This window comes from Vulpes lagopus, chromosome 18 (assembly GCF_018345385.1).
Source record: "Vulpes lagopus strain Blue_001 chromosome 18, ASM1834538v1, whole genome shotgun sequence".
Lineage (NCBI taxonomy): Eukaryota > Metazoa > Chordata > Mammalia > Carnivora > Canidae > Vulpes > Vulpes lagopus.
The window spans coordinates 11741091-11802038 of NC_054841.1; the positions used below are offsets into that span (position 1 = coordinate 11741091).

General features: G+C 44.1%; 3 protein-coding genes and 3 non-coding genes across 6 annotated transcripts; 1 reads left to right on the forward strand and 5 right to left on the reverse strand.

Annotated features, from left to right (window-relative positions):
- Positions 1-12666: 12666 nt before the first annotated feature.
- LOC121477814 (AT-rich interactive domain-containing protein 1B-like) lies at positions 12667-17418 on the reverse strand. Its single transcript, XM_041732353.1, has 6 exons — positions 17319-17418; positions 16177-17009; positions 15734-15843; positions 14004-14053; positions 13475-13551; positions 12667-12895 (listed from the first exon to the last, which is right to left on the reverse strand). Exons 1-3 carry the CDS (start codon positions 17416-17418, stop codon positions 15742-15744), a joined length of 1035 nt encoding a protein of 344 aa, XP_041588287.1. The 3' UTR covers positions 12667-12895; positions 13475-13551; positions 14004-14053; positions 15734-15741.
- Positions 13693-13786, reverse strand: LOC121478496. Its single transcript, XR_005984501.1, has one exon. It is a non-coding gene; the product is annotated as a small nucleolar SNORD12/SNORD106 (small nucleolar RNA).
- On the reverse strand, positions 14126-14216 carry LOC121478495. Its single transcript, XR_005984500.1, has one exon. It is a non-coding gene; the product is annotated as a small nucleolar SNORD12/SNORD106 (small nucleolar RNA).
- Positions 15918-16008, reverse strand: LOC121478494. The gene has a single exon (XR_005984499.1). It is a non-coding gene; the product is annotated as a small nucleolar SNORD12/SNORD106 (small nucleolar RNA).
- On the forward strand, positions 16816-40567 carry ZNFX1 (zinc finger NFX1-type containing 1). The gene is given in 16 exon segments (XM_041732428.1): positions 16816-16953; positions 18809-18923; positions 21527-23335; positions 25990-26121; positions 27657-27805; positions 28546-28695; positions 29748-29862; positions 30912-31162; positions 32665-32804; positions 34020-34174; positions 34530-34675; positions 35681-35791; positions 36111-36206; positions 37089-37122; positions 37125-39241; positions 39243-40567. Coding segments are annotated over 15 exon segments (5754 nt in total). The 5' UTR covers positions 16816-16953; positions 18809-18862; the 3' UTR covers positions 39531-40567.
- Positions 40568-42007: 1440 nt separating this feature from the next.
- Positions 42008-60505, reverse strand: DDX27 (DEAD-box helicase 27). Its single transcript, XM_041732429.1, has 21 exons — positions 60330-60505; positions 58667-58813; positions 56339-56398; positions 55928-56090; positions 55352-55395; positions 55141-55227; positions 54435-54540; positions 52648-52821; positions 51842-51992; positions 50103-50202; positions 49780-49921; positions 48746-48899; positions 47795-47876; positions 47521-47698; positions 46242-46348; positions 45934-46042; positions 43735-43829; positions 43517-43640; positions 42907-42994; positions 42263-42334; positions 42008-42136 (listed from the first exon to the last, which is right to left on the reverse strand). Exons 1-21 carry the CDS (start codon positions 60420-60422, stop codon positions 42118-42120), a joined length of 2295 nt encoding a protein of 764 aa, XP_041588363.1. The 5' UTR covers positions 60423-60505; the 3' UTR covers positions 42008-42117.
- Positions 60506-60948: the final 443 nt, after the last annotated feature.

Sequence of the window (60948 nt, forward strand, 5' to 3'; positions counted from 1 at the left end):
AAAAAGTAAGCTAGAGAAAAGATGTTATTAAGAAAATCATAAAAGGGCACCTGGCTTGGTTCAGTTGGTGGAATGTGTGACTCTTGATCTTGGGGTTGTAAGTTTGAGCCCTATGTCGGGTGTAGAGATCACTTTATTTTTTAATTTCTTAAAGATTTTATTTGTTTGACAGAGAGGGAGCAGGGGGAGCAGCAGGTAGAGGGCAAGGGAGAAGCAGACTCCCCATTGGGCAGGGAGCCCAATGCAGGCCTCAATCCCAGGACCCTGGGATCATGCCCTGAGCCAAAGGCAGACACTTCACTGGGCCAGCCAGGGGCCCCTAAAATATTTTTTTAAAAGAAGAAAACTATAGGGAAGAGAAATAAATGTACAGTTCCCTACTGTAAAAAATTCATGTATAAGAGGACTCACATAGTTCAAACACATGTTGTTCAGGGGTCAATTGTATGTCATTAAACTTTTGTCTAAACCCACAGAATGTACAACGCCAAAGAGAACTCTAAGGCAGACAGTAGACTTTGGACGATTATGATGTGTCAACGTAGGCTCATCCTTGGTAAAAATAAATAAATAAATAATAAAAAAATATAGATATATATTTGTACCATTCTGATAAGTGAAGGTGATAATGGGAGAAGCTGTGCATGAGAGGGGAAAAGGTATTTTCCTTTCAATTTTGTTATAAACCTAAAACTGCTCTAAAATAGAGCAGTTTAAAAATAGCCCCCCCAGAGGTGTCTGGGTGGCTCAATTAGTTAGGCAGCTACCTTAGGCTCAGGTCATGATCTCAGGATCCTGGGATCGAGTCCTGCATTGGACTCCCTGCTCAGTCTGCTTCTCCATCTGCCCTTCCTCCTGCTTGTGCTCTTTCGCGCTCTCTCAAATAAATAAATAAAATCTTTTTTAAAAATAGCCCCCTGCCCAAAATACATATAGTATATACAAGCATACAAAAGATCTAGAATGATATACTATAAGGTTTGACAGTGTGGTTTCTGAGTTATGTAGTAGGGTCTTATTTAATTTTGTTCTATATTTCTGACTTCCTACAATGTTCGTATTCTGCTTTGGAAATAATGAAAGGTTTTTTAAAACTTTTTATTTTGAAATAATTATAGACTCACAAGAAGCAGCAAAATAGTACACAGAATATCATGTGCCCTTCCTTCACCTAACTTCCCCCAGGAGTGCCATCCTATTTAACTATAGTACAATATAAAAACCAGGGAATAGATTTTGGTACAATATATTTAACTAGACTACAGACCTCATTCTGTTGTCACCATTATTTTCACACATTTATTTGTGTGTGAGCACACACACATATAATCCTATGCATTTTTATTCCATAATAAATAGATTCATATAGTCACCACAAACAAGATACAAAGGAATTCCCTTGTGGTATCCACTTAGGATTATGCTCCTCTTCCCAGTCCCTATACCCAGGCAACCACGAATCTGTTCTCCACCTCTATAGTTTGCTCATGTCAAGAATGTAATATAAATGATCACACATACACAACTTTTTGAAATTGGCTTTTATCAATAAACATAAAGCCCTTGAGATCGATCTAGGTTGTTGCATGTTATTATAGTTCATTCTCTATAATAAAAAGTTATTTTTAATAATAATATATTTCAGTATATATCCTACCTGAATTGTAATATATATTCTTACAAGTTTTTAAATTCGAGTATAGTTAATATACAGTGTTATATTAGATACATGTGTACAATATAGTGATTCAACAATTCTTTTTTTAATGTTTTTTTAAATAATAAATTTATTTTTTATTGGTGTTCAATTTGCCAACATACAGAATAACACCCAGTGCTCATCCAGGTCAAGTGCCCCCCTCAGTGCCCGTCACCCATTCACCCCCACCCCCGCCCCAACAATTCTTTTTTTCTCTAAGTAACCTCCACGTGCAACATGGAGCTTGAACTCATGACCCTGAGATCAAGAGTCACACACTCTATTGACTGAGCCCGCCAAATCCCCCAATTATTATTATGATGATGATTGTTATTTTTAGCTAATCTCCATACCTAGGGTGAGGTTTCAGCGTGCAACCCTGAAATCAAGAGGCTGCATTCTCCAATGACTGAGCCAGGCCCCTGATTCAACAATTCTATACAATATTTAGTGCTCACCATGATAAGCACACTCTGTCATCCTCATCACCTATTTCCACCCATCCCCCCACCCACCTCCCCTCTGGTAACCATCAGTTTGTTTGCTACAATTGAGTCTGTCTCTTGGTTTGTCTCTCTCTTTTCTTTTCCTTTGCCCATTTATTTATTTTGTTTTTAAACTCCACATATAAGTGAAATCATATGGTATTTGTCTTTCTCTGACTTATTTCACTTAGCATTATACTCTAGCTCCATCTATGCTCTTGCAAATGGCAAGGTTGCATTCTTTTTTTATGGCGGAATAATATTCCTTTGCGTATTTATACCACATCTTCATCCATTCATCTATCAATGGACACTTGGGCTGCTTCCATAATTTGGGTATTTTTTGTTTGTTTTGTTTTGTTTTTTAGAAATCAAATCTTTATTGAATAAATTTCACTGATTTTTCCTTTTTTTTAAAGATTTTATTTATTTATTCATGAGAGACACAGACAGAGAGAGAGGCAGAGACACAGGCAGAGGGAGAAGCAGGCTCCATGCAGGGAGCCTGATGTGGGACTCGATCCTGGGACTCCAGGATCATTCCCTAGGCCAAAGGCAGGTGCTGAACCACTGAGCCACCCAGGGATCCCCCATAATTTGGGTATTGTAAATAATGTTGCAATAAAACATAGGGGTGCATGTATCCCTTTGATTTAGTGTTTTTGTATTTCAGGGTAAATACCCAGTAGTGTGATTACTGGATTATAGGGTAGTTCTGTTTTTAACTTTTTGAGGAAACTCCATACTGTTTTCCAGAGTGGCTGAACTAGTTTGCATTCCCACCAACAGTGCAAGAGGGTTCCCCTTTCTCCACACCCTCGCCAACACCTGTGGTTTCTTGGGTTGTTGATTTTAGCCATTCTGATACGTATGAGGTGATAACTCATTGTAGTTTTGATTTGCATTTCCCTGATGCTGAGTGATGTTGAATATCTTTTCATGTATCTATTGACCTTCCGTATGTCTTCTTTGGAGAGATATCTGTTCATGTCTTCTGCCTATTTTTTAATTGGATTATTTGCTTTCTGAGTGCTGATTAACATATAGATATAGATATAGATATAGATATAGATATAGATATCCAAATGTGAGGATAGAGTTTGGAAACCACATGTAGATAAGCTTAGTCTCATCCCCCATGATATTCTAGCCTGAAAAATTAATCAGGGAGTTGGCAACTTGGCTGTGAACTATTTTAGGGCAGAGACTGAGGGATAATTATCCTTCTCATTGCCTCTTTGGCTCAGCTCAATGATTTGCCTCTGAAATGATTCTAATTAAGCACTTGGGGTGGGGGTGCAAGCATTCACAAGGAGCTTGTTTCCTAAGAACAAGTTATGTAGAACTAGCATCAGTTTGTGTGTGTGTGTTTTTTTTAATAGGGTCATTATACTGGCAGGCACAGAAAATACATTTAACAACATTTCCTGCAGTTGTGGGAAAATGCTAGAGAGGAGAGCAGATCATGGTCTGTGTCGGAAGGCAGACACAGTGCCTGGCAGAAGCAATCTGAGCACAGCTCTGGAAGGCCACTTGCAAAGAGGTTATTTTGGAGTCCCTGTGTTCAAATCCCAGCTCTGCCTCTGTACCAGTCACAGCTACTGGAAATAGAACAATTCCAGCAGATTATAATCAGAGAATACCACAAGCTTGTGCACAGAATATAAGGAAACCATAGGGCTAGCAAGGAACACTGGAGCTGGAAATAGAAGGGGGCACCCCTTACACTGGAAGATGCCAGGGAAGAATCTGCTACCATTGCCTGGAAGGAGGGTCAAGTGGAGGAGCTCCTGGAGAAGCACCCTGCAAGGTAAAACCAGAGGAATGGTTAGCTCAGCCTCAATTGACATTCCCTCTTACAAACTGCTGCTAAAGCTCCCAGCACAGGGTTTGAATTGTCTATGCTCCAGGAGCACTGAACAAGGTAGCCTAGGGTGAGGAGCAAGTGAAGACTTTGGCAGAGCCATTTACTCACTTTCCTCATCTGTAAAGTTGGGATAATAATACTACCTCTCTTGTAGAGTAAGGAGTAAATTATAACATGTCAAGTATCTAGCATGGAACCTGGTAGGATATTTCAATAAATGGCAATTACAGATGATGATCATGACAAGGATAACTTGAGTAGAGAGTTAGAGAGAGGGGGCTTAGAGAGAGGTACGCTTGGACTTGACAATGGTGGGACAGGTGAAACGTTTGCGGTAGCCTAGCAAGTACCACTACACTCTGTAGATAGCTGCTCTAGCTGTAAAAACATCAGGTCAACCTGGGCAGATCCAAAAGTGATGTCAGATTTCCAGACTGCCTCTACTGCCACTTTAACATTCAAGAAAAAAAAAGATCTGACCTGCTAGGACCGCCCCCACGCAAGCCTTCCCACCTGCAAACTGTGGCCCTGTGGCATAGGTCTGTTTTAGCAAAAGGACCATTTGTTTAAATGAGTCTGCCAAGTGAGAGGATCCAGATTTCTCTTTTTCTCTCTTTTTAAAAAAGCCATAGTTATAAATAAGCCCAAGATGGTCTGTTTCTGCCATGACTAACAGATAAAAGAAAAGACAGTTGCTTTCTAAATAGACCTGCAATTAGTGAACATTGGACCTTGGGAGGAATTGATCAGGGGATGAGCCCAAAGGGTGGGCCATAGGGCCTGCCAATTCCACCAACCAAGAGTTTGAAGCCTGTTTAGAAACTGTTGGGAAAACCCATAAATTGCAATCCCTCCCCCCCGCCCCCAGATAATCTTAGAGGAAAAAAATCCAAGTTGACAGAGAATATGAAAGTTATTCAGAACAGACAAGGTCCATCAAGGCTTCCTCTCAAAGAGCAGATGCCATTGTCCCAAGCCAAGTCCTTGCAGGAATGAGGCTGCCAGATTTAGCAAATAGAAATAGAGAATGCCCAGTTAAATGAATTTCAGATAAACAACAAATAATTTTAATTGTGTCCTGAATATTACAGAGGATATACATATGCTAAAAAATTATTTGTGATTTATCTGCAATTCATATTTGACTGGATGTCATGTGTTTTATCCGGCTCAAGAATGATAAGAAGAGTGGTGCTGAAAAGGATACAGCTCAAATTGCAGAGGTCTCAAACTGGCAGCCTCCGGACCATCTGAGGCCTGCACATGTGCATTTTCTAAGTCTTCACAGTTTATAAAATTGGAATCTGTTGTTAGCAGTGTAAGGATTTCTGGCTTCCTTTAAAAATGGGAAGCTCCAACCATGCTGATAGTAGCCACCCTACTATGATAACATAATGGGGACAGAAGGCAATGTGGGAAAGTGAAATCACCTACGCGTTAGATTGAAAGGATCATGGGTAAATTTGTTTCTGGTTGATTTGTTGCATGAGTCTAGTTAGTGGAGGCACCATTAGCAGCCCATGTTTCAGGCCTGGGGAATTTGCCCTTTCTCAGGCTTCACTGCTGCACTCAACCCCAGAAGTGCTAGCTGCAAGATCTGAAAGCTCACCCATCTGCAAGGCCACTACCAGGCCATCTTCCCCTTTCCCAGCCCAAGGGTGGAGGTTTGCGCCCACCAGTTGGAGAAATGTGTGCGCATAGCGCCCTCTGCAGACAGAGACTGGAGCTGCAAGTCCTGGAAGGGATCCCATGTTCCATCTTCCCTGGCAATTGTGCCATCATGAGGATTGAGGCAGCCAAAATCTAGAAGGAGGAAAAAGAAAAAGAAGATTAAAAGAAACTAAGCATTTGAGAAGCTCTTTCCATGTTCCAAGCAGAGTTATATGTGTTCTTTTACTCCTCAAAATATCCCCAAAGGGCGGATCCATTAAGGTCCTGATTTTTCAGATGATGAAACTGAGGCTCAGAGATGTGGATCACTTTTTGTTTTATTTAAATTTTAGTTAGTTAACATACAGTGCAAGTAGTTATAACCATCCAAGTGCCATTAGTTACAACCTGCCAAATACTACACTAAGCATTTTGACATATCTCATTTGGTCTTCACAGATTCCCAAGAGGAAAGTTAATGTTATACCCGTTCTATAGGTGGGAGATCTGGAGCTAAGAGCTGGCTGTATGCTAGGAGCCAGGGACTAATCCCAGACTCAGAGCCATTTATAAAATGGCTCTATTCCCAGCTGACAAAAAGTGAGATACCGTGGAAACAATACCACCTCCTGGCTGGAATTCTGGAAGATGATCTGTGGATCCCTTATCTTTCTCCATAGCTTCCCAGAAACACTTGCAATTCTATTCATGCATCTGGTGTGGGTCTGGAGCAAAGATTCTTGGAGGACAGTAGAGTATAGAAATTAGGGGCCCAGGATGGAGTTCAAATCCCAGCTGTCAGTTCCAAGATGCATGACCTAAGTAAGTCGCTAACCTTGAATTTTGGTTTACCTGCCTTTAAAATGACATATTAAGGAGGCACCTGTGCCAGTTAAGCATCTGCCTTTGGCTCAGGTCACGATCCCAAGATCCTGGGATTGGGCCTCACATTGTGGGGCAAAGTGGGGGGGCGCCAGCCTCTCTCTCTCCCTCTGAAGCACCCCCTGCTTGTGCTCTCTCTTTTTCTCTCAAATAAACAAAATCTTTATAAATAAATGAATGAATGAATGAATGAATGAATAAATAAATAAATAAATAAATAAATAAATAAATGGGATAGGATAGAACAGGATTGGGGTATAGATTAAATGAGATAATAAAACAATAGAATATTACATGCGACAAGCACTCAACGAGCACATTTATTCTGCTCCTAGTTCCCCAACTCAGACCTCCTCCCACCTCACTGTGGCAGAAAGATTTATTTATTACCTCAATAATGAATTGTGTCCCTTCTGTTTTCCAGGCCTTGGGCTGAACGCTTTGCAGACACAAGTTTGTTGAACCTTATAGTTCTCTGAAGTAGATAATGTTATGAACACCATTTCACAAATCACGAATCAGAGGCTTATAGAGCTGAAGTTATTTGCCACATCCCTCAGCTAGGAGGACAAAGAAGTAAAATGAGAGTGAAGCATCACTTGTTTGGTGGGACTGAAGCTAGGGAGACAAGATGCAGAGTTTGGGCATCCGAGACCTGTCATTGGCCCTGGAGCTCAGGCAATCCGTGACAGCAAAGCCAAGAAACAAGGTGGATGGGAGCCCTCTCAGGAGCTTCTTTGGCCTTCAGCTAGCAGGTATTTGGGGACACTTCTAAGTTCAGAAGTGTCTTACCAACAAAGAACTCCAGCAAAAGCATGTGAACTTTTTTTTTCCATTTGAACTTTAAAAAAAAATATTTGAGAGAGAGAGAGAGAGAGAGAGAGAACACAAGCCGTGGAGAGAAGCAGAGGTAGAGGGAGAAGCAGACCCTCTGCTAAGCTGGAAACCTGATGTGGGGCTTGATCCGAGGACTCTGGGATCATGACCTGAACTGAAGGCAGATGCATAACTGACTGAGCCACCCAGACATCCCTTTCATTTGAAATTTTAAGAGCCAGAAATTGACTCCTTCCTATGTTAGACGGCAAAAAAGTGATTGGCTGTAAGTAAGCCAAAGGTTACAAACTCAAGAGCCAGACTGACAGGGTTCAAGTCCTGGCTCTGCCACTCTTACCAGCTGTATTGACCTTAGGCAAGTTGTTTACCTCTCTGAGACTGCTGCTTCAATTGTCAAATGAGATTAATAATACAACCTACCTTATATGGCTGTTGAAAGAATGTCTTTTTACATGCTAAGAACTGCAATTAACACATAGTAAGGGCTCAATATATGTTAGCCATTGTTACTATGATTACTTCCGCAGGCACAGGTACATAGAAGAGAGAAGCAGACCAGAGTGGGAACTGGAAAGCCCATCATGCCCTGCCAAAAGGGTTGGATGTTACTCAGCCATAGTCATTATTACCAGACAGGAAAATAAATCCACTTATGACCAGACCTTTCAATTTTCCACTCAAAGACACACTAGCTTCTTTTCCACTCTAAACACAGCAGCCAACAGGCATGTTTTCACCTCAGAGCCTTTGCACTGGCCTGGAAGGTACTATGCCCCGATACTCACACCACTCACTCCCGGTTCTATTTCAGCTCTGTGCTCAACTGTTCACCTTTACCATTTCCAATTCTATTCCCATTCCCCCACTGTAATGAGTTTTCTCCATAGCATTTAACATTAAATAACATACTATTGTTTTGCTATTCCTAGCCCTCCACTGGCAAGTTAATCTTCCACACTGGCAAAAAAATTTTCCCCATTATATTCTCAGCACCTAGAACAGAGTCTGGCATATGGTAGGTCCTCAATAAATATTTATGGAATGGATTGTGTCTGCATGCTGCCAGTTTGTGAGTGATAGTTCAAGGAATCATTTGGTCATTTTTGCCTTATTGAGCACCTACTGTATGCAAGGAATAGCTCTGGAAACTGCAGAGGATGCAGAGACTCCAGAGAATACTCCTTGTTCTAGTAAAAGGCAGTACGTTGGGAAGGGAAAAGGAGGAGCTTTGGAGTCAAACAGGCCAGAGTTTGTGACCCAATTCATCACATAGAGCTGGGGAACCATGGCTCTCTGAGTGCCACTCCCTCATCTGTGCAATTGGGATAAGAATCATGTTGGTTGGGATGCCTGGGTGACTCAGTGGTTAAGTGTCTGCCTTTGGCTCAGGCATGATCCTAGGGTCCTCGGGTGGAGTCCCACATCGGGCTCCCTGCATGGAGCCTGCTTCTCCCTCTGCCTAAGTCTCTGCCTCTCTCTCTGTGTCTCTCATGAATAAGTAAATAAAATCTTGAAAAAAAAAAAAAGAATCATGCTGTTTTTCTCCTCATAGGGTGGTTGTGATGAGTAACAAAGTGTGCATGTCAAGTGCCTTAGCTCAGTCCAGCCACAAGGCAAGTGTGTGATTCATTCTTTCATTTAACAAATATTGAGTGGCTTACCACAAGCCAGGCACTGTACCACTTGCTGTGGAGGAGCCATAGACAAAGAAGGGAAAGTTGCTATGTACACGGAGTCCTGGTTTAATGAGGGTGGGGGGTAGTGAGAGGGCTCCAACAAATATACTATATACATACAATGTGCATATATATCTATATCTGTATCTATATCTACATATCACTTAAGCAGTGATAAGTAATATGAAAAAAATACAAAGTAAGGGAATAGAAAGTGGTAGGGAAGATTATTTTAGATAGGTTCCCCAGAGAAGGTGACATTTGAATAAACACCTGACTGGGACAAGTGAAGGAACCATGCAAAGATCTGAAGAGGCTAGAATCTGTTACTCCGGGAAGAGGGAACAGCAGGTGCAAAGAAAGATTCTGAGGTAGGAGTGATCCTCAAGTGATGGAGGAACAGTTTGGTGAATGAGAGAGATCGAAGGAGACAGAGATAGGTCAGAGATTAAGGGGAAATAATGCAGGCCAGACTCTGGTTTTTACTCCAAATGACGTGAACACACGCTGGGGGGTTTTGAGGATAGTGGCATGATCTTTGATTTTCATGATCATTCCAGCTGCGTAATAGATCATAGAAGGGAGTGGTAGTAGAAAGACCAGTAATCAAAGATCGGATGATGCTTTGGATGGGCAAAGTGGTAGCAATGGAGTGGCAAATTTCAGATGTATTTCGAAGGCAGAACCAATAGGATTTGCTAATCGTTTCACACGTGGCACAAGAGCAAAATGTGAAGGATACTTTTTTTTTTTTTAAGATTTTGTTTATTTATTCATGAGACAGAGAAAGAGGCAGAGATATAGGCAGAGGGAGAAGCAGGCTCCCTGCAAGGAGCCTGATGTAGGACTTCATCCCAGGACCCCAGGATCGCAACCTGAGCTGAAGGCAGATGCTCAATCACTGAGTCACCCAGGCACCCCTAGTTTTTGTTTTTGTTTTTTAGTAGTTAAGAGTTTATTGTGTGCACACTAAAAAGATAGTTGGTAAACCAGGAGCCCTCAAACCAAAACATGGAATGACGCTGAGGGGCATGTTGTTATAAAGCAGCTTATGTAGTGAGAAAGCAGTGACTGCTTACTCTTCACATTGACTGGTTGTATTATATTGGTATACATGTAGATATTGGTTATACTAGAATTTTCTTAAATGATAGGCAGTTGGGCAGTGGTTATTTCATGTTAGCCTTGGGCGAAAGTTTGTTTTGCTTATGACTTCAGGGATGTAAGAAATGACCCAGGTCAAGTTAGTCTTACAAAATAAGCACAATTAAGCTTTGTTTATAGGATTACACTGGTTTTGTCCACTCAGGGAGTTTTCAAAGTTTTCATTTGTTTTTTACTTTACCAATCCCCTCCACCCCCACCCTTTGGTTATTCTTTCAGTAGGCTGGGAGTGTGACCAGTCAGTATATAGCCTTATTCTCATTTACCACCATTGATGTAATCAGGCTAAACAATCACACATTTCGTCTTTCCATTAGTGGAGTCTCTGGCTAAAGGGCCATGTAGTCACCATATTCATCATTTATGTGGTTACTACTGATTGATCCAGTTGTGGGATCCTGATGGATACTATCTGGCATGTGAGTGGCTATGGCAGTCATTTAAATCCCTCAAGAGCAGACAATGCACTAGAGAAGTTACTATAATGACTGTCCAGAGAATAACCAAGGACTGACAAATTCCCTGGAACAAAGATTACCAGGAGCTAAGATTTACCAGTTAAATAACTCAAATGAGTTTTAATTTTTTAATTATTTACATATGCACAGCATGATGTATTAGCAATCATATATTGGCAGGACTACTTAGGACAGGATGAATATGAGGATGTTTTGAGAGGAGAGGCTGCAAGTCAGCTCCATATGATGTGAAAAATCTGGTAATTTAATCAGAGCCATTTCTATGGAAGCAAAAAAAAAAAATATCCAAAAGTTGATAGTTCAAGCAAATTATAAATTGTTTCTGGGGATCCCTGGGTGGTTCAGCAGTTTAGCGCCTGCTTTCAGCCCAGGGCGTGATCCGGAAGTCCTGGGATGGAGTCCCACATCAGGCTCCCTGCATGAAGCCTCTTTCTCCCTCTGCCTCTCTCTCTCGTGAATAAATAAAAACTTAAAAATAATAATAATTCAGTTTCTGAGCTTGGGGAAAAGCCAGTTGAGGTTTCTCAACATTGGGTTCAAAATATCTTCAGAAGGACTGGGGTCAGGCAGTGGCAATCTGAGACATTCCTGAGTTGCAGTTTGAAGGTCTCTGATGAGTTGTTTTTTTAAATTCAATTAATTAACAAATAACATATTAGTTTCAGAGATAGAGGTCAATGATTCATCAGTCTTATATAATACCCAGCGCTCCTTACATCACATGTCCTCCTTAAATGTCTATCACCCAGTTACCCAACCCCCTCCAGTGACCATTTGTTTCCTGATAAAGGTGCCAGTTTGTCTCAGATTTCACCTTTTCTGTTCACTTCCCCTCTTTTCTTAAATTCTACAAAAGATAGTTTTTGAAGTTTAAATTGAATGCATGAAGGGGAACACAAGACAGGTCTGGAAATATAAGTTAGGGGCCAGTTTTTGAATGTTCTGACAAATTCACGAAGGTCAGTTGGCTGATGCTCTAGATTTATTGCTGGGTAAATTACCAAAACTTTTATTTTTTAAATACATTTAACTTTAAATACATCCAATCTTATTTTGAAATGCATTTTATCTTACTGTTTATCAGTAATCTAGGCACAGCTTGAGTGAGTCCTGTTCAGTCTCTTGTATGCATGACGGTGTCAGCAGGGATTCATCACCAAGGACTCGATTAGGGAAGGATCTGCTTCCAAGTTCAGTCCTTGGCAGGGTTCAGTTCCATACATTGCTCACCTGAGTCCATCCACCTTGCCTTGTGGACATTTCACATCAACTCGTTTCATCAAAGCGAGCACACCTAACTAGCCAGAAAATAGACCAGTGGTTTCATCTCCCAATAACCTACCCTTTTGTGGTTTTCTATTCACTGGAGGCACTAGGTTCAGCACTGGAGATAGAAGTCAATACCAAAGCTTAGAAAGCATAATGTAACTACAACAGTGTGAAATCCCAGCTTTCTCAAGTGAAGATGATCTTTAAGCATATATTAACATTGTTGGGGCAGGGGAAAGTAAGTTCAAGGAGACCAGACTGGCATTTGTCATTAGACCAGTGTACAAAATTCTAGGATTAAACATTAAGAACATTTAAATATAGCCTTAACCATAATTGCTAATCTCATAAATGACCTACAAAGCTCAGAACCTGTGCTTTAGCAGCACTGTTTAGAAATGCCTGCAGAGGGCACCTGGGTATTTCAGTTGGTTAAGCTTCTGCCTTTGGTTCAGGTAATGGATTCTGGGGTCCTGAGATTCACTGTTCAGTGGGGAGCCTGCTTGTGCTTAGTCTTAAAAACAAACCTGCAGAACATACAAGAGTGGAGTCTGCCCTCCATTTGCTCTGTCCCAAGAGTTTGAACCCTGCAGATACTTGGTTGTTACTTATTATCGATGGTCCAAATGTTTATCTCCATTAACCAAACACAAGAACATTTTTATTTAAAGAATTTTATTTTCTTCAGATAGGAAAGATACAAATTAAAAATTTTACCAAGTTTAACCATAATCCTTAATTCTTCAAAATGGTCAGAGAAATCTAGAGGATTTGATTACAAAAAAGCTTTGGGAGACGGATTCAGCAAGATCACCCTTTCTCAGGTAAGCATACAGTCAATCTTTTCCAAGAAGCCTTGTATTCCAAACTCCAAAGTTGAGAAACTCCTGAAAAAGATTACATTCAGTCTTTAATTCTGATGTATAAGGTTCCTTGTTTGGGATGTGGGAGATCTCCCACTAATTAAGACTTCAGGAACTGGGGAGGGGGAGGGGGATACGATCAAGTACCAAAATAAGGTAAATTCTACAAGCATGCTGCCATGTTAAATCCCAACTGTGGGATGCCTGGGTGGCTCAGGGGTCTTAGGCTCGGGGCGTGATCCCAGTTCCAGGACCAAATCCCACATCCTTGTGTGGAGCCTGCTTCTCCCCCTCTGCCTCTCTCTCATTAACAAAATCTTTTTAAAAAACAAAAACAAACAAAAAAGAATCCCAGCCAAATGTGATCTGAAGCTTATTTCTAAGGCAGAATTAACTGTTCATCTTTACCTCTTTCTTCCAAGACCTAATAGTACCAGTAGGTCAACAATCCTACTCTTCACTCTCCTGTTTTACATACCTATTTGGGAAATGGTTTCCCAGGTTACTCCTGAACAGGTAAACTCAACTCTATGGGGGAGGGTGGTTTAATCATCTTACATCTACAGGGGCTGACTTAGATAATGCCACTTGCAAAAACCTCACCTGTAATGGGACAGACTGAACCAAGCACATCAGGCTGCCATCTATTTACTGCCCTGTGGCTTCACAGGGCTCCAGGCCTGTAGGAAGTGAGCAGATAAAAACCAAGATAAGTGACCTGATTCCTGGGGGAGGGTACCCACAAACCAAGCCCAAATTCCACATAGAAGATAGCCTTAGTGGTAAGCAGAATACAGGGACAGGGATAAAAGTTCTCTGGGGCCAATGCATCAGACAAAACACTGGCTAATGGTTCAGTTAGATCAACAGGGTCGATCTGATGGGGAAAAAAGTTACGTCATCAGTTGCAATGGCCAAATTTGAGTTACAGCAGAGCATAAGCGGTTTAAATCTGTCAGTCCCGTATTTAAAAAATAGGGGCACATGGCTGGCTCAGTTGGAAAAGTACGACTTGATCTTGGGAACATGAATACGAGTCCCACGCTGGATATGGATTACTTTTTAAAAAGGAGTTACAATCTCATCCATTCTCCAGATCCTGTGTCTATTCAGCCACGTGGACATCACTTACCAACTCCTTCCCACTCCTGGTCCACTTGAAGTCTCTTGTCAACATTAAATCTGGGATAAAAAAACAAACATGAGTTCTGAACAGCTAGATGCCCACAAGAGAGGGACAAAGGAGCTGTACAAGCTGGCATATCAGACAGAAACTGGCTTAGAAAAGTTGGATCAACATGGTCGATCTGTCGGGGAAAAAAGTTCAGTCATCATATATGCCAGTAGGAAGCTAATTCTTAGAGCTGAACGAGTGAGATTTGGTTAGTCTGCTTCTATGCCCACCAACTCCATGCTTGAGCCCATCTGTATCCTGTTGTTGGCAGTAACAGTTAAGATAAATTCTTGCCTTCTGAACTTGTATTTGAGGCCAATGTGGCTAGAAGTGTTCTGGGAAAATGGTTGGCTTATGGAGGCAAGTGTCCACAGGATTTTGACCACCTGTCACCATCTGTTTTTGGACCTTACATTTTAACGCAAAATGCCATCACCAAAAACCTGACTTACAGGAACACGCTGGCACAGATAAATCTGTTTTCCCGGTAAGTCCTGCCCTCAAGGGGCCATCATCCCTGGACTGAAATGAATTTCAAGTGCACACAGTTGGAAATTAATCTGAGTGCTTAAGTCAACCTAAAATACAAATTTAGCTTTCCCTTAGAAAAAAAATCCTCAGATGGGGTGCCTGGATGGCTGGGTTGCTAGAGCATGTGACTCTTGATCTCTAGGTTCGGAGTCTTGAGTCCCACATTGTGCAGAGATTAAAAATATACAATGTCCTCACTTGTAGAGGCCACTTTTAGCCAACAGGCTTGAACAATGGGAACCTGAGTAACATAAAAGGGCCTATAGCTACCACTGGGCTAAATGCTAACAAACCCATTAGACCACCCACCTCAAAATCTCCATAATCCGTAGATCACCAGTGAACTATATAAACATTCCCATACATCCTGATCTTCCCCCTTAACTACGGCTCCCCACCACTGCTTCCTCGGTCTCTCCTGCCTGCAGCAACCCTGCAGTGTATTCAAACATCTCGTCTCAAGTGAATTCTTTCACCTACCCTCCTGCGCTGCCATCCTCTACCCTACAAGGTCTCCCATCCACTTGGAAAAATGCTCTGAAGAATAGTTTATCAAAAAATACATCACATACCAGGAAATGGGATCCAAAAAATGTGACTTAAGAACTAACATCTAGGCATGCCCGGGTGGTTCAGCACGTGATCCTGGATTCCCGGTTCGAGTCCCACATCAAGCTCCTTGCATGGAGCCCACTTCTCCCTCTGCGGGGGTCAGTGCTTCTCTCAAGAATAAAATCTTCAAAAAAATTTCACAACTATTTGCTTTAAAGAGATTTTTCCACTTCGGGGAATTATTTTCCTTAAACTAATTTTTCACTAATGTCTAACGGATACTTTTAAATAACTGATAAGAAGTATCCAGGGCAGCCCCAGTGGCCCAGCGGTTTAGCGCTGCCTTCAGCCCCGGGCGTGATCCTGGAGACCCGGGATCGAGTCCCGCATAGGGCTCCCTGCATGGAGCCTGCTTCTCCCTCTGCGTGTCTCTGCCTCATAAATAAAATATTAAAAAAATAAAAATAAGCATCCAGCGCACTTTACTTGTTAAGTACAATTAGCTGCGGTTACACCTTCACCCCTCCCCCTCCAGGTTTGCCTAGCAAACGAAGAGGCTCCCGGAGCACGCGGTTCCTACAATGGGCCAGGTGAGAAATGCTTACGCCGGAGATCAGGAGACCGATGGCTCTAGGGATGTACCGCGGGCTCTCTTGAAGGCCCAGCAGCGACGCCCTCCTCCGAGATCCATTCCGTACCCTGTGATCGCGCAGACCTGCGAACCAACAGAGCAAAGGGCATCAGTCGCCATCTTCCCACGGTCGGAAGAACGTGGCCGGGCCTCTTGAGGCCGGTGCATCAGAACTAACTGGCAAGTGTTCAAAGACCTCAGCATTGCCGATCTGATGGGGAAAAAAGCTCAGTCATCATTTACACCAGCCCAAGGACTCAGGTCCACACCCAGGCACGGATTTTTCCAATTTTAACCGGCCTCCCCGACGCCTTAAGGAGCCTTTTAGAGTAAATGGAGCCACAGCCAAGGGTGACGGCAAAGAAGGAAAAGGCAGTACAGAAACCTCGAAGGAAAACAGCGGTTATCTCCACTCACCGCACAGAGCAGCAAACCCGGGCTCCGGCGCCCGCACAACATCGAACGCAGCAGAAGCCCAGAGAAGACTAGCAGGAAGGCGCCGAGGACGGAAAAGACCGAAAAGGGATCCAGACCGCTCTTATATAACCAGAGGAAGCTCTCGCGTCTGCGCACTGCACCCGAGGCGCTTCCCCTTCCGTCCCGCGGCACGCGGGGCCCTCTGGGAAATGTAGTTTGCAAGCCGCCCAGCCCGAGGCCATCTAATGGTTGCCAAGGCCGCTCTAGCCCCGCCCCCTTCGCCGTACGTCGGGGCCCCCGGGGCTCGTCGGCCTCGCCGCCATGTCGCGCTTCACACGCACCGAGCCGCCCGCCGGGTTGCCCCTTCTCCGGGGCGGGCTGAGGCCTGCGACGGCTTTGGGCGCTGCTAACCCGCCTCCCGCGGTCCCGTCCCCTCAGCCGCGCGCGCCCGAGCCCGCCGGCCCCGCCGCCGGGGGAAGCTGAGGCGGCGCCAACCGGTCGGCCCGCTCCTGCCGGGCCTGAGGGCGGGGCGGCCGGCGGGGCCACAGGGCCCGGCCCCCTCCTCCCCTCCTCCTCCTCCTCCTCCTCCACCTCCTCCTCCTCCTCCTCCTCCCGGCCGCCCGCCCGGCCCGTCGCTCCGCCCAGTGTCTGCAGGGAAAGGAAACTGAAACTACGCGGCTCCGGGCGGGGCCGCGGACCTGCCAGGGCCCGAGCCCGAGCCCGAGCCCCAGTGGCGGCGGCGGCGGCGGCGGCGGCGGGAGGACGCGCCGGAGCCGGGTGAGTGACCCCCGCCGCGCCCCCGCCCCGCGCCGCGCCCGCGCTCGCGCCCGCTTCTGTCGGTCGCGACCCCGGCCCCCGCGCCGCCCGCCGCCCGCCGTCGCCGCCGCCGCCTCTGCTTCTCCCCGTCGCCGTCTTCAGCCCGCGCCGCCCGGTACCCGCCCAGCATCCCCGCCGCCCCCTGGCGCCCCCATCTCCGCGGGTCCCAGGTGCCCCCCTCGGCGCCCTCCTCGCCCGCTCAGCCCGCTCTGCCCTCTGCCCTCACTTTCTGCCCCCGCCGCCGCCTTCCTCTTCCTCAGTCCCCACCTGCCGTTGCCTCCTTCACGCCCAGCCCCAGGAAGCAGCCCCCATCCCTCCTCGCCTGCCATTCCCGCCCCCGCCATGCACCGCACGGCCCCGACTCCCCCGCGACCCCCCGACGTTTCCGTCAGGACCCCCGGGCTCCTGGGTGCCCGTGGCCCCCATCTTCACCACCCCCTAGGGGCTCTGGGGGCGAATCTCCCTCACATCCGCCTCTGGCCTCTCAGCCTCTTCCACCCCCCCCCCGCCTTGGTAATGACCATTCTCCTCTGGTTTGACCTCTTTATTAGCTTGGCCATCACTGATTTTCTTCTTCCTGCCCTTTTAGGCCTTGATTCCCAGAGACCCGCTTTAGTCCGCTGCTTTTTTATTTTCATGGCATTTCCTGTTCTTTCTGCCCCTCCCTTTGCTTTCTTTCTTCCCCGTTTCTTTTATCCCAGAAAATTTCTGAGTTTCTATTTTAGTATTTTTCAACAACAGAAAGAAGGCATTTTTCCCCCCTCCTCAGAATTTTTTTTTTTTTAATAAAAAAGAAAAACAAGCCCTGAAATACTGAATGTGCATTTGAGAGCTGGGTTTGATATGATGAGGGGAGAGATTCACCCAAAATATTCCCAGCAGGAAGGAAAAGGACTCCTTTTTTTTCTGATGAGGATAAAAGCTACTCCTCCTATAATGCCAAATCTATTCACAGTTTCCAAGTATGAATATTTAAAAACTCAGTGAGAGGGACAGTCTCAAAAATCCGTTTCCTGAGGACTCTGAGTCACTCACTGTCCCTAGCCCCAGCTCATACGACTGACGGATGTGTATGAATTGTACTGAGAAGTTCCCTTAAAGGGACTTCCTCTCGCTCTTAAAAGGATGACTGTTAAAAACCCTCAAGGTAGAAAGAGGAGGCAAGAACTGCAGGTTTCTAACTGGTCCTGGGGAAATAGCGTCCTGTAGAGGCTAAACCTCTGGTTAATGAAACATGTGATTTCTTTCTCTTGATTCAGTAGATCAGAGGGCTTAATCAGTTTGGCTGCATTCCAAGGAATGGGATAAGGGGTAACTGCTCACTATTTACAAACCATAGAATACCGAATACCGAATACCGTAAGCTACAGAGTACTGTATAATATAAATGCTGGGTGGGGTGGTGGATACATGGTTTTTGGATAAACAAAAATGTGCTACTTCCTACCCTGGCAGCAATATGTGTCCGCTTTATGGGAGAGGGAAATGAAACCTAGCAACTGATTAACTAACTTGGCTAAAGGCATAAAACCAAACAGTAGTTTTGAATGGGAATTGATGAACTCCCTCTACCTCAGTGAAGTGCAGGGATAAAAGGAAGGGGGAATTTGAAAACACCTAAATTGTGAAATTTAACATTTTATATCATATTGGGCATTCACAGAGTTGAACACCTGTGCCCATGATTACAACTGTGTTTAACTCTTAAATCACTAAGGTATAGAGACAGAAGGGTTGGCTTGATGCCTGTTATATATATATTTTTTTCTGTTAAATGCTGTGTTTCAAGGGCCCTCATCTTTCTCAATCTCTGCAGATTTCCAGGTAACTGAAAGTCACGTGAACGTGGAGGAATTTGGGTAACTCACACATGGAGGACAGAAGACCTTGCGTGGAGGCTAGGCCAAGGAATCCCTATACTAACCACAGAGGTGAGCAAGATTTTCTATGAAATGGGAAAGAAATTGAGTTCTGTATGAGTGAGCAGGCCCACCGGAGATTGACAGCATCTCTCAAGTGAAGAATTACTTACTCCTTAGCCTTGGCATGAATGACTCTGAAAAATAAACAGCGCTCTCCTTTTCCTAAGAGGGCTGATTAATGGGTACAGTTCATTTTAACAAAGATAGTCATGAGATGTTTGAATTGGAAATAACACTGGTTTAGAGCAACACCACCCAATAGACATACGAGCCAAAACTCGAATTTTTAATTTTCGAATAGCATCATTTTTTTTTTTTTTAGCATCATTTTAAAAAGCAAAAAGATACAGGTGAAATCTATTTTTGAAATTTAATACTAATCTAATAAATTTTAATGCCTACTTAAATGACTGTATCCAAGTAATGTTATTTTATTGTAATATTTGAATACCTATATTCTATTATCATAGTACTTTAATAATTCTAGTATTTTTACTTATTCCCCCAAATACTTAAAATTGTTATTTTAAGGTGTTATCAGTATACAGAAATTTTAATGAGATATGTACTCTATTTTTGGTATTAAGTCTTCAAAGTTACATGTGTTGTTTTACACATCTTAATCAGACTAGCTACATCTAAGATTCCTAATACCCATACATGGCTAATGGAAATGTGTGTGATAGCGTGTGTCAAGAACCGGATTCACTAAAGCACAGTTAGTTCCAAAAGCATCACTACTGCTATGATGATTGTTTGTTTGTTGTTTTAGAAACAAAACCAAATGGATTCTTGCTTTTCCCTAAGTGTGCAACATGTATTTTAGTTTAGCTGTGGAATGAACGAGGAAGAACTGTAGAATTTTATTTTATGGGCTGCATCAACGTTGGAAGAATGAGAAACAGTATGATTTTTCCTTTTTTAAAACATTGAGTGTTTCATTCTGATGAAAATATTAGGACTTTCTTCTGTTACTTTGAGAGTTTGGAAAGTAAGAAAATACAAAATTTAGACTTTAGTAATACAGTATTTTTATATTGTGTCAAATGTTCTTTTATGTAGTCACATTAAAATTTTCTCTGCAAAGTGCAACACAAAAAAATGTACAAAAATGGACTTAGCATCTGATGTCATGAAATGATACAATCATTTTGAATATGATGTGCATTCATAACATTTTTAACTTCACATCATTGTGTACAATCATATTTTGTTGTTTTTAAAATCTCAATTCTGCTAAGTTGGGTCAGTTCCATCAATTTTATAGGAAAGGAAACTGAAAAACACTGGGCTTGGGTACGTTGGCCAAATTCACTTAGGAAGTGTGTGGCAGATTAAGGAAGACAAATATAGCTTCATCTATAGGTGATGTTAACTTTCATGTGTGGACTGGGTATATTTTCCTTCCTCCACCAACAACTTCTTATGTGACGGTTAGTAGTATATAATACTGTGTGGGTGAACTTGTGCTTCAGAAGGGAGAAAAACTTAAGTTTCACTTTTGAGTTTCCTAAAATAGAAGTTCAGTTTCATTTCTCAGTTTCTTTTTCAATGTATTGTTTAGCTCAAAAACTTCTTGGTAAAGGAAGCCCCACTGTCCCCTTTGCCATCTGATGCTGGACAAATTTCAAGAAGCATTTCTCTTGTAATATATCCCATTCTTGATGCCTCTGTCCCTGTGACATAATTGTTTAGTGGTAGAACTAGTGACCAATAGGGTATTCCCAATAGAAAAGTATTATTAGTGCTGCTAGCAATAACATTAATGAGAACTTTTTATGTGTCAGGTATTCTACTAAGCATCTTACAAATATTTAATCTTTTTTTTTTTTTTTAAGATTTTATTTATTTATTCATGAGAGACACAGAGAGAGAGAGAAGCAGAGACACCGGCACAGGGAGAAGCAGGGTTCTTGCAGGGAGCCTGACGTGGGACTCCATCTGGGGTTTCCAGGATCATACCCTGGGCTGAAGGCGGCGCTAAACTGCTGAGCCACCCGGGCTGCCCATATTTAATTTTTATACCCACAAAAATACTTAGGCTTAGAGAAATTATGCAACTTGGCCAAGGTTATACAGTGAGGAAGTGTTGAGGACAAGATTTGAACCAGATCTGTTTGGCTTTGGAACTCCTGCTTTGGCTGTTACTTGGTACTGGCAAAAAACGAGAAGCAATGAGCTAATCTTTTTTACCTTCTGAAACAATCCCAGCTTATGAGAACTAAAGCATTTTATTCTCTAGCATGTATTAGGCACTCAACAAATGTTTGTTCTCGTTTTTTTTTTAAGTTTTACTTATTTAAGTAATCTCTATATCCAGTGTGAGATCAAGAGTTGCATGCTTTTCTAACTGAGCCAGCCATGTGCTCCAACAAAAATGTTTATTCATTTTCCCTTTAGCACCCTCTGAAAAAAGCAATGTTTTCATAATATATACAGCAACATATAGTAATCTATTTTACATTTATTACATGACTTAATAGGAAACTTTCTCTCCAAAGAAAATATAAGTTCTTTAGTTGGTTTTGAAAATGAGAGTCTTTCTATTGTTGTCCTGTTAGATCTCCTTGCACCTTCATTTTTGCACTTACCCAGTATTCCATTGTGTTTAGGGTCTGTGGATGGAGAATTACCACCAAGAGCTAGAAATCAGGCCAATAACCCACCAGCCAATGCTCTCAGAGGAGGACCCAACCAGCCTGGAAGGCAGCCTAGAGCTACCAACCGTGCTGTTCCTGTACGGCAAAGAGAAGAGAGGTTTGGGGCTATGGGCAGGAACCCACATCAGGGAAGGAGAAACCATGAGGGTCACACCAGTGATGAACCTAGAGGCCAAAGACGTAGTCAGGAAAATGATGCTAGGCGGAGAAATGGCAACCAGGAGGGAAGGAATCACAGACCACCGTGGTCTGATGAAAACTTCCAGCAGTGGCGGACCCCTCACCAGAAGCCTGCAGAACAGCCACAGCCAGTAAAGAAACTGGGCTACAAATTCCTAGAAAGTCTTCTGCAGAAAGACCCTTCTGAAGTGGTTATCACTCTTGCCACAAGTGTAGGGCTGAAAGAGCTCCTGTCTCATTCTTTTATGAAATCCAACTTCCTTGAGCTCATCTGCCAGGTTCTTCGGAAGGCTTGCAGTTCCAAAATGGACCGCCAGAGTGTTCTCCATGTCCTGGGCATATTGAAGAACTCCAAATTCCTCAAAGTCTGCCTGCCGAATTATGTGGTAGGGATGATCACTGAACCCATCCCTGATATTCGAAACCAATATCCAGAACACATTAGCAACATCATCTCCCTCCTTCAGGATCTTGTAAGTGTCTTCCCCGCCAGCTCTGTGCAGGAAACTTCCATGCTCATTTCCCTCCTGCCAGCTTCTCTTAATGCTTTGAGAGCCTCTGGGGTTGACATAGAAGAAGAGACAGAGAAGAACCTGGAAAAGGTGCAGACCATCATCGAGCATTTGCAGGAAAAGAGGCGAGAGGGCACTTTAAGAGTGGACACCTACACTTTAGTGCAGCCTGAGACGGAAGACCATGTAGAGAGCTACAGGACCATGCCCATTTACCCTACTTACAATGAAGTGCACTTGGATGAAAGGCCATTCCTTCGTCCCAACATCATTACTGGAAAATACGACAGCACTGCTGTCTATCTGGATACCCACTTCCGACTCTTGCGAGAAGATTTTGTTAGACCCCTACGAGAAGGCATTTTGGAACTTCTCCAAAGCTTTGAAGACCAAGGCCTGAGAAAGAGAAAGTTTGATGACATCCGAATCTACTTTGATACCAGGATTATCACACCTGTGTGTTCATCATCAGGCATTGTCTACAAGGTACAGTTTGATACAAAACCACTAAAGTTTGTTCGCTGGCAGAATTCCAAGAGATTGCTCTATGGATCTTTGGTGTGCATGTCCAAGGACAACTTTGAAACATTTCTTTTTGCCACTGTGTCTAACCGAGAGCAGGAAGATCTCTGCAGAGGAATTGTCCAGCTCTCTTTCAATGAGCAGAGCCAACAGCTGCTCGCAGAGGTCCAGCCCTCTGACTCTTTCCTCATGGTGGAGACAACTGCATACTTTGAGGCTTATAGGCATGTCTTGGAAGGACTCCAGGAGGTCCAGGAGGAAGATGTCCCCTTCCAGAGGAACATCGTGGATTGTGACTCTTATGTGAAGGAGCCAAGGTACTTGCTAATGGGGGGCAGATATGATTTTACTCCTTTAATAAAGAGTCCCTCGGCCACTGGGGAATCCCTGAGGAGTGCTGAGAGCTTGAGACATTCCAGAGTGAACGTCTTAGACCCCAGCCAGTGGCCCTCAAAAGAAGCCTTGAAGCTGGATGACTCTCAGATGGAAGCCTTGCAGTTTGCTCTCACAAGGGAACTGGCTATTATTCAAGGACCTCCGGGAACAGGTAAGAGAATTTTTCAGAGCGTATGACATCTGCCCTATGAGATAGGCAAGGGAGGCTTGACTTTAGATTTCTAGAGTATCTTGATTAGAGATATTCTCCTGAAATGGGCATTAAACTTACCTATAAAGTAGCTGTTCATGGTGATTTTCTAGTGGGCATCCATTGGTATGCATAGTAATCAAAATCACGAGGTTAGAGAAAACTGCTAAGGGGTCAGACTTAAGAAGGTGCGTAACCTTTGCTTCATCAAAGGTGATCTTAAATTTTATTTGATTTTTATATTACTTTATTCTTTTTAAAGATTCTATTTACTTATTTATTGAGAGAGAGCAAGCAAGCAAGCAAGCTGATTTCATGCCAAGCACAGAGCCCAACACAGGGCTCAGTCCCACAATCCTGAGATGAGGACCCAGGCTGAAACCAAGAGTCGAATGCCCAATAACTGAGCCACCCAGGAGCCCCTTAATTTTATATTACTTTAAATTAAATAATATCAAATACATAATAGGGCTATATGCCAAGTAGTATTTTGTATGCTTTCCATGTATTAGCTCTTTGCATCCTCAAACAACTCTGAAGTGTAGATAGTTCCATTTTACAGATGAAAAACTAAGGCAAAGAATATGTTGACATTCATACAATGGTAAGTGACAGACCTAGGACTTGAACTCAGACAGTCTGGCTCTAAAGTCCTGGGTCTCCTATCTACCACACTCTACATCTCTTGGCTCCATCTCAGGGTCCTGAGATCGTGACCTGAGCCGAAACCGGGAGGCAGCTGTTTGACTGAGCCACCCAGGCGCCTGTGGAAGGTTCTTTCTGATAAAAAACACCTGTATAATGGAAAAACATACATAATTAAAGGAATGCTTTCAAGGCTTAAAAAAAATAGAGAGGATATATCTAAAAAACAAAAAGAAGAGGATGTACCAGTTTATACTCCCACCAAGCGTGAACTAGCGTTCCCATTTCCTTTTATCCTTTCGAATATTGTATGTTACCAGTATTTTTTGCTGATTAGTTTTTGCTCATCTTCAAAGTTAAAAATTTTGGCCATTAGTTTTTATGGTTTTGGTTTGTTTATTTTAAGATGTTTATTTAGAGCGAGAGGGAGAGAGAGCAAGCACAGCTGAGGGTGGGAGGGGCAGAGGAAGAGGGACAGAGAAAATCCTCAAGCAAGACTGCCTGTTGAGTGTGGAGCCAAACTTGGGGCCCAATGGGGCCCAGTTGTAGGACCCTGAGATCATGACCTGAGCTGAAATCAAGAACCAGCTGCTCAATCAACTGAGCCACACCGGTGCCCCTGTTTTTTATGTTTTAATAAATAATGGTTCAAAAAAATTTTTTTTAAGATATTATTTATCTGAGAGAGAGCATGCAAGCATGGGGCGGGGGAGCAGACTCCCCACTGAGCAAAGAGCTTGACATTGGGTTTGATCCTATGACTCCAGGATCTTGACTTGAGCTGCAGGCAGACACTTAATTGCCACCCAGGCACCCTGGTTCAAAATTTTTAAAGTTTCCCTCTTCCCGCCATTTCACTCAGTTCTCTTCCCTAAAGCAAACAGTTTTGTTTTCTTGTTTATCCTTCCAAAGATATTCTATGACTGTTCAAGCAAATGCGTGAATTGAATATACTTATTACTGTTTACTATTTTCTTTTTATTTTTTTAAAGTTTTTATTATTTTTCATGAGAGACACAGAGAGAGGCATAGGCAGAGAGAGAAGCAGGCTCCCTGTGGGCAGCCTGATGAGGGATTCAATCCCAGGACCCCAGCATCACGACCTGAGCCTAAAGGCAGACGCTCGACCACTGAGCCACCCAGGTGCCCCTACTAACGAGCCCATAACTCTAACTTCAATGTTGATTTATGTGAGTTTTCCCCTTCTATCACAAAGGCAAGTAAGTCTACTGTGGTATATAGAAAGCATTTCTAAATAATTTGTTGCATGAGAGTACTGGCTAAAAAATACTGTACAGTTGTGAAAAAATATAGCTGTGAAAAAAGAGAAGGGAGGGAGCATTCTTTGTATGTAATGATAGAGAACTATCTCTAAAGGTATTTTAAGTGAAAAAAGTAACATGTAGGATAGTGAAGATAGTCTACTGCAACCATTTGCATCTAAAAAGTGGGGGGATGCCTGAGTGACTCAGTCAGGTGTCTGCCTTCTGCTCAGGTCATGATCCCAGGGTCCTGGGATTGAGCACACACACACACACACACACACACACACACACACACCCCACCAAGTCAGGCTCCTTACTCAGTGGAGGATCTGGTTTTCTTTCTTTGTTCCTCCCCCCACTCATGCTCTTTCTCTACCTCAAATTTAAAGAATCTTTTTTTTAAAAAAGGAAGAAATCTAGAGAAATATATTCTTATTTGTTTGCATTTGCATAGAATGACTAACTCTGGAAAGTGATATAAGAAACTGGTAATATCTGTTCCTTCCAAGAGAGGAAGTAGGTGGCTGAGGGCAGAAGACCAAGGGCGCTTTTCAGAATTTACCCATTTGTGCTTCTTGGATTTTAAACTATCCTCAGTATTTGACTTTATTATTATTTTTTAAATAATAATTTGTTCTAAGTAGTTGATTATTCCTTCTAGGAAATCTGATTTTTTTTTAACTCTCATTTTTCCTTGTTTTCTAGGCAAAACCTACGTGGGTCTAAAAATTGTTCAGGCACTTCTAACCAATGAGCCTGTCTGGCAAATTAGCGTTCAGAAATTCCCCATCTTGGTTGTGTGTTATACTAATCATGCTTTGGACCAGTTTCTGGAAGGTAATTCTAGACAAAATTATTCTCCCATCAAAACATTTATAGTTTAACTATCAGCAACACAATAGCTCTTTATTGTCTTTTTTTTTTTTTTTTATTGTCTTTGAACTAAGTCTAAGTCCATAGTCTTTTCCATGACCTGCAAGGCTGCGTGTGGTCTGCTCCAGCCTAACTCTAAACTGTATCTCCTACCTCTTCCTTTGTCCTCCCTAACTCCAGCAACACTGTCTTCAGTTCCTCCAGCTTCTCTCTTGGACCATGCTGTTTCCCCCTCCCTAGAAGATACTTTTTTCTCTCCCTCTCTCTCCATCTTGACCTCATCTAACCTGGTTGGCTCCAACTCCTTCTTCAGGTGTCACCTTAATTCTCTCTTCAGGTAAATTTTCCCAATTGCCCCCAGATAAGGTTAAGTCTCCTTTTCTATTTTTTTCTTCAGAAACTTAATTAATATCTAACAATTTGTTATATGTATTTCAGTCCTAGGCTCTTGACACTAAAAGTTGGTCACGTTTTGTGCTATATATTCACAGATTCTGGCACTTACTGAGCACTCAAAAAAATATTAATTGCATTAATGAATGAATAAGTATATATTTTTCATTTTGCTTGGAATATTATTTCCCATTCTGTATTTTCCTTTAATGTAGATTAAATCTTTTTTATTCTTGCAATCTCAGTTTAAATATTAGGTCTTCAAGAATTAGATCCCTACCCCATGCAAACTAGGTAAGGTCTCCTGTTACATACTTTGAGCATCATGGGCTTATCATCCTTACTGTACTTATTGCTATTACAATAAATTGTTTAATGTGTATCTTCTCTGCCAGGCTATGAGACATGAGAACAAATTAGGAACTAAGTCTGTATTTTACCTGCTCTTTTTTTTTTTAATATTTTATTTATTTATTCATGAGAGACATAGAGGGAGAGAGAGAGGCAGAGACACAGGGAGAGTGAGAAGCAGGCTCCATGCAGGGAGCCCGACGTGAGATGCGATCCTGGGACTCCAGGATCATACCCTGGGCCAAAGGCAAGCACTCAACCACTGAGCCACCCAGGTGTCCCTTACCTGCTCTATCTTAACAACCTACCATATGCCTGGTACATAGTGACCAATCAGCATATACCTGTAGAGTGAATGATAGAACATTTACTAAGTGTTTACCTTGTGCCAGGACTTGCCTGGGAGCTATACAGATGCTCTCTGATTTATCCAGATCATAGCCCTAAAAGGAAAGTATTTCTGTATTCAAATCACAGGTGAAGAACTGAAGCTCCAGTTAAATAACTTGTTGCAGTTTATATAGCAATAGTGGTGAAGTCAAGATTTGGGTGCCCAGTTGTCTGATTCCAAACCCTGTGTTCTTAAGCACCACACTACTGTTGCACAGGGCATTTCATCTCTAGGGTAGATTCCTGTAAGCACCAGTGTGTTCTCTAAGGGAGCATCTGATACAGCATTCCAAACATGTAGAGCTCCCACCTGAGAGAGTCTAGCATAGCTCTTCTTACCTGCTATGCTCTGCCTTGCTCCACAGGCATATACAAGTGTCAGAAGACTAGCATCGTGCGGGTAGGTGGAAGGAGCAACAGTGAAATCCTGAAGCAGTTCACCCTGAGGGAGCTGAGGAATAAACGAGAGTTCCGCCGCAGCCTCCCCATGCACCTCCGGAGAGCCTACATGAGTGTGAGTCCTGGCGTGGGGTAGCTGAGATAGCTCCAGGTGGAAATACGCTGGAGAGTAATGGCCCTCTGGGTACACAGTCCAGGGGCCATAGGGAGAAGCACTCCACAGAGTGGTGAAGGACTCAGCTTCCTTCCAACAGTCCACTCTGCTGGGCCCATGTGCTGACCTTTGTCCCCTCATAATTCAGAAGGAGAAAGGACAGAAAGGGCATACCACCTTTCCCAGTCTTCTAGCTGGGCAGCAGTGTTCCCAGACAAAAGTCAGTTATTATCACCAAGGAAAACCAAGGAAAAGAGAGGTCTCTGCAACAATATCCTTGGCCTGTTTTTCTGTTGGATTAATTGTTTTCTTATTAGTCAGTAGGAGTCTTTTTTTTTTTTTCCTTTAAAGATTTATTTATTCATGGGAGACACAGAGAGAAAGAGAAGCAGAGACACAGGCTGAGGGAGAAGCAAGCTCCATGCAGGGAGCCCGATGTGGGACTTGATCCCGGGTCTCCAGGGTCATGCTCTGGGCCAAAGGCAGCACTAAACCACTGAGTTACCCAGGGATCCCCTTAGATATTTTAGATAATAATCCTATGGTTTTGAGACCACAGTAATGTGCTTGGAAATTGGTTTGTTGACTAGTTTGTTATCTCTTCTTGCTGTTCCTGTGTCTTAGTTTTGTTTTCTTTCATGGCAGGAATTGAGGTTAGGGGATGATGGTACTTCAATTTTCTTTCCCTCTGTTCTTGGCAGATTGTGACACAAATGAAAGAGTCAGAGCAAGAGCTGCATGAAGGGGCCCAGACCCTGGAGTGCACTATGCGTGGTGTACTACGGGAACAGCACCTGGAGAAATATATATCCCCCCAGCATTGGAAAAGCTTGATGAATGGACCTGTACAAGTAAGGGTCATCCTGGGGGCTCTAAGCATCTCTCTTACCTTAGTACTTGGAGGGAGTCTCCAGCAGAAGCAATAATCCAAAGCAATAGCTGTTTTGATAATCTGATGCTACCATAATGTGAGAAGTACCTTTTCATGAGGAGAGGTGGCTTAGTATACTAGTTAGGAGCAAGACTGGAGCTAGCTTGCTGGATATGAATTCTGGTTTTGCTGTAGGGCAGGTTACTTAATTCTTCTTGTACCTCCTGCCACTTTTATATAGAGTGGGGATGATAATAACATTAAGTTGAACCATATGAAATTGCTAATATTTATAAATTTGACTTGCAAAAATGGCAGTTTATTACAGATCAGTGTAATCCTTACGGGATTGTTATTTAGATAAATAAGCAAGTTAATATTTGTTAACTACTTAATTAGTGTGCTTTAAGTGATTCTTAGTAAAATCATAACAAGGCAACCTAGCACTATATAGAGAGCCTTGAAGTCAGCAGACCTAAGTCTTAGACTGACTGTGTGCCTTGGCCACTATGATCCTTAGGTCTCTCAATAGTCAAACGGGGTAATAATAATGCCTGCTTTCAAAGGATATTCTAAGAAGTAACATGATTTCTCTAAAGTGGCTGGCCAGGAACCCAGCAAAATGGTAGCTCTTATCAATGAGTTGGTGATTTCTAGGGTTACAAACCCAGAATCCTGAAGGGGTCAATCATGATTTGTAAATGAATAAAGCAGGCTAGATGTGAGACACTTGAAGGTAGAGAGAGCACTTGGCAGACCAGAAAAAGAAGTGGTAAGCAACCCACTTCCAGTCATTTGTTGCCATTTTCGAATGTAGGCTTGTTGCTGCCATAGATCTTGATTTTATTGTGAGAGGAAGTTTTTATTTTTTTTTAATTCTATGCGAGTCATATTTAATGATCCAGTTGCCCAAGGGTTGCCAACTTACAGCCTCTAAATTTTTAGAGAACTACTTTTAATCCTTCATGGAAACCTTTCCTTTACACTGGTTATCATAGAACTCTTGTGACTGATAATTTATTCCTTCCTCAGGATAGTGAATGGATTTGCTTCCAGGGCTGGAAGCATTCCATGATGCTGGAGTGGCTGGGTCTGGGTGTCAGTTCATTCACCCAAAATGTTGCACCAGCAGGACCTGAAAATACAAGTAAGAGTGCATGTCTACCTCAAATCACATCTTAAGGTGCAATATGGTAAAAACCAGAGAGTAAAACTTAAAAGTAATACTTAGAATATATAAAGAACTATAATCAATCAGAGAGAGACAAGTAATAGTTTGATAGGAAAATAGATAAAAGACATTTTACAAGGACATCACAAAATAAATTCTAATGGTCACTAAACATGAAGAAGGCTCACTAGAAATGAGAGGAGCTAAAACCACAATGAGATATTATACACTATATTGGCAAAAATTTGCAAGTTTGCTATAACGCCACACTTAGAATGTGGAGCAGTAGGAACCATGCTAGTGGTTAATTGGCACAACCACTTTATAATAATAGAAAAACAGAACTCATGTTCATCAACACGTGTACAATGGATGAGTCATTTACCCTCCATTCAGATCATAAGATACTGTACAACAGTAAAAAGGAATGAATCACAGTGTATATGGCAACATATGAATCTCAAAAACAGGCTGAATGAAAAAGCAAGCTGTAGGAAAACGTATACAATATTACTCTGTTTGTAGAGAGCTCAAAAAAAAAACTAGACGATGTGTTATTTAGAGATGTTATACATTATATATATGTTATATACCACATATACATTATATATGTGGTAAAGTTCTCTTAAAGGCAGAGGAAGAACGAACAATATAAAACTTACGCTAGACGAGTCCATAAGGTCTTCAAGAAATGCGTGATTTTCTCCTTAAATTGGATGGGAGGTACCTAGATGTTCTTTTTATGAATTTTTATTATCTCTTAAATTGCTTATTTGTATACTCTCTTTTATGTATTTAACATTAAGAAAGACCTTTCTTACACAGGGATATATTTATATGGCATTTAAAAAACAATGAAAAAGTATTTAAGTCTCCCTCCCCTAACTCCCATTTCTCCCAATTTCCCTCATAAAATAACCATTTAAACCCATTGAGACCATCTTCATGCGTGTGAGCTCTTGTAAAAGTGCCATCTTGCTTTGGTTTCAAGAGTTTCACTGCTGTCCTGCCTGCTTTCTTCCTAGCCCAGGCAGAAGTGGAGGAGGAGGAAGAAGAAGGGGAAGAGGAGGGTGCACTGATTGAGATCCCAGAGGAGGCTGACCTAATTCAAGCAGACCGGGTGATTGAGGAGGAAGAGGTGGTGAGGCCCCGGCGGCGGAAGAAGGAAGAGAATGGGGCAGTCCACGAGTTGGCTAAAGTGCTTCTGGCCATGAGGCTAGACAACTATGGCCCCGGGACAACAGCTGGGCAGGAGCAAACCACAGGAGAGTGGGAGGTAAACTCACTTGCTCATGGCCTCTGGAAGCCCTGACAGAATGGGAAATGAGAGTTCAGTTACTACTGCCAGGTGGGTGGGGGCTGAGCTCTTCTGAAACAGGCCTGAGAACATCTGTTCTGACTAGAACTGCAGCCCCTTGTTGTCACCCACTTCCCGTACAGCAGCATGTTCAGCTTGTCTGCACAGTTAACTTATTTTACCCATTTTACAACCTGTGGTATAAGATGGGTCCAGTTCCCAAGAATATAAAAATTATGGCCCTTCAGAGGGGACCTAGCAAGAAATTCCAACTTAAAGAAACAGGAAGCAGGTAACCAAATGCTTTTCTTGAACTTTTAGAAAAATGCACCACATGTGGATTAGATCAGACACTTCATGATCTCAATGCTTAGTACTATCATGGATATTATCTTCTCAAATACAAATGAGCTTTATGAACAGTGCATTAAAACTTGAGAGAATTCAAATAAAACAGAACGAAGCAAGCTGTATAGGCTGAGTGGAATACTCATCCTTCATTCACCCTGGAATCTGATGTTTCTCTTAAAGCCAGAAAAGTATGGACACCCAGAGTTTCTCTCTTTTCATTCCTTTGGTAGAAGCAATTGATCCTCAGAATCTGCCATGCATTGCTATGACAGTAGAGGACTGGATACTCAACATTTTCTGACCTCCACTGATGATTTAAGGGACTTTTAAAGGCAACTTTGGATGCAATTTTCACTGGTCTGCTAGCTTTGAACTGATCTTCTAGTCCAGTTCAGCATCACTGTACATGATGGATAGAATCTGATCCCACTGTGTGGAATTATGGATTAAGTATTTATCTGCCACATGGCCGTAGGAGGAATTGATTTGTTTGATTTTTAAAGTTGGCAGAGGTCCCTAATATTGTGACATTGATCTTCCACGCCAATCCTCCTAAAGGCTCATGGCTTCAGGCTTAGTAACAGAGCCAGAGGAGAGCACTTCCTTCTAAATGGTGCCTTTCACCAATTTGTTGAAGGTACTATGATGACGTGAAGACCAGTTTTAGCAGGCCTTGTACGGCATTCAGCAAGAAAGACACATTTACTACTTTCATGACCTATGCTTTAGGAATGAGAAATAGAATGTGGTCAAAAGATGTTGAGTGGTAACTGATGTCAGCAGTATTACAGATGCTTTCCATGTATGTATTCCTTCAGTTCAGCAACCCTGTGAACATGTACCCTTGTTGTTATTTTATTGAAGGGGATGCTGAGGCATGCAGAGGTTGAATAACTTACTCAAGGTCCCACAACTTAATAAGAGGTTGATGGGGCTTTGAACCCAGGCAGACTGGTCCAGGGCCCTCATTTAGCCATTCTGCAGTGGAGTATATGTGAGGAGAGTGTGATACATTCAAAGAAATTCTTCCAAGGTGGCAGCTCCTTTTTTAATGTGTTCTGGCCATCTTGGTCTTAGAACTGGGCCCGCCTCTGTCGGATGGTAACCCTGGCTGGTATTGATGTCCACAGACCCAGCGTAACCAGAAAAAGAAAATGAAGAAGAAAGTAAAGGTTGAACTTCGCAAACTGAACACCATGACTGAGGCCGAGGCCAGTGAAATCCAAGATGTTTGGCAGCTGGACCTGAATTCTCGCTGGCAGCTGTATAGGTATTATGCGCACTCCCCACTCTTGCCCCCCCAACCAGCCCATGTAATTTCCCCAAGGGATTCCTTTTTTGTTCTGAAACATAACCCCAGTCATTCCATCTCAACCTTCAACAATGTTAACTGATGATTGGTTGCATACCCCCACTGAGCTGATTGCTAGGAGTGCAGTCTTCAGATGAAACAAACACTAGGCTCTACCCTTACTGAGCTTAAAGTCTGTCCAGGGAGATAGATTAATTAATGGCACAAATAAAAAGTTACAAATGGATATAAACACAAAGGAGCAAGGGGTGCTAAGAATATTAACATGGGATCTGAGCTGGTCTGAGGTATCCCGGAAAGTGACATTGGAGGCAAGATCTGAAGGATTAGTAGACATGAGCAAGACCAGCAGGGAATGGGGAGCAGATGAAATTGTGGGGACCACATGCATAAAGACTTGACTTGGGAAGGAGTATGGCTGTTTGAGAAATGGAAAGGAGGCAGCCAAGCATGCCTATGGCTCAGAGAGAGAAATGGAAAGTCATAGTGGTGGGCAGGGGCCTGACTGCAGAGTCTTACGGGGCAAAGCTTAGGAGCCTGAATTATCAAAAGCCACTTTTTGAAGTGTATTGAAAAGCTTTTGAAATGTTTTACAGCAGAGTAGTGACCTGATGTTTTACTTGTAATATAAGACTCTGGAGAATTAGGGGAGAGGACTCAGGTAGGGATGGGGCCGGGAGAATTTGTGAGAAATTCTTGAAGCTTTTTTTTTTTTTTTTTTTTTTAAGATTTTATTTATTCATGAGAGACACAGAGGCAGAGACATAGGCAGAAGGAGAAGCAGGCTTCTTGCAGGGAGCCCGATGTGGGACTCAATCTTGGGATTCCAGGATCATGCCCTGGGCCAAAGGCAGACACTCAACCACTGAGCCACCCAGGCCTCCCATTCTTGAAGCTTTTGAAGTCCCTTGCTCTCTTCTCAATAATTATTAACCTCTCATTCTTTATCCTACTCCGTTCCTTAGTTCTTGGCCACCTATGTGTATGTCTCTGCACATCTTTTTGTTGGGCATTTTGGACTCTTGGGTCTCTGTAAACCTAAGTCTCTCCTTCCTCTCTGTGGTCCGTGCACTCCTCAGGGGTCTAGGTTCCACTTCATGAACACTGAAGGGGGTTCCTCCGCCTTCTTAAAGAGCATACATGTTCTTCTATCTGGTTCTTCACTTTCTCCAGGCTGTGGCTACAGATGTATCAGGCTGACACCCGCCGAAAAATCCTCAATTATGAGCGCCAGTACCGCACATCAGCAGAGAGAATGGCTGAGCTGAGGCTCCAGGAAGACCTGCACATCCTGAAAGATGCCCAGGTTGTAGGAATGACAACGACGGGTAAGAAAGCATGGGGAAATTTACCTGTTCCAGCTGTTCACCACTGGTTCCAAGCTCCTGTCACATCATCTAGGACTGGTAAAGAGGAGCTTCGTTAATAGGCTAGGGAGAAAAGGCCATGAAAAGCTACTGAAAGCAAGCTGTGTTTAGGGAACTGATGATGAAATATACCCACTTGTTCCTGCTGCATTCAGAACCCCAGCAGTGGCCAACAAGTGTGTCATGTTCTGGAGACCACTCAGCAGCACTTGCTCTCTCATTCAATGGTGGTCACAGCCTTGGGTGAATGTGGGGGCTCAGTTGTCACAGGGCCCAGTGTGTCAACTCAGGGAGCCTCTTTTTTTCTTGACTCCAGGGGCTGCCAAATACCGTCAGATCCTGCAGAAGGTGGAGCCTCGGATTGTCATTGTAGAAGAGGCTGCTGAAGTCCTGGAGGCCCACACCATTGCCACACTGAGCAAAGCTTGCCAGCACCTCATTCTGATTGGGGACCATCAGCAGGTAGGGCAGGAGCCCTTAGAAGATGAAGAGAGATGGCTGAGGGGTGCGCTTGGACAGAAGATCCTGGCCTCTCTACTTCATCCATCCTTAAGCTTATTAGTGGTTTTCTGTGATTCTTCTTTCTTCACCTTCTACATTCAACCTAAGAGCAAGTGTTCTTGGATTTGGGGTATATTTCAGAGGAAGTGTCATTCGTTCAATCTGTTCCTCGACTACTTTTATAATCTACAATGGTCTTTTAAGTGAACTGTTTGAGTAGTTGCTCCCTGTTTCTGTACTTCCGTTTTTGCTGTCCTCTCATCCCAATTTCTTTATAAAGGAGCCAGTGAATTTAAATTTAAAAAGCAGATATGTCACTCTGCAGCTTAAGACCCTCCAGTGATTTCCCATTTTCCTAATATAAAAATCAAGCTTATTTATTTATTTATTCATTCATTCATTCATTCATTCATGAAAGACACACAGAGAGAGGCAGAGACACAGGCAGAGGGAGAAGCAGGCTCCATGCAGGGAGCCCAACACGGGACTCGATCCTTGGTCTCCAGGATTACACCCTGGGCTGAAGGCGGCGACAAACCACTAAGCCACCGAGGCTGCCCTAAAAATCAAGCTTCTTAAAGTGGCCTACAAAGGCAAATATTCTTAGGTCCAGCCTGTTTCTCTGACTTCTGTCACCATCTCATTTGCTCACTCTGTTCGCAGCCCCTACTCTCCTTCTGCTCCCTCTCATGGCCTACTTTTCAAATGATAGGCATCATCCTCCATGCTGGCATCAACTCAGATGTCACTCTTCAGCCTTTATTTAAGGAGCTCCTACCCCTGGGCACTCTGTCACATCACCTTTAATTCTTGCCTTCATGACCCTTGTGGCCCTTTATCCTTAGCCTGACAGTACTTAGAACAGTGCCTGGCACATACAAGACACTTAAAAAACATCTGATGGGTGGGTGGATGGATGGATAAAATATGTCAATAGAGAGTTCTCACACATGTTTCTTTTCTCAGCTGCGCCCCAGTGCCAACGTGTATGATCTAGCCAAGAATTTCAACCTTGAGGTATCCCTCTTTGAACGGCTGGTGAAAGTAAACATTCCCTTTGTCCGTCTGAATTACCAGGTAAGAAGCGGAACCTCTCTTATTACCTACCAAATGTCCAGGAGAAGTCTCCTGGGAGCTTGCCAACTGCCAGCAAGAAAGGTCTCATAAAAATAAAACTGGTTTAGTAATGCAGTGACTGCCAGACTTCTTTTCTGTTTTAAAATACCACAAGATCAGCCTGTGTTGAGTTTGTGTTGGACGAAGGAGCTGTTTACATTCTGCTCTTTCCTCCCTGTTCTTTTCACAATACCTCCAGATTTTTCACCAGCAACCTAGTCTCTAGAAATGGTCCGTTTATTCTCTGCTCATGTTTCTAATGACAAATATGTCGTTTCAGCACCGCATGCGCCCTGAAATTGCCCGTCTCTTGACCCCGTATATTTACCAGGATCTGGAGAATCATCCCTCTGTTCTCAAATATGAAAAGATAAAGGTACGTCTTCCTTACCCTATCTTTCTGTGATGCAATCAACAACCTAGGAGGTTGTATTTCCTTAGGATGAAAAAGGGTTTTCAGAAGGGACTAGAGTCAGCTTTTTTTAAAGCTGGTTATTAAGGGGAAAAATAATATAGAAGTTGAGAGATAGAGACATGGAATGGTTTGATTTTGTTGTTGTTTCATTTATTCATGAGAGACACAGAGAGAGAGACAGAGACACAGGCAGAGGGAGAAGCAGGCTCCATGTAGGAAGCCCGATGCAGGACTCGATCCCAGGAGTCCAGGATCACGCCTTGGGCCAAAGGCAGGCACTTAACTGCTGAGCCACCCAGGGATCCCCTGGAATGGTTTTTTGTTTGTTTGTTTGTTTGTTTTCCCCCCTGGAATGGTTTTTGAAGCCCATCTCTACCACTTAGTAGTAGCTTTGTAACTTTTTAGCAAGTTATATACCAATTCTGAGTGTCAGGGTCTTCTGTACAGTGAGAATAATGGGTGCTGCCTCATTATTGTTTTGAGGAAGATAATGTGTGTCAAGTGGTCAGCACAGTTGAGTGCTTATAAGTTAGCTGCTCCCTTAACATCTCATCATAGCTGCTGCCTATTTCCTGGACTATAATAGTTGGATTGTGGAGGTTATTTTAATATTTATATCAAACAAATCTATTAAAAACTAAAACAAATTCTTTATCCATTTCCCTACTTGTCATGGTCCCAAAAGAAAGGACGTGGTGACTGACTCTAAATTTAAAGTGTTGTACAAAGTATACAAAAAGCCTTGCAAGGTATCTCCCTGGAGTAGAGTCCGTGGTCAATACATGTGAAGATAGAAAAAAATCGCATGAGTGAACCTAATGTTATCACTTTTTTCTTTTCTAGGGAGTCTCTTCCAACCTTTTCTTTGTAGAACACAACTTCCTGAACAGGAAATCCAAGAAGGCAAAAGCCACCAGAACCAGCATGAGGCTCGCTTTGTGGTAGAGCTGTGCAAGTACTTCCTGTGCCAGGAGTACCTGCCCTCCCAGATCACCATCCTCACCACCTATACCGGGCAGCTCTTCTGCCTGCGCAAACTCATGCCAGCCAAGACGTTTGCTGGGGTCAAGGTCCATGTGGTTGACAAATACCAAGGAGAAGAGAATGACATTGTTCTTCTCTCATTAGTGCGGAGCAACCAGGAAGGCAAGGTGGGTTTTCTCCAGATATCCAACCGCATCTGTGTGGCCTTGTCCCGTGCCAAGAAGGGGATGTACTGCATTGGAAACATGCAGATGCTGGCCAAGGTGCCCTTGTGGAGCAAGATCATCCATACCCTTCGAGAGAACAATCAAATAGGTCACACACTCCAGCTGTGCTGCCAGAACCATCCTGATACCCACACCTTAGTATCCAAAGCTTCTGATTTCCAAAAAGTGCCCGAAGGAGGCTGCAGCCTACCCTGTGAGTTCCGATTGGGCTGTGGACACGTCTGCACCCGTGCCTGCCACCCCTATGATTCCTCACACAAGGAGTTCCAGTGCATGAAACCATGCCAGAAGGTCATCTGCCAAGATGGGCACCGGTGCCCTCTTGTTTGCTTCCAGGAGTGTCAGCCTTGTCAGGTGAAGGTGCGCAAAATCATTGTTCGGTGCGGCCACGAACAAATGGTTCCGTGTTCCATGCCTGAGTCAGATTTTTGCTGCCAAGAGCCTTGCCCCAAGGTTCTGAAATGCGGGCACAGGTGCAGCCACCCCTGTGGGGAAGACTGTGTGCGGTTGTGTTCAGAAATGGTCACCGTGAAACTCAAGTGTGGGCACAGCCAGCAGGTGAAGTGTGGTAATGTGGAAGACCTCATGTATGACCTGCCAGTCAAGTGCACCACCAAGTGTGGTACCATCTTGGACTGCGGGCATCCTTGTCCTGGCACCTGCCACAGCTGCTTCGAAGGGCGCTTCCATGAGCGTTGTCAGCAGCCCTGCAAGCGCCTGCTCATCTGCTCACACAAGTGCCAGGAGCCATGCATTCGTGAGTGCCCACCCTGCCAGCGGACCTGCCAGAACCGCTGTGTTCACAGCCAGTGCAAGAAAAAGTGTGGGGAACTCTGTAGCCCCTGCGTGGAACCCTGTGTCTGGCGCTGCCAGCACTACCAGTGCACCAAACTCTGCTCTGAACCCTGCGACCGACCCCCATGCTATGTGCCTTGTACTAAGCTGCTGGCTTGTGGCCACCCCTGCATCGGTTTGTGTGGGGAACCATGTCCCAAGAAGTGCCGTGTCTGCCACCAGGAAGAAGTCACCCAAATATTATTTGGCTTTGAGGATGAGCCTGATGCCCGCTTTGTGCAGCTAGAAGACTGCAGCCACATCTTTGAAGTGCAAGCCCTGGATCGCTACATGAATGAGCAGAAGGATGATGAAGTTGCCATCAAGTTGAAGGTGTGCCCTATCTGCCAGGTACCCATCCGTAAAAACCTGCGGTATGGAACCAGCATCAAACAGCGGCTGGAAGAGATTGAAATTGTCAAGGAAAAGATTCAGGGCTCCGCAGGGGAAATAGCAACCAGCCAGGAACGGCTTAAGGTCTTGCTGGAGAGCAAGAGCCTCCTCCACCAGCTGCTTCCTGAAGACTTTCTGATGTTGAAGGAGAAGCTGGCCCAGAAAAATCTGTCCGTGAGGGACCTGGGCCTTGTTGAGAATTATATCAGCTTCTATGACTACTTGGCTGGCCTGTGGAATTCTCTGAAAAAGGTGCATGTATTAGAGCAGGAGAGACTGGGGACTCGACTAGAACAGGTCCATGAATGGCTTACCAAGAAGCGTTTGAGCTTTACCAGCCAGGAATTGGATGACTTCCAAAGTGAAATCCAGAGGCTCACATACTTGGTAAACCTCCTGTCCCGTTGTAAGATAGCAGAGGGGAAGATGAGCAGTAGCACAGCAGAGGAGGTCTACAGTGTCCGGAAGATCCTTGAGAGAACATGTAAGTTCACCCGGGAGGATGAACAACTTGTGCAGAAAAAGATGGAAGCTCTGAAAACCACCCTTCCCTGCTCCTGGCCTGGGCATCTCAGAGGAAGAAAGAGTGCAGATAGTCAGTGCTATGGGTTTTCCTCGTGGCCACTGGTTCAAGTGCCCCAATGGCCACATATATGTGATTAGTGATTGTGGGGGAGCCATGCAGAGAGGAACATGTCCCGACTGTAAGGAGGTGATTGGGGGCATCAATCATACTCTGGAAAGGAGCAATCAGCTTGCTTCTGAGATGGATGGAGCCCAACACGCTGCCTGGTCAGATACAGCCAACAACCTGCTGAACTTTGAGGAGCTCCAGAGGATGATGTAGGAAGACCGCACACCGCTACCTTGTGTCTAGCCAGCTCCCGGCTGGGGCTGGCTCCCTTGTGAGGGAACCCGAGTTTGGTTTTTATTATCGTCCTTTAGTTTTAGCACCTATTTAAGGATCCACTGTAAGGGATTGCCCACATTTGTTTATAGATTTCCCCTGCGCTAGATTAAGCACTTTATCTCCAGAACTGAGAGCAAAGTTAACAGATTTCTTCTCTTTTTCTCCTGCAAGTTAGTGGACAGGCTCCCTGGAGCATGTTTGGGGCTTCCACCTTGGGTTACCACTGGTATCTCCGGGTCCTGACTCAGTCAGGTGTGTTTTTCTGCAGTGCTTCGGGGGCACAGATGCATTCTAATTGCCAGGCCCTAACTTGTAGACTAATTCTAATAAACAGAGGCCCAGAGGAGTTATGAATTGCTTATCCTTTCAAGGAGCACAAAAGTCCCTCCCACCCTCCTCCATGGGCCCCCTCACTTCCCGAGACGGAGGCATGTGATAAAGACAAAAGACTTCAGTGACTAACCCTGACCCAGGTACATAATCACTGAGTGGGAAAAGTATGACTATCCACAGCTGGGGGCTTAGGCAGCAGGCCCAGGCTAACAAAGGAGTGATTCCCCCATATCCTCTCCTATGACCAGCACTTTGGGATGGTGGAGGTTTGTCTGCAGGAGTTCAGTAGTAGTGCTGGTTCCCTAGAACCCTGAATGGAACTAAACTTAGATTTGGTACCAGCAGCACCTATCCAAAATGTGACCCTTTGTCCCAGCACTATTACAGCTTTTGCCTGGGCAGGGTTAGCATGCCAGCAGCTTCTGCAGGCCCCAGACCGAAGCCAGAAGCCAGCCCCCGGGCCTGCTGCCTGCATACATTTTTCCCTCAGTCCAGTGTTCCTAGAACAGACACTTAGGCATCTCAGGTCTTTCTACCGTTGGTGAGAAAAATGTCCTTTTCCTATGTATGCATTTCCTTTTTTGTCTTTACTATGCACTTTAGCCTATAAAGCCAATTAATAAAAACGATGATTGAGGAAATCAGTGGTGCACGTTTGTCATCAGCTGTTAGAAGCAGCTCTGGCGGTTTGAGATAGGATGAGAATGGAGGCACTGTCTACAGGGAGGCCAGTCTTGTCTCTGTGGTATGGGGTTTTCAGCTGGTGAAGTTATTTTTACTCAAGGTAAAAAAAAAAAAGTTTGTTTGTTTTTTTTTTTGTATAAACTCATAACTTGAAGCTTCCTCCTCCAGAAGCAACCCTGTAAACCTCTTCATGAGCCCTACCAAAGGTAAGCTATGCACGTACAACATATAACCCTTAAGACTTAAAAAACAATACACTGTTCTGCATTTGGCTTTTTTAAGCTAAAGATCTTACCTTGGGGATCTTTCTGTAAGTAAGCACATACATACATATGAGGAGTTTGAACCATACTCCATCATGCAGGTGTGCCATTATTTAACTGAAATGTAACCCTTTGTTGGTGACTGCTAGGTGCAGCCTAAATGAATAGCTTTGAATACATTCTTTTAATGTCAAGGGTATGTATTACTAAATAACTATTGTAATTTTTGAGCTGGTGGGGGGAGGTATATGTTCTTGAAATTATATAGGAATACAAACATACAATTTTTTCAAGGGATATCCCCTAGCTTTCATCGGATTTTCAAAGGAACGTATGATTCAGAAAGGATGAGAACCACCACTCTACAGGGTAAAAGCTGTTTTTTGTAACAAGGAGCTAATTTATCTGGGATCCCTCTGTCCCGTTTTGAGCTTCCATCTTCAGTAGCACCTCCACAGCACAGTTGGTCAGAGTACAGGTTTAGACCCTGGTTTCGAAAACCTGAACTCCCAACAGTGTAACCTTGGAAAGTTAATGCCATCTTTCTCCAAGCCTCTGTTTCTTTATCTGCAAAATGGGAATGACTACCTCTCCCACAGGGGGTAGTGAATTTAATGAGACAGCACTCAGTACACAGTACCAGAATGTCTGGTCCATGGCTGATGCTGTGGAGGATAGGATAACTTTCAGTTCTAGGATGGGCATTAAAAGAACTTCTAGCAAGAACTTCCTCCATATCCAAGCATAAAGATGCACTGGTAGTAGATGGGGTAGACTGCTGTTGAGGGAAGAGAGGAATAAAATACACAATTTCAGATTGGTCTATTCTCCCTCCCAAAATATACTTACATTTGGTTGGGGTTTTTTTGTTTGTTTGTTTTAGTTTTATTTATATAATCCCTATACCCAACATGGGGCTCAAACACTCAACCCCAAGATCAGATGCTCCTCTGAGCCTGCCAGGCACTCCCCATTTGTTATCTTCTTCATATGAAAGTTAATCAGGAAGAAGTGAGCCTTGGCTGACTCACAGCGATGCTTAGGGATTAATTCCGCATACCACCACCACTCCCTAACCAATGCTAAGTGCGGAGCCTGATGCTCTTTTTTTTTAAATGTACAAATGCCACAGACTTTAAATTTTTTTTTTTTTTTTTTTTAAACAAATGGAAGAGACCAAGCCAGGATGACTTCCCACAAGGAAGGGATCTAAGGGCTGCCCCACAAACTTCAGGCCACCACAGCTACTTCTTTCTCTTGTACCTATGAAGAGAAAACACAGAGTAAAGACCAACTCCTGAAGCCAGGAAGAGGAAGGAGGAACTTTCCCATGAAAGATCCAATCCCAAACAGGCACAGTCTTAGGCCCTCCAAAATGGCAAACATTACCTGGATTTAGACTTAAAGTTTCCTCGTCTCTGGTGGGGCAGGCCCAACTGTTTCCTTTCTTCAAAAGAGGGGCTGCAGGTGAAAAGAGACACTGAAATGACAGCTAGATGGACAATGTCCCCCTGCCACCCCCACCCAGCTCCTATATGAAGCAGCAGCATCACTGAGGTACCCTCTTCAGGGCCCTAAGTTCTAAGTCTGGTGTTTCCACCTGATAATAGGAGATTGTGGAAGTCAGGGCCCAGCCCTAAAAAAAGACTAGAAGCATTGTCTAGCCCCACCCTAACCCCAGCCCAGGAGATGTTGTGGGCGGTAGGAGGTGTAACACATTCAAGAGTAACTCAGGATCCTTTGCCATTCTAGCTTTCCTGAGGGAAAGGTCTATTTCTGAACCAAAATGTACCATTTCACCTCCAAGGCAAGAGGGCCTGAACACTCTCCTCGTATTCTCACCCTGGGATCCAGAGATGGGCTTAGCTGGGGGCAAGGGGTCAGACAGGAACCCTTAAAATTATAAAGCTACAAGTATATGAGAATTGAAAGTGCAGAAGGAGGAAGAAGGTATACAGCTTTGATCAAAATACAAAGAGCCAAAAAAAAAAAAAAAAAAATACAAAGAGCCCTATGATGACTTAAAATCCTACCCAGCTCGATACTGTTTCAGGGCCTTCCTGCTTGTGTTGGTAAGTTCTTCATCAAATACAGATTTATTCACCTGCTTTTGTTTCTTGGCTGTGCACAAAAAGAAAGGGTTAGATATGTCCTCTTTGGGCCAAGCTCCTAAATCCTATCTGTAAGCTCAGGGTAATGGTTTCAGGTTCAGTGGATGCTCTGGCCTGATAATTTACTGACATGGAAACAAGATATTGGATCCTAGCAGAAAAGGGATTAATTCAGAAGTGGCAGGTATGATGAACCACTCCAAAGGATGACTGCAGAGTCCCAAAGCGAAAACCACTGAAATGTGAAACGGGCTGAAGACCAACTTGACTTCTTTCTACCCTGACCCACTCTTCCAAAAAGCAGTTTGTAAGGACTAGGCTCCACAGTCAGAAAGGCCTGGGTTCCAAATCCTAGCTTTCCCCACTAACTGTGGGGTCATTTCACCACTTGAGAACCCAAAAATAGCTGTCTGTACTGGTACAGACTCATTACTCAATATGGGCTCTAGCTATTGAGTTTTCTCTCTAACCACAAGCACGAGTTTCAGGGAGAACCTTCCTACCAGCTCACATTGGCTCCCCATCTGCCTACCAGGGCCTCTTGCTGGCTCCTCCTCAGGCATTGCTCGGGCTCTCTTGGCTCTGCGATTCCTCTTGGCCAGCCGCTCAGCAAACATCTGTGCCTTGAGGATTTCAAACTGGGACCTTTCCTCTGCCTGAAAAGAAGGATGATGTGAGTATTCAACAGACCAAGAAGACCTGACCCAAGCCACTGGACAGGTACCCAGCTCCAGAGGGAAAGCCACTCACTGTCATCTCCCCCTTTTTCTTGGCATCCTTCATAAACTTCTTTCTCTTCTTCTTTCCTCTTAAGGCCAAGTCAAACTCCTGCAGAGCTTTGGCAACTAGGATGAGGAGGGAGTAAAAGATTTCAGGTACCATTTTATACCTTTTTTTTTAAATGAAGTACACCATATTTGAAATTACTACATGAGAACTCCAAATGAGAAGCAACAAATCACATCTTCTGCTGGTGGTTACCTCCATCTTACTGACATTTCTATTTCTCAATTTCACTATTTCTTGATTAATCCATTTGAAATATTTGTTATCTACCTCCTGCTGTGAAAGATGATTTGGTTCACTTACACTCCCAGACCTTCCTGCCATAGAGTTATAACTATGTTTAATACAGAAATTTTATGTATGCACCCTAACTTTTTGTTCCATCAGATACAGGCAGTATTTTTTTTTTTTTTAAGATTTTATTTTTTTAATCATGACAGAGAGAGAGAGAGAGAGAGAGAGAGGCAGAGACACAGGCAGAGGAAGAAGCAGGCTCCATGCAGACAGCCTGACGTGGGACTTGATCACGGGACTCCAGGATCACACCCTAGGCTGAAGGTGGCACCAAACTGCTGGGCCATCGGGGCTGCCCACAGTATTTCTTAAATGGCTGGTACAACCTTATTGGAGGGTAATTTTGCACTCCCTAACAAAATAATAAATCCACATATCCTCTGACCTATAATTTCACTTTCAAGGATTTTCCTGCAAATCAAATACATTTGCTTAATTGTGAAAGGACATTTGTACAGTTACTCACTATATGTTTAAAATAGCAAAAGATGGGATCCCTGGGTGGCGCAGCAGTTTGGCGCCTCCCTTTGGCCCAGGGTGTGATCCTGAAGACCCGGGATCGAATCCCACGTCGGGCTCCCAGTACATGGAGCCTGTTTCTCCCTCTGCCTATGTCTCTGCCTCTCTCTCTCTCTCTCTCTCTCTCATAAATAAAAATTTTAAAAAATTAAAAAAAAAATAGCAAAAGATTACAGACAATTTCAATGTCCCTCAAAAGGGGATTAATTAAATATATTATAATCTATCCACATGATGGAAAACCATGCAGCCATTTAAAAAAAAAAAAAAGGCAGCTACTGTATGTGCCTGTATAAAATCTAAACTACAAAATTAACTGGGAAAAAAAGTGTAGAAAAATGTGAATTTGTGTGATAAGAGGAAGGTGGGGAAGGCAAAGAATACACATATATTTTCCTGACCTACTTCTTTTTAAATTGTGGCAAAACAGAACATAAAATTTGCCATTTTATCAATTCTTTTTTATATTTATTTATTTGAGAGAGAGGAAATGTGGGCACACACAGGGGTGAGGCAGAGGCAGGGACAGTCTAAAGCATGCTCAATGCTAAGTGCGGAGCCTGATGCTGGGCTCAATCCCATGACCTTGAGATCATGTCCTTTTTTTTTTTTTTAAGATTTTATTTATTTATTTATGATAGACATAGAGAGAGAGAGAGAGGCAGAGACACAAGAGGAGGGAGAAGCAGGCTCCATGCAGGAGCCTGACGTGGGACTTGATCCTAGGTCTCCAGGATCAGGCCCTGGGCTGCAGGCGGCGCTAAACCGCTGCACCACCGGGGCTGCCCTTGAGATCATGTCCTGAGCCTACAACGAGATTTGGGCATTTACCTGACCACACCACCCAGGAGCCCCATACCCATTCTTAAGTACACAATTCAAGAGCATTAATTACATGCACAATATTGCACAACCATCACCGTGACCAGTTTCTGTAACAACTTCATCATCCCCAAACAGCAGCTCTGTAACCATTCCTAACTCCCTCCCCACAACCCCTGGTAATCTCTATTCTAATTTCTGCATCAATAAATATAAATAGAATCATAAATACTTGTCTGCTTGTGTCTGGATCACTTCATTTTGGTTCAGGCTTGCAGCATGTATCAACTTCATCATGGCTAAACCATATTCTATCATATGTGCATGCCACATTTTGTTGATCCATTCATCTACTGACAGGGGTCACTTCCATCCCTTGGCTACTATGGATAATGCTTCAGTGGTCACTGGCATACAAGTGCGCATCTGAGTCCCTATTCTGTTTTTTCTGGGAACAGACCTAGCGTGGCCTTACTGGGTTCTATGAGAATTGTGTGTTCAGCTTTTTGAGGGACCTCTCCAACATACTTTTTTCCTTCTTCCTCTCTTCCTTGGTCTGGAACCAGCTTCTCTCAGGCTCATGGTTTGAGGCTTCCTTCCCCTTCTCTCTCTCAAGGAGCCGTTTTGCTGTGTTGATCTGTGGAGACAGCAAAAGATCAGCTCCACCTGATAATATGTAACCTGACAGCTGCAGGAAGGCACTGCCTACAAAGGTCTGGGGCTCTGAGGACATGCCTGGTGTGGACACCACATTTTGGCAGGGCAGAACTGGCAGGCGCTGTGCGGCCCGCTTCCAGACCAGCCCGGTGGGCCCTAAGCCCTCCGTGCAGCCCCACCTGGGCTTCTGACTGCTGCAGCTCTTTTTCCTCGGCCTCTAGCTGCAGAACTGCATACACATCCTTCTCCATCTTCTCAATCTTGTCCCGGAATTTAAGGATGACATCTCAAGGGAAGAGAACAATTTTTTAAATTAGGATAAACTTTGTGTGACTGATAAGAATAATATAGATGTATATTTAGTGACAACAGAAAATTTGGGTTTTTTTGTGGGTGACTTCTCTGCTTCACAACACCTCCCAGCCTATCCCACCCAAAGAGCCTGCTGCTCTTGGAATAAATTCTAAACTCCTAAGTGTGGCCCCTGCCTACCTTTCTGAGCCTCTATCTCTGCCTTGCTCACCATGCCCTGAGCCCTCCCTGGCTCTTCCTTCACTTTGACTCACACACCACGTCTGCTCCTGCCTCAGAGGCCTTGCCCTGGTTTTCTCTGCTTGGCACACTCTGTCCGCAGACCTCTCACGGCTGCCTCATTCTTATCCAGGACTCAGCTCAAGTGCCATCTGTTCAGAGGCCTTTCCTATATAGCTTTCGAAAGCAGCGTCTCTCCTCCTGTCATTCTGGATCCCATCTACTACCTTTATTGTCTTTTTTCCACCAGAGTCTCAGTTGTTTTGCTTCCTGCTATATCCCTAATACCTAGGATAGAATAAACAGTACTGGGCACTTGGTAGTTAGCTGATGGAATGAATTAAGTAAAAATGAAAAAAAAAAAAAAAAGAAAGAAAAAAGATATTTATGAACAGAATAAAGATTTCAAAGGATATATGTGCATAAATGCTAACAGTGGTGAGCTCTCCCACATGCAATTATATTTTGGCTTTAATTTACTAATCGCTAATGCTGGATATATATTATTTTTATAATTATAAAAAACAATTTTTAAAAAAGATGTGCTTTAAAGGACCCCTACAGATGAGAGGAAAATGAGTGAAAGAATGAAAGATATCTAAAACAAGTAAACGCTGACTTCTGCCCTCTACTGAAAGGAAGGGGGTGGTGATTAATAGGGATTTTGCCTCAGAAGAAGCCTTCTCTTCCCAAAGGTTGAAAAATAACCTATGAGGGGCACTTGAGACACAAGTCTGGCATTGTTCCCTTTCACACAGAGAGAGACTGAAGACCAGGGGCATGGTGAGACCGGCCCAGGGACACTAAGCAAGGAAGTGGCAAGACTGGAGTTCAAATCCAGCTCCTGACTACTCCAACCTATCACCCTCTGCTCCTGGCTCTGTCCCACCCCAACCACTCAGAGCTGCTGCAATGGTGCCTGCTCACCCTGGGGAAGTATCCGGGCCTTCACAGGGGCTTTGGCGGCTTTTACGATCTCCTTCAGCATCTTCCGCTCCTCTTCTCCCACCAGAGACACCGAGCGCCCAGCCCTACCAGCCCGAGCTGTTCGCCCCACCCGGTGGACATAATGCTTGATGGTGTTGGGCATCGTGAAGTTAATTACCTAGAAGGTCAAAGTCAGACCTGGGAGTTGCAGGGACATGGGACACAAGAAGGCAAAAGACTCCCACCAAAAGTTCAAGGAAGACGGGCTGCTCACCGTTTTGACCCCTTCAATGTCAAGTCCACGGGCTGCCACATCTGTGGCCACAAGGATGTCAATCTGTTCGTCCTTAAAGCGCCTAGAAATAGCCACAGATGTTCACCTGGGTACTCAACCCCAAAAATGCTCCGTAGGAGCCTGAGCCAGCAGAGAAAACACAAATCCTTTTGGAGTCAAGCAGGAGCGTACAGATTGTCATAGTGATAATCTAAATGAGATCCTAAACATCAGACCATCTAATACCTACACAACACCTTAAACATCCTGTAATGTTTGTAGGACAAACACAGTTTGGTTTATACTACTTCAGCCCCAACTCCTACAAATATGAAAGTTCAGGAACCATAGAGCTAGATGGAAGGGAGTAGTCTATGCAAATGTCTCAGCATTCAAAGCAGCCTTTCCTTAAAAAAACAAAAAAACAAAAATCTTTCAGCTGCCTATGATGAATGCAGATAGATGGAGAATTCTAAAAGGTCCCTCCTGGCCTACCAGCAGGACTCTATTCCATGAGAATTAAACAAGAAAACATGGAAAACACAGGACTCTGCCAAGTAAATGCTCAGGAAATAGTAGCTGGCTTTGATTTCTAATCTCGTTCCATCACCCTAGGTATGTCCCTTGCTCTGGAAAAGCTACAGAGAACAGGACATGTGCTGTGTCTTCCCAAGTCAGAATTTCTTGCTATGGCCCCACTCAGTGGCTCCAATACTCGAGCCCTGGGGCATGAGTGTCATCTTCTGCAAGACTATGAGGAATTCTGAAGGTACCTAAGACATAACCTTACAGCAGCTGGGACTAAAATCTTTAAAGTGGGGAACCACCATCTGCATCCCCTGCAGTTGCTCTAACATAACCTCTGAGTGGTGTCTTCCCTCCCAATGAGGAGAGCCCTCTCTGAAGGATGGGAGCCTCAGAGAGGGGGAGCCTCAGCCCCCTGAAGTTTACCGGAGGGCCTCCAGCCGCTGCGTCTGGGACAGGTTGCCGTGGAGCTCGCCCACCTGCAGCCCCATGAGCCCCAGAAGGATGTGCATGCGGTGGGCCTGCTTCTTGGTCTGGGTGAACAGCATCACATGGTCAGTGAAGGTTCTTGTCAGAAGAGCTAGAGGGGAGAGAAGAGTGAGCTGGAAGTCACCTCTAGTACATATTCCCTCCCCACCTGTGAAGTGGCTGCTATGCCTGGCACTGGGGGAGATAGGCAAGGTCCCTGCCTTTTAAGGCTCACATTCCAGGGCAGAGAAGACAAGCCAATTCCCAACTCCCAAGGGTGATAAATGCTGTGAGACAGTGAAGGGAAGATGGGGAGGCAGCTTTAGAGATGGCCTCTCTAAAGACATGTTAGGCTGAATGACAGAGCAGGCTCACTCACAAGATTTGGGGGAAGATTTCAGGCAGAGGAAGGAGCAAATGTGAAGGCCCCGAGGCAGGACAAGCTTGGTAGGTCTGAGAGAATAAAAACAGGAGAGTATGGCAGGGCACCAAAGCTGAAGACTCCAGGCAGGCAGGGGCCAGGTCCCAGAGGGCTGTACAGGACTCACTGGGGAGTGTGGACTGTGGTCTGAGAACAATGGGAGACACTCGACAGTAAATGGGAAGGTAACATGAGTGAATGTTCACTTGTAAATGATCGTTTTCAATGATCTGTAGTGTGAACAACGGGTTACCAAGGACAAGAGTGGGAGAGAAGCCAAGTACAAGGCCACTGCAATATTCAGGCAGGAAAGGCAGCAGCTTGAACCAAACGCAAGAGGGGGAAGTGGCTGGGCATTCAGCAGGACCTAAGGAGGACTGGACAATGGTAGGGAGATAAGCAGACAGAAGAAATGGCCAAAGTGGCAGAGTACATTAACGGCAGTACCACGCAACACGTCAGGGGAGCCTGACAGAGGAGGTACCAGGCAACACTCAGCCACTTGAGCTGGCCATCCATGAGGCCAAGGAAGTCCAGCAGGCCCCTGCCCAGTCCCTCCCTGGGCTTTCACCTGCCACAATGGCTTCCCGGTCCCCTTCCCGATTCGGCCGGATCCGGACAAACTCCTGCCGCAGGAATGGGGCCACATCTGTGTTGCTGTTCACAAATATTCGGACAGGATTCTTCAAGGAAACAGAAGCCAGATCTTTTACCTGCCCAGCACAAACACAGATGCTGCTCACTGGCCTGCCAGGAGACGGTGGGTACGGAGTGGGGGTGGGGGTGGGGGTGGAGGCAAGCCATACTTGCCCTAGATCACCCCCTGCAGCCCAACCTGGGTCCTCTGCATCCCTCCATTCATTCACCCCACCAAGCAGAATTCCTGTGGCCCACCTCATCTGTCATGGTGGCTGAGAAGAGCATGGTCTGGCGGTGGTGGGAACACATCCGGATGATCTCCTTCATCTGTTCTTCAAAGTACTCATCCAGCATCCTGACGAGCAGGGAGAAGGAATCAAGAGAAATGGACTGAGCTTGCATCTGTCACAATCATAGGCAGAAAACATGAGACAAGCCGAAGTTCTCATGTTGTAACTGGTTATGTCTCAGGCTCATTTATTTATTTATGTGTTAATATTTTGGTTTACCCTTCCACCAAGATTCATCAGAAACTAACATTTGGCCACATTTCCTGTATCTTTCTTTTTCTTTTTTCTTTTTTTTTGCTAAACTATATACAAATAAGTTGCAAACATCACAACACCTTACCCCTATTTCAGCACACCTTCTAAACTTTTTTTTTTTTTTTAAGATTTTATTTATTTATTCATGAAAGACCACAGAGAGAGACAGAGGCAGAGACACAGGCAGAGGGAGAATCAGGCTCCATGCAGGGAGCCCAAAGTGCAGTTCGATCCCGGGTCTCCAGGATCATGCCCTGGGCTGAAGGCGGTGCTAAACCGCTGAGCCACCTGGGCTGCCCTCAGCACACCTTCTACATAACCACATCATCACACTCAATACATTTAAGTGTCTGAGTAATACTTGAAGTACAAGTCCAAATTCAAATATCCCTAACTATCCCCAAAATGTCATCTTATAGCTATATTTTGTTTTAATCCAGGAAACCAAAATTCCTATGCTTTAGTCTCCCTTGAGCTAGAGAAGTCTCCTCAATCTTTTCCACATCCTGTCTGCTTATTTCCCAGGGAAAGGATTCACAAGAACGTGCAGAGGTGCAGTTGTGTCAGGAGATGGAGACCATCCGTTTGGCCCAGTTCCACTGATCTGAGTTTGAGCACATGGTAAGGTGGTATCTACCAATTCTCTTCACTATAAAGGAATCTTTTTCTCCTTGTAGATAATATTACTCAGTAGGTTTACTTTGACTGCAATTTGTTCAGCTGACCAACCGCATTTCGTTATCATGTTCCTTGATCTCCTTAATAGGAAACGTCCACAACCTTTCTTGGTCGTCTGTGACATTAACATTTTTTAAAGAATATAATTCCTTTCCCCTTAAAACCTAAATCAGACCATGTTCCCTTTGCTCAAAATATCTCCTTTACCTCCGTCAGGACTCAAGAATGGTTCATTTGCTCTGGGGGAATCAGTTAATTCCACACTTACTGAGCATGTGCTAGACACTAGACACAACCCTGGGCACACAGCAGCAAGCAACAAAGCTAGCCCTTCACAAATATGTTCCAGGGGAGAGGAGGGACACAACCACCAAAGAAGCATTCAAGTGACAATGAAGGAGGTTGGAGAGGCATAGTACCTCAGAGAAAGGAAAGGAGGAAGTATTATAGACAGTGAGGGTAGGGATTACTTAAAAAATTTTTTAATCTTAAAAAAAAAAAAAAAGAATCTAAATAATATTTCCAAATCTCAGGAAGTGGCAGAGCCAGAATTGGATCTACCCTCCCTCTTAACCATCACATTACAGAGACAGAAAAAAAGCAGGATAATCCAGACCAATGATAAACAGAGGTCCAAGTGTGAGCTGCTGAACTGGCATCATACAAATGGCTATGGCAAGATTGATGTAGAATAATGCAGTGGCAGGTTCTCTTCTACGGTGTGGCCCACAGGACCCCAGAGCACTGGGGGCCCTGCCACTTCAGGTATACCTGTCAGCCTCATCCAGGATGAGCACCTCAATACTGCTCAGGTGGAAGGAAGGACAGTTGTGGAGATGATCGATGAGCCGGCCTGGGGTGGCAATGAGGATGTCAGGCGCTGCTCTAAGAGCTGCTTCCTGAGACTTCACATCCAGGCCTCCTGCAGAGAAAAGTCCCGCCAGGTGGCTGATTCAGTCGGCTGTTCAACAGCACGGACTGGGCCCTGCCACCTGCCACATCCCATGCCAGATGCAGGGGAAACAGCAGAGAACAAGACTCACAGAGGCCCTGCTTAGGAAGATTTTACACAATATTGGGATAGACAGATTATTTCATCACAACTGTTCTAAGTGTAAAAAAAGATTACACGAAGGCACTTCAGAACAGAAGGATTCAGACACACAGGACCAACAGAAGCAGCTGTGAAAGCAAATCACTTCTCCATCACCTTCGCCTTCCCACTGCATGGGGAGGTTCCATGAAGGTTAAAAAATAGTATCGTGGAACATCATTAGAAAAATTCTGCCCCGGATGATACTTAATTCTTTATTTATAAAAAAAACACAAGTGACATTCTAAATTTGTTCAGTACCAAGAAAATTTTTTTGCTCTGAATTTTGAAGTTTCATTTTTTTTACGGCTGGTTAAATCACTGTTAAACCTCTCCTCTCCCCCAACTCTCTACTCTGAAAACACCTCATCTGGTTTTTCAGTAAGTTTATCACAGGAAGGCTTTCCTGGCACTGTTATCCTCAGATGGTGAAGCACACCCACCCTCCACCACTTCAGTCTCCCAGGGGCTGCCAGACACTCACCCACGGCAAGGCAGGTGGTGATGTTGCAGAACTGAGCCAGCTGCTTGGTGACAGAGTGCACCTGGATGCCCAGTTCTCGGGTGGGAACCAGCACGAGCACACGGGTGACAGGAGACTGGCGGGGTTTGTAGATCAGACGCTCCAGGACAGGCAGGGCAAAAGCAGCAGTTTTACCTGGAAGGAAAGGCAGTAGGAAACAGTGACAGGGGCTTCAGTCCCTTCAAGGTTTGAGTTTTCACTTGAACCCAAAAAACATACATATCTGCTCAGGGGGAAATGAAGCACTGTTTTTTTTCCATTAAAGCTTTTCCTCTGCTTTTAAAACCACAGGGTCAATGTAAAAAATCTGAGAAGTACAAAGAAATATGAAAATAATAAAAATCATCCACAATGCAGCCAACCAGAAATAAACACGAACACAATGGTATCTGTATTACCAATATTTTTCTTAATAGATAGAAATATACAAATGAAAGATGTAATGCAATAACACTATATATTCTGTTCAGTAATCCCCCTTCAGAAAAAGCATAAAGGAGGCACATGGCTGGCTCAGTTGACAGAGCATGCAGTTCTTGATCTTAGGGTTGTGAGTTTGAGCTTAGGTTTGAGTTAAGCATTGGGTGTAGAGATTACTTAAAAAAAAAAAAATTCCTGCTTCTTTAAATATTCTTTAATTTTTAATGGTTGTATAATATTCTATCATGTGACTGTCTCTACTCCATAATTAACTGTACTCATATACAACACCATGATGAACATCTGTTTCACAAAATCTATTCCTACTGTGGCACCTGGGTGATGGTTGGTTGGTTGGGTGTCTGACTTGATTTTAGATCAGGTCATGATCTCAAAGTCATGGAATCAAGCCCCACATTAGGCTGTCTACTCTCATCAGGGAGTCTGATGAGGATTCTTTCTTTCCTACTCCCTCTCTGCCCCCTCCTTAAATTAAAAAAAAAAAAAAAAAGACACTTTACTCCTATTATGGCAGCAAGAGGACATGGTCATAGAGACATCCAATTCAGATAGTTACAGGTCACAGATTTCAGGGGGTCTCATAAAGTTCATCTTTATTTATACATAAGCCCCAGTCATAGGAGTAAAGATTTTATGAAAGGAATATTCACCACAACATTGTATATTAGTACAATTAATTATAGAATAGAAATAGTTACGTAATAGAATACTATACAACCATTTTTAAAAAGCGAAGAGCATTTAAAGAAATATGAAAATATATGTTGAGATTTCTTTTTTAAGATTTTTTATTTATTTATTCACGAGAGATACAGAGAGAGAGGCAAAGACACAGGCAGAGGGAGAAGCAGGCTCCATGCAGGCAGCCTGATGTGGGACTCAATCCCAGGTCTCCAGGATCATGCCCTGAGCCAAAGGCAGATGCTCAACCATTGAGCCACCCAGGCGTCCCTATGTTGAGGTTTTTTAAAAAAGAAATTAATAGGGACGCCTGGGTGGCTCAGCAGTTGGGTGCCTGCCTTCGGCCCAGGGCATGATACTGGAATCCTGGGATCGAGTCTCACGTTGGGCTCCCTGCATGGAGCCTGCTTCTCTCTCTGCCTGTGTCTCTGCCTCTCTCTCTCTCTGTGTGTGTGTCTCTCATGAATAAATAAATAAAAATATTTTTTAAAAATAAATTAAGAGAATATATAATGTTATTGCATTATAATTTATACTTGCATATTTAACAAAGTGGGCCTTGGGTAAATCAACACTCTCCTCCTGCCTCCTCCTCTCCCCTTCTCCCAAGTCACTATCCTTTTTACCTGTCCCAGTGGCTGCACAGGCACAGATATCCTTCCCCAACAGACCCACAGGTATGCATGCCTTCTGGATTGGGGTGGGCTGCTTGAAGCCCATGGCTGTAATGGCCTGAAGAGAAAAAGACAGGGTTAGACAGGAAGGGGAGGAGTTGTCTCAGCATGAAACAAACACATCAGGCTTCCAAACTATGTGGTAGACCTGTTCTAGGCATTGAGATATAGCAGTGAACCAAAGAAATAAAAACCCCGCTCTTGGCAATCTTACAGTCTGGGAAGAAAAAAGACCAAAAACCATCATGTGCTGTATGGAGAAAACCGCAGCAGTCAAGGGTGCTAGGGATGAGTACAGTTTACAGTAGGGTCAGCGAAAAGTCTCACTGAACAGAGGATACTGAGTAGATCCCTGAAAGAGGTGAGGAACACCCCAACCAGATTACTGGAAAAACATTCCAGGCAGAGGGGACAATAAGTACGAAGGCCCTGAGGAAGAAAATGCCTCACCTGTTTAAGGGCCAGGGAAGAGGCCAATGTGGCCAGAGCAGAATGAGTGCTAGGAGACATCACCAGAGTAGATCAGAACTTTTTAAGAGGGTTCTCTGGCAGCTGTGTGGACAACAGAATTTAGGGAGGCAAAGAGCCCAGTTTGGGGCAGGGAGCCTAGTTAAGGGGTGACTACAATAATCCCATGGTTGCCAAAAGAAGCCACTACCTTCAGAAGAGGGCGGGAAAGGTTCATGTCCTGGAATGAGAGGTTTTCATCATACTGAGATGCATCTTCAAAAAATCCTCCTGTTTCCTACACGAGGAAATCAAAGACAGAATGCAAATTCAGCAAAACAGGACCCAGGAAGCAAACTGGCCTTAAAAACCTGTCAGGTTGCAAAAACACGTCGCACGCTGCTTTCCATGCTCATGCTCACCTGTCCTTTCTTCTTCTTCTTCCGCTCCTTTACTTTGAGTGTATCTGTGGAGAAAAACAGGGCTTGTATTTACTGAGTATTTATAATCTGCTAGGCGCTGTCATAAGTGCTTTCTGTGGAAAACTCACCAAAACCACACAACAGCTTGAGGGAGCTACTGTCAGTAGTCTCATTTGACAGTGAAAACACTGTGCAGCAAGCTCGGAAAGTTCCAGAAACCAGGCTCTCAACCACTGTACATATCATCATGCATGTGCACTCATTTCTGCAAGAAATATTTATGGAGCACCTGCTACGTGGCTAGGCCCATCTGAGGTGGGATGTGGGGGACCTATCATCCCAAATAAGTCTGAATCTTAGAGATGCCAGCAGCTACATGGGGCAGAATGATATCGGTACAGTCTGCCTGCAAAGAACAACAACCCTAACACAAGCCCAAGAGAAAGAGAAGCTAGGAGTTCCATATGGAGATCTTAAATGTGACCATGTAGCAGAACATAGGAAATCCTACAAAGGAAAGGAGGACTCTTTCCAATCTCCTGCCTCTGTTTCTGATAGCACCTCTGTAGCACCCACCTGCTTTGGTGAGGATGTTCTCATCAGCTGACGAGTAATCAGTCTCTGAGTCTTCATCTTCTGGACCTTCCTCATCTTTCCCTTCATGGTCTTCCTGCTCCTCCAGTTCAGAGCCTTCCTTTGCTTCTTTCTCCTCTGACTTCCCAGACTTGGCTTCTTTATCCTGGAGAAAATATATAATAAGGCAAGGCAACTACAGACTTCAAGAAATCCAGAACCTCTGAAGAGCAACACTATGCTCTCCAGCCAGGGAAGAATGCTATGTGGACTCTCAGTGATTATTAACAACAGACACAGAGAAGCCTGTCTGCACCGCCGCACTCCAATTCAGGCTGAAAGAAAAATGGTGGGGCCACGTGGAGGGCAAAGCTTGGGGCTTTCCGCAGGGCAGTACCTGCTTTGCTTTCTCACCTCTGTTTTCCTTTTCTTGCGAACTTTCTCAATCTTCTCATCTAATGTGGTGGCCGCCCTCTGCAGATTAAAATAGATGAATAAGAAACATATATGGGAAAGAGACAAGGGTTTCTGTGAGGGTTGGTTCTCTAGTGTTAATATAGAAGAGGCTTGTCTATCCTTGGACAGATTAACCAAACCATAGATCATTCACTACAACGATAAAACAACATAACAAACAGGTGTGAAAAATCTTTACCTGGAACCTGGAACATCCACATTTCAGTTCAGAAAGTGTTTACCATTTAGAAGAATATAATTAGCAAGAGATGTCACATTTATATCTGAATGCTACTTCCCCTTATCAATCAGACAAAATGGAGCCTATCGGTTAAATTCTAAAATCAAAGCAGATTCAGGTAGCAATGCTGGATACCGCTAAAACTTTAGAAAGAGAAAGTAATGGCAGGCCTCCTTTACATATGCTCAAAGCATCCTGAACTGCCACGGTATTTCCACAATTATAATTAACTGTGTCATTATTTACTTATCTTCTACCCTGCTGGACTGTAAGTGTTATAAGACCACGTCTTTAGTTACAGGGGGTCTATATGCCAGGACCTGGGAACAAATGTAACATTCATTCAGTGTACCTGGAGTGAACTTTCATCAAAACATGGCACAGGAAAACAAACACTTCATAATTAACTTGAAAAAGGAAAATTCCTCTGGCATCCTCTGAAAAAATACTGACAGTGGGGAAAAAATCACAAAGAAATCCTGTCCAGGGATGTCTGGGTGGCTCAGTGGTTAAACATCTGCCTACAGCTCAGATTATGATCCTGAGGTCCTAGGATACAGGCCCACAATGGGTTCCCTGCAGGGAGCCTGCATATCCCTCTGCCTGTGTCTCTGCCTCAATCTCTGTCTCTCTCATGAATAAATAAAATATATATATATATTTTTTTATAAATAAAATCTTAAAAAAAAAAAAGAAAAAAAGAAAGAAATCCTGTCCAGGTGACCGCGAAGAGGCAATGCTGGTTTATTTTCATCAGACCCCACAGAGTCTGGAGTAAATAGCTCTAAGCAGGCAGTATTTCTCTTTGAGGCCCATAGAATAGAAAATAATGTTGATGCATCTCCTAGATCGCTCACCAGATTCAAAGGAAAACATGGGATCTTGGCAAATAAGTAGGCGACAGTGACATTTGTGGCAGCTTTTGCTATGCTGGGTGGGAACCAGGGACCCTAAACAGTGAGGCCACATGAGATCACCTGGCAAGTGACGGAATAACAGTATCCATGGGGCAGATCAAAAACACTACTACCAAGGGTACATGCTAGACTGTTTTGTTACAAACTAACGTAACCAAGGTTCCTCTCTAGAGGTTTTTTTTTTTTTAAGATTTATTTTTATTTATTTATGATAGACATAGAGAGAAAGAGGCAGAGACAGAGGCAGAGGGAGAAGCAGGTTCCATGCCAGGAGCCCGACGCGGGACTTGATCCTGGAACTCCAGGATCGCGCCCTGGGCCAAAGGCAGGTGCGAAACCGCTGAGCCACCCAGGGATCCCCCCTCTCTTGTTTTTGAAACAGGAGGGAACACCTAAAAAAAAATGAGACCATTTTAACATAGCTATGCCCATTATTTTTAAGTCAAACAATTTATATGTAATGTTTGGTATTCTAAAACTATCAGACCAGTATTATCTGATTTCCTCTAAAACTTTTTTTTCCACATTTTAGTGTGTATAATATCAGGAAAGGTCTCCCTTAATATATATATATATATATATATATATATATATATATATATATATATATATATATATTGAAGTCCCCTCCTCCAGGAAAAGCTGTCATGGACATCTTCTAATGAAGGAAATAAGATATTTTTATTATTTCAAAATATCATCTGTAGGGGCACCTGGGTGGCTCAGTGGGTTAAGTGTCTGTCTTTGGCTTGGGTCATGATCCCAAGGTCCTGGCCCTGCTTTTCCCTCTCTCTTTGCCCCTCCCCTCACCCCAGGCTCGTGCTTTTTCACTCTCTCTCAAATAAATATTAAAAAAAAAAATATCTGGAGATCAATTAACGTGTTTGTAACTAGTCTGTAATAAATCTATGTTGTAACATTTTACACTTTGGTTTTCATCAAGACTGGGGTTATTTGTGACTGCTTTTCCCCACTCCATCAAAACTACACCATATATTTCCAAGAATTCCAGCATTTGCTGCATGTAGGCAGATGGCAAAAAGCAGTGAGGTGAAATCTTGAAACCTACTGTCCAACCTCTTCAACAGCCCACGGCCTAGAACTGCCTATCACACTGTCTGTTCTCACCTTCTTCTTGAGCTGGCTCATGACATCAGCCATGGCCCAGCTGCCATCATATGCCCCCTCCTTCTCAGTGAAAACGAAGTCAGGGTTGAAATCGGCACTGCGGTTCTTCTGCAAGGCTTTCTGCTTTCTGCCCAGCACAATGGGCCCCTGGGAAGAGGAAGAAACAGGATGACTATGGTGTTGAAGTCAGAAAGAAACAGAACAGGAATCTCCAATTGTTGTGGGAGACTTAAATATGGATCTCTCAGTAAGTGACCGATTAAGCAAACAAAATAAGCGTCTGCAGAAAATCTGAAAAGCACAATCAACAAGCTTCATTCCCATGAATATATAGGCAACCCTATACCGACCACTAGAAAGCATGAATTCTGAACAAACACGGAATAGGTACAAGAACTTATCACACAGGCGGCCTTTAAGCAAATCTTCAAAAGGTTTCAAAGAATATCATACAGACTCTTTTCTCTTTTGGCAATTCAACTAAGTTAGGAAACAATGGCAAAAACGCATACAACTAAAAACAGGAAAGGAAGGGAGGCTAGCTGAATGAGAACTTCTGAGACTAGAAAGTGCTACACTGACTTTTTTCCCCTCACTCAAGTTAAACAATCTGGTAAGAACTCTCACCCTAAAGTTTATTATTAGTAATGATTACATATCATTTCTCAGGTACTAGCTGAACTATTGATAACTGTACAGCACTTCATATTTTGATTTTTCATCATTTGCCGTATTTTTGCTCCAGTCCTTTTTTACGATAGTTTTCCATTTGAGAAAGGAAAAGATCATTCTAGTTGCCAAATAGAGAATACACTGGGGTGAGGGCAAGAGAAAGGGCTGGAGCCCAGGTACCTTAGGATGCTGGGTGGCAGTGGCCTGGGCTTGGGTGGGCTAGGGGAAAGGAGGAGAAGTTAAAGAGAGATTCCCCAGTTAGCCTGCACAAAACTGGAGGAGACTGAGAAGGAAAAAGCTGCCAAGGATGCCGCTTAGGTTTCTGGCTTCAGATGGAGCACGCTGGGAAGGTGAGAGAGACCCGGGTCCAGCTTTGGTGAAGCTGGATTTGTGGAGGCCATGGGACGCCGGGGTGGAGGTGTCTGTAGGCAGATGAGGCCACAGTGGGGCAAACAGGCAGGCTGGATTTTTGTAGGGTGAGCATATTTTTCATGATACTGTTCCTTTTAATTGCCACACTGCTGAATGTCTGTAACGCTCCCACCGAGGACAAGCTTCAGGGGAGCGCTGTCCTTGCCCACCCTGCTCACTGCTGTGTCCCAGACGCTGAACACTAGGTGCAGCCTGCAGACACCTCCACCTGCATACCCCATGGCCTCCACGTCAGTAAATACTGGCTTAAGGAACGAACCCCTGACCAGGAACCACGACTGGCTTCGCCCCCGGATCTCTATTCAACACCAGTTCGGTGAATCGGCACTGACTTCGCCAAGACGACATAGCATGTTACCGGCACAGGCGCGGAGGGGAGGAAAAGCTGGCGGCGAACAAGCTGAGGAAGACCTTGGGGTCACCTTCGCGGGACGCTCGCCGGGCTGACAGCAGGATGCTGCGGAGTTGGGGGCTGGGGCCCGAGGAATCACGGGGAAGGGGGGCAGTCACGGAAATCCGACGGCACGCCGCCGCGCCCCCAACCCCGAGCGGCTCATACCTCCTCCTCCTCGTCCCCGGAGTCAGACTCAGGATGCCCCGGCACGTCGTCATCCTCGCCTATGGTCCCGATCAAGCCCAGCTCCTCGAGCATGCTGCCGCAGCGCCACTTCCGGGAAGCAGCTCGCGCGCAGCCCGGCCCTTACTTTCCGACGGCCTCCTCGTCGTCACTGCGCATGTGCCAACAACATCACTTCCGCTTGGGGCGGAACCTGCGGCTCTCCCTCCCCTCGCTCCTCCCCCCCCCCCCCAGCGCCGAGTGCGCATGCGGCAAGTTGGGAGGTGGTTTCGGGTGATGGAGTGAATTTCTTTGTCTCGGTTCGGCGGCCGCGTGCGGAGGAGGTTTGCCGCCGGGGCTCTGCGGCTGTGTTTACCGACCGAAAGTCGTGGAGGAAACTGGCAAAGAACGGTTAGCAGGGGGCGTCGCCACTGGGTGATTTTTATTTTCTTCTTAGATTTTTTTTCCACCGTCAACACTTATTTTCATAAAAAGAGAAAAAAAGTAAAAAATAACAGCTAACACTTTTATAGAAGTTTTTGCGTGCCGAGAACTGATTAAGGTACTTTTACATGCATTAAGTAACTGAGTAAGGTATTTTTACATGCACTAAGTAATTTCA

Excerpts from the sequence above, each read along its gene's own strand:
- LOC121477814 (XM_041732353.1), bottom strand. The coding sequence starts at position 17,418 with ATGGGGGCCACGGGCACCCAGGAGCCCGGGGGTCCTGACGGAAACGTC. Across the intron at positions 17,010-17,318 it reads GCATGGCGGGGGCGGGAATG|AAGCGGGCGCGAGCGCGGGC; the intron begins GCAGGCGAGGAG and ends CGCGACCGACAG. Across the intron at positions 15,844-16,176 it reads CGGGTTTGCTGCTCTGTGCG|GTCTGCGCGATCACAGGGTA; the intron begins GTGAGTGGAGAT and ends GTTGGTTCGCAG.
- DDX27 (XM_041732429.1), bottom strand. The coding sequence starts at position 60,422 with ATGCTCGAGGAGCTGGGCTTGATCGGGACCATAGGCGAGGATGACGAC. Across the intron at positions 46,043-46,241 it reads TGCAGCAGTCAGAAGCCCAG|ATCAACACAGCAAAACGGCT; the intron begins GTGGGGCTGCAC and ends CTGTCTCCACAG. Across the intron at positions 42,995-43,516 it reads GGAGCCAGCAAGAGGCCCTG|CCAAGAAACAAAAGCAGGTG; the intron begins GTAGGCAGATGG and ends TTTTGTGCACAG.